Source organism: Podarcis muralis, chromosome 3 (assembly GCF_964188315.1).
Source record: "Podarcis muralis chromosome 3, rPodMur119.hap1.1, whole genome shotgun sequence".
Classification (NCBI taxonomy): Eukaryota; Metazoa; Chordata; class Lepidosauria; order Squamata; family Lacertidae; genus Podarcis; species Podarcis muralis.
Window position 1 is genome coordinate 29,614,334 of NC_135657.1, and position 58,199 is coordinate 29,672,532.

Below are 58,199 nucleotides of genomic sequence, written 5' to 3' on the forward strand. Positions count from 1 at the left end.
CAGCTGGAATGGGGAATCCAACATTGTTGGATTACAACTCCTATCATCCCTGACCACAGGCCATGCTGGCTGGGGCTGAAGGGGAAATGGAGTCTGACAACATTTGGAGGGAACAGGTTCTCCATCTCTGATAATTCAGGAGCAAAAGACACACATTTAACATGAAAGAACTCGGAGCCCCATAATTTGCTTGGAGGATCAGAACTGAACTGAGCGCACAATCTTTCCACATAACTTTTTTTAAATTTCCGCAATGTATTTTTTATGGTGATGGGGGAGTTATTTTGTCATTGCCATTTCTGAACAAGTGGGAGTCAGGAATCTTTGCTGCTCTACTGCAACCCACACCAAAATTCACCAGGAGATCCTGATCTACCATCTTTGCAGGGTAGTACACAATGAAGTGACACCATCCCACATCTTGGGTTAGAACTTGACCCATGGCACAGTCACAAAGAGGTTGATCTTGATGTGAATAGGTTATCCTTCAGTGCAAATGCAGCCAGTAAAAGGTCTCCTGCTGCTTATTGGTCTCTCTGCAATTTTTGCACCACTAATTATGTATTCTTGAAAATAGGTGTACCTGGAAAGCGATTTCTTACTGAGACAACTGCAGATGAGACCCATTATCTTGCTGCTTTGCAAAATAGCTCTTTTCTTTCAGGCATTTATTATGAATGCCTCTATTTTTAAGCCTATCATTGGCTAGTTATTTGCTAGAATAATTCCGTCCTCTCCTTTAGCTACATTGCGATCACTTAAAGTGCATGACTCACCAAGCTTTCCCCCTGGAGAATATAAATGGTAGAGTAGATGTTTTCATCAACCTCCCTTCTGTTTGGGGGGGAAAATATGTTTATGTTCATTGTTATTTTCTTTAATTTCCTGCCACAGGTCCCCAAACAAAACAGAACAAAAACCTTCTAAAAATATAGCTCCCTGTCAAAAGGACGGCTATTATTAACATGGAATTGTCACCAACCCAACCTTATCTTCTGCTGTGTTGACTGTTAAGGTTTTCACCATGAGCATTATTAAGTTGGACTCTTAAGAATTACATTTCTAAATCCGAGATTTAACTAGAGACTCTTTGCTTCAATAGATTTGTATCTCAGGCAAATAAAAGGAATGCACTCTAGCTGTGTACTACTCCTTTTTAAGATTTTATTTTTATTTTTTGAGATTTCATGAGGCACTTAGCCAAGGCAAACTGAAGGTCAACAGCAGATGAACCAAAAGGCTTGTTGTATACTGCAAGCAGAAGGTAGGAATTTGCTATGCCCACACCAATAAATGTGGCAATTAGGAATCTTTCTGTTCTGCTCTCCTGTGGTTTTGAGCTTGGCAGAATCACCTTTATGCTAACTGGACTCTGGCTGAGACCCAGAACCAAATATTCACAGTTGCCAACCAGATGCCCATGAGAAGCCCACAATCAGGACATAAGCACAACAGGACTCACCTGTTTATAATACCCAGCAACTGGTATTCAGAGACACCTACAGCCATCATTGATATAGTAGTCATTGATAGCCTTATCTTCCATGAATCTTAGACAAGACTCCTGAACTAGTTGGGCCTTTGGCCTGGTCCAGGAGGGTTCTTAAATTCTTAGAAACATAAAAGAAATACTGCCCTGCCTTCTCCAGCAGGAGAGATGCTTCAAAAGTGATCAATATCCTGCTGGAGGAAACATCTGAGCAAACGTTAATTACAAAAAGCAAAACTTCCACCTAGAAATGTTTGGTTTGATTTAATTGATGCCCTTAGAGTTAGGGATCTGACTGCATCCACAATTAACACTTGGATATTGCTGTGGTGGAGATTTTTGCATTTCAAAGGAATCCTATAATTGCTTAGGGCTCCACCATGTGCTACAAAATCAGTGGCTACACTGCATGCATCCATAGTGCACTACATGCTAGTCTGTGAGAGCGAAACATCTTCTTTAAAGCACTTGTTGTTATTCTTGTTTTGGTTTATCTCTTCCTGTTGCTGCTCTGTTCATGGTGAATATAGTATTGCAAGTGTCAACAGAGTTAGACCAGAACTTTTGAGGCTCTACAATTCAGTGCTTAGCACCATAGCCAGACACTGGAAAGACTTGTCAGGTGTGAACATGGACCACTGGTACCAAATCATATGGGAAACAACCTTACTGGAAAAGCTAACCAACAGACTGAAACTGACATGGGAACAAATAGAAGAGGACACCTTCACCCCAGTATGACTCCCCTTTATCACATACACAGCTTAACAGTCAACAACAAGAACCCACTGACAGCATATGAATCAATCCATCCACCCCCTCACAAATGCAAACAAACCCCACTGCAACCAACTACAGATAACCAACCACGCCTTGCCCCTCACCAATCCCTCTCACTACCAAGGAAAGGTAATAAGCAAGTAGAAAGAGAACCTACCCAGTTGACACTGACACCCCCCCCCACATGTACACTATATAAAAAGAATATGTTTCCCCATCCCTCCCTCTTCTTCCCTGACCCCATACTGAATACAAAACTAATGTCTCATATCAAATGTAACTGATTTGCAGAAAAGACTCTACAACCTGAAAAGAGAGACAATGCATGTACTTTTGTAAACTAAAAAAATCTTTATTTTATTTTTAAAAAACACCAATTCAGTGCTTGAATTGGTTGGAAAACAGATTCCAGTTTAGCTGAGGTTTTTGTTTTTTTTAATTAATATTTATTTTCTGGGTTTCCATAAATTCAGGGTAGCTAATAAGTATTGAAAGCAGAAGTCTGCATACTCTCCCAGCAGCCACAGCTGAAGCCCCTGGAGATTGTTTGCTGACTGGGGCTTCGATTTGGCATAGGATGGGGAAGAGTTGGCTCGGAAACAAGACAGCACATGTGAAAAGGAGCTCAGGATTGTAGTCAATCGCAATCTGAATGCGAGTCAGTACAGTGATGCAGGTGCGGGGGGAAAGTGAATACAATTTGGGGATGCATTCCTAGCCCAAATCATGAGAAGTTATAGTCCCGCTTTTATTTTGCACTGGTTTGACCTCTTCTGGAATACTTCAAACACTTCAGAGAATTTAGACAATTTTTACATAAAATAGGATACAGCGGTACCTCTGGTTACGAACTTAATTCGTTCCAGAGGTCCATTCTTAACCTGAAACTGTTCTTAACCTGAGGTACTTTAGCTAATGGGGCTTCCCACTGCCGCTGCCACGCGATTTCTGTTCTCATCCTGAGGTAAAGTTCTTAACTCGAGGTACTACTTCTGGGTTAGTGGAGTCTGTAACCCAAAGTGTTTGTAACCCGAGGTACCACTGTATAGACAAATTGGAACAGGGTCAGAGGATGGAGACCAAAATGAGCAGCAGTATGGAAAAGCAGTCCTATGAGGGAAGGGTGAAGGAACAGCAGGGTATAATTAACATGCAGAAAAATACACTGAGGTGCTGGTGACCTTGATGAGAGATGATAGTACTTCACATTTCTGAAGGGCTGTCACACAGAGAGCCAACAACCTTTAGCTGTCAAGTTGTAATGTGATTCAGTATGCTACCTAAAGTTTGGCACCTCCTGTGTTCAGGATCCCCAGCCCACATCCCACCAGGTCCTAGTGAATGCTAGAGCTAAAAATGCCCCCGTACCTTTAGCTACTCCATTAAGTGCTATGTTTTTTTAAAAAAACTACTTGCAGTGATTGGTTGAACAATGGATTTCTGTTTATATGCCTAGCACTTCACATGCATGCTTGCACTGGCATCAATACTGCAAGAAATGTGTGTTACGAGGGGCTGCCTTTTGCTGGATTCATACTTATCTATAGTGCAGAAGCAAGTCACAATTCCAGCAGTCACCATCTCCACAGTGAGAGAAGCAGAGTATACAGGCAGACGCACTGAAGCTGTCTTGCTGAAAGGTAAAGGTACCCCTGCCCGTACGGGCCAGTCTTGACAGACTCTGGGGTTGTGCGCCCATCTCACTCAAGAGGCCAGGGGCCAGCGCTGTCCAGAGACACTTCTGGGTCACGTAGCCAGCGTGACAAAGCTGCATCTGGCGAGCCAGCGCAGCACACGGAAACACCGTTTACCTTCCCACCAGTAAGCAGTCCCTATTTATCTACTTGCACCTGGGGGTGCTTTTGAACTGCTAGGTTGGCAGGCACTGGGACCGAGCAACGGGAGCCCCCCCCCCCGCCGCGGGGATTTGAACCGCCGACCTTTCGATCGGCAAGCCCTAGGCGCTGAGGCTTTTACCCACAGCGCCACCCGCTGAAGGACCCATCAAAACCTGAAGCCAATACTGATCTTTCCCCCCACGAGCACCAGTCAGATAGGTGAGCCAGAGGAAGAGCAGGAGATGCTAGGGATTGAACCCGGAACCTTCTACATGCAAGGCAAAGGCTCTACTACTAAGCTATGGCCCTTCCCATCCTCACAACTCAAGGAAACAGGATGGAGTTTGCTAAATGCCTTTTATTTCAAAGCAGCAATAGTTTCCCCACGTTTCGTCAGTCAGGAGAAAGGTGACCCAGACAAATCCTTGGCTCTAGCTGCCTTTTGCTTTCATGTTCGCTATCAAGTCATGCACCTTCTTATTCAGAGCCCCTCCATGGACTCCCTTTTTGCCCATGAGAAAGATGAGCGCTTTGGCACCCTTCCCAATACAGATGGATCTGCTGTCGCCACCTTTGGTTCTCGTGTCCATCACAGCATCTTTCTCTACTAACAAGTTGTCTCGGATTACGCTGCACTTCTTCCCTGCTATGGTGATCCCAGTCTGCAGGAATGCCTTTCTGTCCTGCCCAATAATGATTCCTACTTCCTGGGGAGAGATGGCGGCCAGCAGGCCTCCTGGCTTTGAAGCCCAGACAGATTTGTTGTCAGAATGTCCCACGATCGCTACATCTTCAATGTTTTTGTCCTTCAGGACTGTATTGATGTAGGCTTTCCAGTCTCCCATCCTGCTTTGGCTCCCACGATTTCTTCTTTGTCAAGTGTTCTGCCTTTTCTTTGTCTCAGGACTGGATGGTTTTCCAGCTAATGTTAAAATATTTTTAAAAGTACATATATAAATATATACATTCATCAATTTTAAAATATGTATACACTACTTTTTTAAAAAAACAACAACCTGACTCTAACATTAGTTTACAGCACAATAAAAGATCAGGCAGAAAGTTAGAATGCATTGCCAGTGTTGAAACAATGATTCTTCAACATCAACTTCGTTGGACTGGTCATGTTGTGCGGATGCCTGATTATCCTCTTCCAAAGCAACTACTCTATTCCAAACTTAAAAATGGAAAGCGTAATGCTGGTGGTCAACAAAAGAGGTTTAAAGACTGCCTCAAGGCAAATCTAAAAAAATGTAGTATAAACATTGACAACTGGGAAACACTGGCCTGTGAGCACTCCAGTTGGAGAACAGCCTTTACCAAAGGTGTCATGGGCTTTGAAGACACTTGAACTCAGAACGCAAGGGAGAAACGTGCTAAGAGGAAGGCATGCTTGGCAAATCCACACCGTGATCAACTCCCGCCTGGGAACCAATGTCCCCATTGTGGAAGGATGTGTGGGTCCAGAATTAGCCTCCACAGTCACTTATAGGCTCATTGTTAAAACCGTGTTTACGGAAGACAATCTTACTCGGCTTTGAGTGATCGCCAAAGAAAGAAGAAGAAGAAGAAAGCAAACCATACTCCTTTGCCACTGGGTATGGTGTTGAATGGGGTGCAGTGTCACTCTATCCAGCTCTGCTAGGCTCCAGGCTAGTGCAGAAATTTGCCTGCTCTCCACCTTCCATGCCCTGGCTGGCATGTGCAGCAGAGCTGCAGACGCACTGCTTCATTAAGTCCTGCTGGGCAGCAGCTGGAGTTAGGGGTTATACTCCTAAACAGCTTTCCACAATGTGGTGTGCTCCAGATGTTGTTGCACTCCAACCGCCATCAGCCCCAGCCAGAGATGGTCAATGGCTAGGAGCAATAGAAGATGTTGTCCAACAAAACATCTGGAGGGCACCGGGTTGGGGGTTACCGCGCTAAAACAAATGAATAATAAAAACAGCATACCAAAAACAATTTTAAAAATCCAAAAGAGTACTTAAAATGCTTAAGTGGTTAAATGGTTTTTGCCTCACACCTAAAAACTGGAACCAGGGAAGCTTCTTTAGAAAGGGCACTTTTATAATGGGATGCACAGCCAAAAAAGTTTGCTCTCTGGTTGAGAACTGCCTCTCTGATGGAGGAGGTTTTAGCTGAACAGCATCAGCACATGACCTTAGAATGAAGGCAGGTTAATATGGGAGTAGGTACACCTTCAAGTATTTGAGTCCCAGGCTATATAAGGCTTAAGGCTTGGGAAAAGGCTAGTGAAGCTTAAAATACATGTTAAAAAATTGAGAAATGGGATCTGGACAAACTGTACCAGTAAAATTATAGCATCTGTATTCTGAACAGAAGCTCTTTTTGAAGGCAGCCCACATATGGCACATTGAAATAATTCACCTGGGAGTTTACTAAAGCATGGGCAACCTTTGCAAAACGCTCCAACAGTGGTTACAGCTGCTGAATCAGTCTTGGCTGGTAAAGCTCACTCCATGCCGCAGAGGGTGACATGGGTCTCTAAAGACAGAGTTTGATCCAGGGAAGACCCCCACCCCCACCCCAAGCTGTGAACTTGCTCTTTCTGAAGCAGAGTGCAAGCCTTTCCAAATCTAGCTGAATACAATATCCCCAAACATGAGAACCATCCACCCTCAGTACCTCTGTAACATCAGCCTGTGGGGTACTGATGAAATGGTGCAAATTGAGATGAAAGCCTGGAAGGAATTGAGGTAAGGACTTGAAACCAAGCCCCTGGAGGTTTTAAGCCTGAGGTTCCAGCTCAAGATCCTGGGCTCGTTGGGAGTTCAGGATCAAGGCTCTGGATACCTCAAAGCTCAGGTGTCAGGAAAGTTAATCAAATACCACCCTTGCTTAGCCAGCCAAAGGCAGTTTGAGCTCACAAACCAATTGTTTATGTGTTTATGCTCCAACCGTTGCTAAGGAATCCACTGTGATGTCAGAAGTATCTGTAACCGCAGCTGGTCACCCATTATGACCTCATACCACTCCTAAAGTAGAATTATCCTCTATCCTCCATTATGGGATTGGAAAGAAATAAAAATATGTTTTCTTTCCGCCCTTAAGTCTCCTTAATGAAGCTGATTTGCTGTAGGTTCGGGACAGAGGAAGGGGAAGGATTTCACACCACATACTTTGTGTGCTTCTGGATGGGGACTTTATATTGCAAATGGATCAGTCAGATCAGATTTTCCTGTGTGTGCATTTGGCACCTTAGAAACTACTCACCCACTAAAAGAAGGCACTAACAAACTTCAGCACCAGCAGTGACTGCAGAGATTTAACAGGCTCTGTTGCCATATTGGTTCATCTGCTGAAGGGGCAAAAGCCAGATAAAAGAAAAAGATAGGGCTGGCATTCTGATGATGGTGACATCCTGTGGATGCTGGAGGTGGGACTTGCAGACATGAGCAGTGCTGATACCACACCTATCTGGAAGGGCCATTCAGAGAATTGGGGTGCCTGCATCAATATTTTGATTGGGAGTTAAGCATTCAGATGCACTGGGGAAGATCTGTTGCTCAGCCAAGCACTTTCTTTGCATGCAGAAGAACACTGGTTCAATCCACAGCAACTGCAAGTAGGATTGGTAAAGACTCCTGCCTGAAATCCTAGAGAGCAACTGCCAGTCAGAGTAGGCGACGCTAAGATGAACCAATTGTATGACTTGATATAAGGCAGTTTCCAATGTTCTTACCCAGCTGGCACAGTCGGAAGGCTACACTTATTGAATCTAGATGGTTCTTGGCCTGACCCACTGAAGCTGTTCTAATATTATTTGAAAAATGAACGAGGAGGTGGCATTTAATATACATGAATTGAACCAAACCTGGCTAAATCTCAGTGCTAAGACAAATTATGTTTTAAGGCCATTTCATCAATGTAAACTTCATTATGCATATTGAAAACTTGGCTAGCTGAGGAAAATAATTCAAATAGTTGATATTTTATTTAAACCTTGCTCCAGTTGCTCAATGCTGCTTGCAGCATTATGAAATCAATTTTCCTGATTTGTAAGTTAGGATCTAATCTAACTTTGTCTTCTAGAGTAGTCCAAATAAAGGCGCTGCCAAGCTGGATTTTCAACATTCTTGAGTGAGGGAGCCAAACTGCCTTTAAGGATTATGCACTATAAGCATAGCTTTCAACATGCTGCTCAAAGTTTGGCAATAGAACTTAGTTTGTGAGTAGACATTATTACACACCAGCAAAATGGTTTGGAAGCTGTCACTGTAATTATTTTCCTTTAACGTAGTTCTGAAATCATACATTCTAATCTTATTGGCCTTATGCATATGTGGGACTCTTTAGGTAGTTATGTGCATACTTTATCCACTTCAAATGCTGAAGTGAATCAGGTGTGGGGAACCTTTGGCCCTCCAGATGTTGCTGGACTACAACTCCTTCTACTCCAGTAAGCATGATCAATGGGTAGAGTGGGAGACCAGGGTTCTTGTTCTGCTTGGCCATGAAGCTCACTGGGTGACCTTGGGCCAATCTCTCTCTCTCAGCCTAACCTACCTCACAGGTAGGATACAATGGTATTATGTACTGAGTTGAATAGGATCCAAAATGCAGCAGTCTGATTGGTCCTAGAACAATGCAGCAATATGATTGGTCTGCAGGAGCCACCCAATCCAGCTCCAGGTGGAAGTGAATCCTCAACCTGATTGGCCTACAGGAGAATCCCAGAATTAGCCAATCACGTGCGGCCCATTGTGTAAATAATGTATGTAAAGCAGATATCTTGGGGGAACTTTCATTCCTCGCTACTATGAGCTGAATAAAGAGCATGAAATCCACCCTCGACTCCGAGTATATTTCAAATGGAGAGGGAGGGGGAAACTAGGTCTGCCACCTTGAGAGCTTTGGAGGAAAGGTGGGTATAAATAAATGAGCAGGCTCAAGTCAAGACCTTTTGGCACCTGAGGTGAACCACAAAATGGTGCTCCCCCTGCCAGGGAAGAAGGGGGAAGTGAAAATCTTCATCAGAAACAGGGAGGGCAATAAAAAGGTGGGATGGGGAAGGGGCCTACTCTGAATCACTCTGGCGGGGAGCAGAACCCAGGAGACCCCAGGCTTCCAGGTGGAAAAATCAAAATGGGAAACAGAACTGTTAGATCCCAAAACTAAGACTTTATCAAAGATGTATAACTTGCTGTTGAAATGGAATACTCAGGATGAAACGGTGAAATCTGCTATGATTAAATGGGCACAAGATGTTGGACATAACATTATGATGGCTGACTGGGAACAGTTTTGGACCACAGGTATGAAGTTCACGGCATGTAATGCCTTAAGAGAGAATATTATGAAAATGATATACAGGTGGTACATGACACCAGTCAAGCTTGCCAAAATCTATCATTTGCCCGATAATAAATGTTGGAAATGTAAAGAAACTGAAGGTACATTCTTTCACCTTTGGTGGACGTGCCCAAGGATTAAGGCTTTCTGGGAGATGATCTATAATGAAATGAAAAAGGTATTTAAATATACCTTCCTGAAGAAACCAGAGGCCTTTCTCCTGGGCATGGTTGGCCAATTGGTGTCAAAGAAGGATAGAATTTTCTTTATGTATGCTACAACAGCAGCAAGAATACTTATTGCAAAGTATTGGAAGACACAAGATCTACCCACTTTGGAAGAATGGCAGATGAAGGTGATGGACTATATGGAACTGGCAGAAAAGACTGGCAGAATCCGAGACCAGGGAGAAGAGTCGGTGGAAGAAGATTGGAAGAAATTTAAAGACTATCTACAGAAATATTGCAAAATTAATGAATGTTAGAATGAAGTTGGAATGAAGTTAAGTGGTTTTAGCAGCAATGTTATAAAGGAGTATGTAAAAATGGATTGTTAACAGGTGAGAATCTAAAGTTATAATATATTAAGATATTGGATTAAGATAAAAACAAAGAGGGTAAGGATTTGCTGAAATAACTAACTGAATTGGAATACAAAAAAGGGAGGTGTGAGGAGGTCAGGGAAACAAGCAAATGAAAGACAAGACATGAAAAGATTGATTTGTTTTTAATTGTTTTTATTTTTTCTGTATTTTGTATTTTATCTTTTCTTTTTTTTCTTTTTCTTATTTTTGTAACCTTTTTTGAAACGTTAATAAATATCATTAAAAAAATATATAATAAACCTCTTAAGAGAAACGTAAAAAAAAGAAAGAAAAAAGAACCCAGGAGACCCCAGAGGAGAGACCCCCCACTTTCTCCCTGGAGTGGAAGGAAGCCAGTAGTGCCTCCCAATTCGCTGAGAGGCTGTTGTGGAGAGGCTTTGAGGGGGTGCCGAGGAGGTGGCAGCTCCAGCCTCCAAGTTGCGCAACGGCAGCAGCGGCTGGGGATACAGTGCTACCTTGGGTTAAGTACTTAATTCGTTCCGGAGGTCCGTTCTTAACCTGAAACTGTTCTCAACCTGAAGCACCACTTTAGCTAATGGGGCCTCCTGCTGCTGCCGCGCCGCTGGAGCACGATTTCTGTTCTCATCCTGAAGCAAAGTTCTTAACCCGAGGTACTATTTCTGGGTTAGCGGAGTCTGTAACCTGAAGTGTATGTAACCTGAAGCGTATGTAATCCGAGGTACCACTGCACCTTATTTAGAGACCAAATATGCCGCCCGTGTGGATCCTGCCGCCTGAGGCAGTTGCCTCACCTTGCTTCATGGGCTCTGGGCTGTTGTTCAGCCATAGCTGGAGGGTCAGAGATTCGCCACACCTGCACGAGACAGGCTTTTCCTTCGCCTCCAGATGTTGGTTGGCCATGGGGGGGGGGGCTCCCTGCTCATTTTATAACAATACTGAAAAGTCACACCACCATCTCCTGCTGGGTCTGCAGCGACAAGTGCCTCAAGAGTCCTAAGACGAACCATTTCCCCTCTGCATGGACAGCCGTGGGATCTCACGGCCCGATTTCTGGCCGAGATTCCCGCCCAAACGCCGCGGCCTCCAGTGGGGCTCGAGGGGCGGCGTCTCCTCTCCCTCCTCAGCAGCAGCGAAAGCGTCGAGGGAGCGGCCTGCTTCTCATATAAACTCGCGCTGCCCCTTCGCGGCGCTGCTTCTCTCTAGCGTTGCTGCTGCAGCCGCCACCGCCATGGCCGGCTCCGCTCTTCAGTCGCTGCCCAAGCCTCGTCCCGGCTGGCTTTTGGCCTCCGCCGGCCTGGCCGTCCTCGTCATGCTGGGGGCTGCTGCAGCCTGGCGCCGGCGGAGGCGCCTCCGTCCAGGGCGGCGGGAGCTGAAGGCGGTGGGAAGGGTCTCGGGCCTTTTCATCTACCCGGTCAAGTCCTGCCGCGGGGTGGCCGTGGAGCGGGCGGAGGTGACCGAGCTGGGCCTCCGCAACGGGGACCTGGGCGACAGGTGGGTGTGCAAGTCGGGAGGCGTCGCTTTTTCTTGCTTCTGTGGGTTCCCCACCCCGCCCCACCTTCCAGCCTCCCTTCTAACTTGCTTTCCTCCCAAACTTTTGGAGAAGCGTGTGGACAGGTGTTTTAAGCGCGCGTCAAATTTTTATTTATCGAATGTAGATACCGCCTTTGATCCCAGGATCGTGCGCATGTTTACTCGGACTAAGTGCATTTTGGGGCTTGCTCCCAGGCAAGTGTGCAAAGGATCGAAGTGTGCATTTCGATGCAGCTTAACCCCCTAGGCGAGCTTGCATAAGATTGTAGCTGTTTGCGCAAAGCCTTTGCACACTTTCATGGGCATAGCCAGGATTTATGTGGGGAGGGCAGATTTCCTGTTAGTGGGGGCTGAACCTCAGTTAAGTACGTATTTTTCTTGATGGGGGGCAGCTGCCCCCACTTGGCTACACCCATGCACACTTCCAGCCCATGCACACTTCCACAAAAATCTTCTAGTACAGCATGCTTGCGGGATCTATTCCATTTATTTACTGGAACCCTGAGTGCCACAGTCGGAGCCATTTGTGAAGAACATACCGTTAACAATTCCTGGATCAGGGATTTGTTTTTGAGTAGTAGAACTGCAATGAGTTCACAGTCCTTCCAACACACAAGTCCAGCCCTATTGTAAAGTTGGAAGGGACCCCGACAGTCATGTAGCCCAATGTAGGAATCTCAACCAAAGCATCCATGACAGATGGCCATCTAACCTCTGCTTTTAAAAACTTCCAAGGAAGGAGAGATCACAATCTCCTGAGGTAGTCCGTTCCACTGTCAAACAGCTCTTACTGTTCAGAAAGTTCTTCCTGATGTTTAGTTGGAGTCTCCTTTCTTGTAACTTAGAAGGCGACGCCGTTGGTTCGAGTCCTGCCCTCCAGAGCAGGAGAAAACAAGCTAGTTCTGTCTTCCACATGACAGCCCTTCATATAAATTGCTTGATTCGCAGTAAAATGAAACTGCTCCAAGTGAGATAAAGGTTACAGCTGCCCGTGCCTGTTCTGGAAATAGGTTCTTTTAAACAGCACTTTGCTGTGAAAAGAGAAGCACATACCATGGTCAAAACACCCTGAAAGTGCCAAGTTAAGCTTAATCTCCTTTCACTCCCCCACCCCCAACACAGACTCCTGCCCCCATGAGCCTTTTGCATGGAAGAAAACAAGGGCAGTGGCAAAAACAAGGTGGAATATAATGGTATTTTTACCTGGCTATGATGTGCAACTCAGACTGTGAGTAGGGACTTAACCCTTTGTTCTTTTCTTCAGAATGTAAGACCTTTTGAATCTTGACACCTTTCACCCTGGCTTTCCTCTTCTCCAGTTGTACAACTAAGTACAGTTCTTGGTGTTGGCATTCCCTGTTGTTAGTGTTTTGCTTTCTGTCAGGCTGTATCCTGTCCCTCCCGAAAGAGAACTCCGGAGATTTCTCCACTGTACTTACCATGCTTCTTTCTCCTTAGGGTTTTTGCTTGGCTTGCTTCTTTCCCTTTTAACAGAGCTTTGGCAAACAGAAAACATCAGAGGAAGCTCTTCAAGACATGGCATTAAACATTATCACCTGCTATTTGCAACAGATGAAAGTGCTGTTGTTAAAGGGGCAGCTACAAGGGCCGTTTCAAAAACTGACAAGCGTATTCTTCCTCTTCTTTCATCTGCTTCACCTTTCAGTAGAGCAAAAAAGTATTGTGGCACCATGAAGACTGAAATGTATGTCTTAAGCTTTTGTGGGCTACTGTCCATTTCCATCAGATGTATAAAGCCTTATCAGCTTTCAATTTTGGTCTGTTTCTAACTCAGGTGTTGGCTTGTAATAAAAGAAGATGGACATACAGTGACCGCTCGGCAGGAGCCTCAGCTAGTATTGATTTCTGTCTCCAGTGAAAATGGCTGTTTAACTCTGAGAGCTCCAGAAATGAAGGATCTTCGTATTCCTGTCCAACTATCAGTCAAAAACCCAGTGCAGAATTGCAGGTACTTTAGACTTCCCTGTATGTCACCTCTTAGTTGTTGTACATAATTCTTAATATTCCCCTCCCCACCAAGCTACAGCAATAGAGTTGGCTTAAAAGGCAATCCTCCATTCTAAAAAATCTTGACAATAACCACAAGGGGACACCAGTGAATGACATTAATTTTTGTGTGTGCGATGCAACTGATTTTCAAGTTTTGAGCCTTATTGTCCATTCTGAAGTGTTACCACAAACTATGCTTTTGTATGTAGAGGTTTTCTATATTTTACCCTAAACTGCTTTAGGAAGAGTAGTTTTTGAACATGTGAAGTCCTTGGCATTGTCTGTTTTCTCTAATAGGGCAAATGACAGGTATGGGTGGGGATTTCCATTTGTGAAAATGATTAGCTTCCCCCCTTCTCCAGCATTGTAGTATTATTTTAATTACAGTTGTTAGGAAAGATCGTACTGATGCCTCCCACAAATCTTGCAGGCTGTTTGGCTTTGATGTCCAAGGCAGAGACTGTGGAGAAGAAGCAGCTCAGTGGATCACAACCTTCCTTAAATCAGAACCATACCGTTTAGTTCACTTTGAGCCGAACATGGTTCCTCGGAATTCAAAAGATCTTATGGAACCTTTCCGACCCACTGATAAGGTTAGGAAACAACTTTGTAGTGATCTTTGGAGTGTGCTACACTCATAGTTTTGTAGTGTGAATTTGCTTTTCAAAGGTTATATTCTTTTGTCTCATGAGTTTAACCAACCAACCTACTGTCGGTTTAAGTTGAGTAGTAATGACCAATATAAATGGATTGCAGGCAAATAAGTTATATGTGCAGGTTGGTGCCTGAAGACCCCTAGTACAAGGTTAAAATAACTGGATTTTGGCTCCAATAGAATATTGTTTGAACAATGGCATTTGCTATAAGATGTTTTTGTTGCTTTAGTTAGATGTTTCCTTTACATTAACAGATCCATTACATCCTTTGCTTATCCTTTCCCACCATTTTATCATGTCTAAACTTGTTTTCCAAAGACCGGCTTGACCAAACTAGTGACCTCTGCCTTTGAAAAGCAAGTGGGAAATTCCTACATATTTGGTGGCTGTTGCGTTGAGGGATACTAAACAGACAGGTGTTGCTAGTTGTCAAGCTTTCATCAGAGATAAGCATAGTGTTGATCACTTACATTAAACTGCAGTCCATGAGCCTGATAATCTCATTAGCTAAATGCTGCTCTCCTAGTTCTCATTCTCATTTCATTTTTAATTTGTATGCTGCCTTTCTACATAAGGCATAGAAATGGGTGGGGGGGAGCATAACAAAGATAATATGTCCTGCAACAATCTGATTCAATACAAATAATTCATAATGAAAAATGTAAATATATAAAAATAAGCAACTAAAGTAGTCCTGTTCCTGGGAAAGTAGTTGTTTATTTATTAAATAAATTTATAGACTGCTTCACAACGTAAAGCTATTGAAGCAGTGTACATGCTAAGAAGAAAATAGAACATGGAAACCTGTTCTGAAAACAATAAAATAAATTCAACTAACTTAAAAACAATAAAACAATTCATACCAGCTCTAGAAGCAGCATGACAATTTCATCAGCGATGAACTTGATTAAATGACGTGAGTTACACCCCAGGGAAAGCCTTCCTAAAGAAAAATGTACGCACCTTAAGTCCCTATTATACCTTTAAGCTGAGAGTCTTCTCAGTGCTGACAGCTGCTTGTGGTGTTTATTCTTCCAAGCTTTTTATGTATTGTAACTTACTGTGTATTTTGTTTCTGTAAATCTCCCTAGAAGCCATGTTAAAGGGTGGCATACGATTTTTAAATAAATAAAATGTTGGTACTTGTATACAGCACTGGGGATTTTCTTGAAAAAAATAGAATTGCAAAATTTTCCTATGCAAATTGGAAAAATTGGCATAAGGTAATTTGCATCAGAAAGTTTCAGTTTCTATTGGGAAATTATCCAGTGCCCTAGAGCAGTGAAGGAGAACCTATCCCATGGGTCTAATGAGGCATGGTAGATCCCTCCCCATTTGGCCTACAGCAGGCATAGGGAAACTCAGCCCTCCAGATGTTTTGGGACTACAATTCTCATCATACCTGACCACTGGTCCTGTTAGCTAGGGATCATGGGAGTTGTAGTCCCAACACATCTGGAGGGCCGAGTTTGCCTAGGCCTGGCCTACAGTATGGTTTGGTCCCAAACCACCCCCCCCCCTGATGTCATGACAGGTAAACCCACAGAGCCAAATTAAAAAGGGGAAATCAGGAGTGCACTTAGAGCCTACTCCTGATTATTTCTTTGAAGCTGAATTACCCAATGGGCAGCTCTGTCAAAAGCTGCCTGTGGTATGTTTGGGAATTCTGGATCCAGCACTTGGCTCCAGTTTCCTACCCTTGCCCTACAGAGTGACCTAGTTTAGCATGTTTGTTTACTGAGCTAAAGACTTTGGAACTGCTGCTGTTGCCTAATACTTCTGTAGTTGCCATCAATTAATTGCTGCTATTTGAACTTCGAGAATGTTCTCTGCCACACCACTACTTGTATAGATATGTCTGCTTTGTGGCAGCCAACTCCAGTATTCTTGAGAGCCATTACATCTACTATCTGCCATAAATAGTCTAAAAAAACCACCATCACACAACATGATTCCTTCACAAGGAGGAAAAGCTTTTTAATCATTTTCCAAGTAGCTACTGGCCCAGGGCATTACATACAAATCCAACAGACCCAATACTAAAAGTGAAAAATCTTTGTGAACCATTTTCCCTATACCTGTGGTCAAATATTTTATCCACACCTTCTGCTGTAAGGGGCCTTTAATGGTCATTACCAATTCAGGCTGGCCTTTTAAGCAAACATTTAAATAATCGTTGAACTTTCTGACCCTTTTGTTTGTTTTCTTTTAAATCTGAGCTGTTAATAGCTTTATTCTTCCTCTGCTAGGAGGAAAGTTGTTGTTTTTTAATCACTGCATATGGGATGTTGTTTTTTCCTTTTTGTTCTGTAAGCAGCCCAGAGAATATCTGTTAATGGACAACCATGTACGTTTTAATCAATAAATAAAATGGCAGTCAGCCACTGCCAGATTAAATGCTGTCTGTCTTACAACCATCTCTCTCTCTCTAGATTGCCTATCCTGACTGTAGCCCGGTTATGGTGCTTTCTGAAGCGTCTTTAGAAGAATTAAATACCCGATTGGATAAGAAAGTTACAATACGCAACTTCAGACCAAACATCCTGGTCACAGGTTGCAGTTCTCACGAGGAGGTAATACATATCCCCCTCACCAAACAATACCTTTCCATTTGTATATGTCAGAGAGATAAAGAATTATATGACCTTCCGTGAACATTTGAAGCCCTGTATTGGGAAGCTTTTATTGTGTGATGTTCTCTTGTGTTTTTGTATATTCTGTTGGAAACCGCCCAGAGAGGCCGGGGCAACCTAGTCAGATTGGGGGTGGGGTGGGGGTGTAACAAAAAAATCAAATTACTGTATTTTTTGCTCTATAAGACGCACCAGACCACAAGACGCACCTAGTTTTTGGAGGAGGAAAACAAGAAAAAAAATATTCTTAATATCAGAAGCCAGAACAGCAAGAGGGATCACTGCACAGTGAAAGCAGCAATCCCTCTTGCTGTTCTGGCTTCTGTTGATAGCTGTGCAGCCTGTATTCGCTCCATAAGACGCACACACATTTCCCCTTACTTTTTAGGAGGGAAAAAGTGAGTCTTATAAAGCAAAAAATATGGTATTATTTTTACACTGTCACTGCAGCAAAGTACTTTTGTATTTATAAGGGTGCAAGTTTCTATATGCAGGTAGAACTATTTAGTGCAGCCTTGGACTCCTTCGGGAGGAAGGGCAAGGTATAAATTTAATAAACAAATAAAAAATACAAAATACATTCTACATGCAAAGCTTACAAATGACCTAATATTGTGAACACTATATTTCTACAGGATACCTGGGATGAGATAACTATTGGTGGTGCAGAAATGAAAGGTGCAATGGGCTGCCCCAGGTAAGCAATTTTGCATTGCATCTGAAGAAGCAAGGAAGTACTTGAGGTTGCTGTTACCTCATTCTGTTTCTTCATTACAGGTGTATACTTACTACTGTTGATCCAGACACTGGCATCATGGACAGAAAAGAGCCTCTTGAAACCTTGAAAAGGTAACAAAAATTTTCTGAGTTCCTCCTCTGTCATCTGAGTAGGTAGACTAATGATTGTGTGCAGCTCTCAAAATGTGATCATGTCTTGAAATCCTGGTTCTGTGGGAATTCTCTCTGCATTTTAGTGAGGCAGTAAATTTGCCCAACTAGACTAAAAATAATACATTATTTGTTGAACTGACCATTCTGAATGCTTACTAATATGAAATCTGTCAACAAAACAACTTTTAAGAGTGCAATGTGCTCTGCTTTTTCTCTTTAATGTTACTAATGATCTAATGGTAATAGCTGAACCAATGAGTATTATTATATAATAGTAAACAACAAATTAATATTTGGAATGACGCATGCCAGCTGCTTTTCTGGTCAACAAAGCATTCAGTAATGACAATAATATGTTGTTATTGTAGGTGAGTATGATGGCATGCTTGTTTAGGATCAAGATGACTAGTACAAGCCTCTACTCAGAAGTAACCCTCATTTAGTCCAGTGGTACCCATTCCCAGATAAATGTGCAAAGAATTGCTATGTGGTGGTGCAGCAATAAAACTACTAGCACATTTGGAAAGCTAAGCAGGGTCTGGCATGGTTTCAAAGGGAACATGGTCTGGGTTTCCTGCCTTGCAAGGGGTTGGACTAGATGACCCTCCTGGTACCTCCCAGTTCTACATTTCTATGATTTGAGCTGAAACACCCTAACACTTTGGCTCCAGCCTTATTTTTCAAAACTAGAAAACGTCTTGTGGCACCTTAAAGACTAACATTTACAGTATTAGGGCACAGGATTTCATGGACTATAGGCTACTTCATCAGATGCAGATTGGACATGGACAGTAAACCTCAAAAATATATCCCATAATAAATGTGTTAGTATTTAACGTGCCACAGGCCTCTTGGGTGTTTTTGCCGCAAAAGACTAACACTGCATAATCCTCTGCAAAAATTTTAAGCAGTAGCTCAGTTGGTTAGAGCATGGTGTTGATAACTCCAAGTTTACAGGTTTGATCCCTGTATGAGACAGCTGCATATACAAGCATTTCAGGGGGTTGGACTAGATGATCCTCAGGGTCCTTTCCACCTCTAGTTCTGCGATTCTAAATATTAAAGAGCCTCTTAATTAAGTGTGCTTCATTTGCTATAATGTTTTTCACAACAGCTCTGATTAATCAACAAATTTGGTCCTCTGATGTGTAAGTAAAACACTCAAAACGAAGTCCTGTTGACCTGAATGCAGCCAGTTTCCGTGCAACTAGCATGCAATGGAATTCTGAGCAGGTTTACTCAAAAGTTAAGACCTATTGATTTCATCAGTGCTTGCTCTCTAGTAAGTACGTTAATTTGGCAGTGGTTTTGTCTCTGTGAGGTGTCCTTTGCATCTATACTCCCAAAAGAAGTTGTTACTAATTTACCAATCATGAAAGTAACAAAGTGAAACTTTTTATATGTTTGGAAATCCTGTATTTCTATCAGCTTCTTAAAAAAAACGTTTTCTTGGTCACTTAACTTGAAAACAAGCATATTTAGCTATTTTGTGGATGGCTTATTGTTCTCTAATCTTCTTTACAGTTACCGCCTGTGTGAAACTTCTGAACGGCATATATACAGAACACACCCTCTCTTTGGATGGTATTTCGGAATTGATAAAACAGGAACAATTCAAGTTGGAGATATTGTGTACAAGGCAATATGATGGTGTAAAATACATCATAAAAGGAACTATTTTGTACATTTTTTATGAAAACTGTGCCAAAAATAATTGTTTGGGGGCCTTTTTAAATTAATCTTTTCTACCTTATATGCAACAATAATAAATGTGGTGTTTTAAGACAAACCATGGGTTTATTTAATTTATTTTTCCAAATTATTAAAAATCATACCAAATTAAATTAACATAATAAAATATCTTAAAATCAGGTTTCCCGCTTTTGTTCTGAACATACGATCATCATCATTTCTTCCCATTGCCGCATCATTTCTTATGTAGAGTCGAGTTGACATCCTTCACTTGCCGTTAAACATTCTTCAGCTACCCTCTTTTTTCACCTTACTAACAGCACCTCCATTACATCTTATAAATAAGTAATCTGTTTCATATATGCAGTCCTTCAGCTGCTCTTCTGGTCGACATAGCATTCAGTAATGATAATAATATGCTATTATTGTAGGTGAGTATGATGGCATGCTTGTTCAGGATCAAGATGACTAGTGCTTGATTTATGAGAGTATCACTTGATGCTCTTGCACTCATTTTGAAAAGATATCTATCTATCCATATTTTGCAAATTAAAGAGATACTATTATAGTATGGTATGTTGTTGTTGTTTAGTCGTTCAGTCGTGTCCAACTCTTTGTGACCCCATGGATCAGAGCACGCCAGGCACTCCTGTCTTCCACTGCCTCCCACAGTTTGGTCAAACTCATGTTGGTAGCTTCGAGAACACTGTCCAACTATTTCGTCCTCTGTCATCCCCTTCTCCTTGTGCCTTCCATCTTTCCCAACATCAGGGTCTTTTCCAGGGAGTCTTCTCTTCTCATGAGGTGGCCAAAGTATTGGAGCCTCAGCTTCAGGATCTGTCCTTCCAGTGAGCACTCAGGGCTGATTTCCTTCAGAATGGAGAGGTCTTCTTGCAGTCCATGGGACTCTCAAGAGTCTCCTCCAGCACCATAATTAAAAAGCATCAATTCTTCGGTGATCAGCCTTCTTTATGGTCCAGCTCTCACTTCCATACATCACTACTGGGAAAACCATAGCTTTAACTATACGGACCTATACTGAAATGTTTAAATGTTTAATTGATTTTCCTTGAATCTTCCTGCCACACTTGCCATCCTTGCCTGCCACACCAATGTGCCATGCCACAGCCTTTGAGAACCACTGTGTTAAGCCAATGGTTTGGCTTCGCGTTACATGCAAACTGACTTCAGGTTTAGAGGATCAAAACTGAGAAAACACAAAAGGACAAGTGTTTGTGTTCAGTATCTTTTTCATTGCAACACAGCTTGCATTATCTTCTGTTGTGCGTAGTAGTGCTAAGCTTGTTTGGAACGATGCTCACTTATTCCAAAGTCCAAAAAAAAATTGGTGGAATTTCAAGTTCTCCAGAACTATTCATTAGGCAAGACCATGCAAAAGTTGAGTTAGAGGGTGACTGGACAAGGAATAATAAACAAAAATTAGGCTGGGTGTTAAAGCCACAAGATCTGTTTACAGTTGGAAGTGGAGATAGCAGGCTCAGTCTTCTTCTGGGTTGAAGAAAGAAAAGATAACTATTGTTCCATTGGTTTAAAAAAAATATTGCTGGACTTTGTTTTGTTTTTCATCTTGTTCAACCACCCCATAACTTGTATAAACCCTGATACAGGGTTGAAAAGTTTGCCACGTTTTGATACTTTTTGGTTCATCCTACCCTGTAAATGTTTCCTAAGCACCACTACTCCCCTTGTTCTTTCATGTGCTTAGAAGAATTGCACCCATTGCAATTGTTGCAAGTGATCTGATATGGGAAACATTATTTGAATGTATAAAAAGTGTCCTCCTTGCATAAAATCATTGGACTGAAGTAGCAGAGATAAATTATTTGAAAACATTGTCCAAAGTTTTTATAGTAGCTAGTAAACTGAACTAAATGTATACATGTGTATCTAATGTGGAGTCTCTATAGCTTTTTCACATGGTAAAAGTATCTATGTGCCTCCTTTTCCAACCTCCCTGCTGCCTCATATCCCGGTGCTATTTTCCAGCAATATGTACAGTGAAGCTTGAAGAAACTGGAATTTAGGTTGCAATCCTATACACTTCTGAGATTAAGCCCCATTGAATTGAATCGCGAACTTATACCTCAGTAGACATGTATAGGATTCCACATCAAGACTGTAGTCTTCAGTATGCTCTCCTGAGAGTAAGCCTCATTGACCTAGTAGGACATACTTCTGAATAAGCATACTGTACAGTAGATAGTGCTATTAACTAGAAACCACCAGTCTCCGTATTCCTTTGTTTGTGAAAATGACAAATTTCTGTCTTGGAGAAGAGTAGCAAAGTTTGATAGCTGTTAGAAGGGCAATAATTATTTCAGTATCTCACCAAAAAATAAAAGGACCAAAATAGTGCAGCTGTATACTTTTCTTTCCTTTTTAAAGACCTTTTATGGTGTGAGAACTTCATTCTACAGCCAGTTTTAGTTCTGTTAATAAATGTCTATGTGTGTTAGGGAGTTTAAAAACAAGAAGAAGCAGTTTCAAATGACCCTCATAGTCCCTTCCAACTCTACAATTCTATGTTGTTGGGAATAATTAACTATAAAACACATTTAAAGGCCTAGGCTATGCCAGTAGGTTCCAAACACACAAGTAATCTTTCTTTTATATTTTACCAGATAAAAGATCTCAATAAGCTTAACTTTTATCTCTGAACTTTGTCACGGTAGTTTTTTCCTACAAAAACAACAGACTCTTAACAGTATAATTCCCAGCAGATTGTCACTGAGAGAGGGAAATATTAAAGGAGTTGAGTTCTTAGTATAAATGGTTACTTTTTCCAAAGCAGAAGTTTAATGTAGAGTGAAACATGACTCAAGCCCAATGTAATTAAAATTTGGTTTTTAAAAAAAATATACTTGTCTTAACTGCAGTTCACAAGGGAATTGTTCTGATCTAGCTGTGCAGTATCCCAATATATGTCATTGGCCAGCTCATAAATAGTTGATTCCTGCTTAAGCTGAATATACTTGTTCTAAAAACAAATCCTGATAGTCTTCTGCGCAATAAGCCCCATATCAGGAAGTTTTTAATGTTTGATGTTTTAGTATGTTCTGATATACGGTATGCAGTGAGCTGCCCAGAATAGCTGGGAAAATCCAGCACCAGATGGGGTATAAATAATAAAATTATTATTATTAAGATTCACCTTACGGTCCCTGGGTGGGTTACAACATTGAAGCACAAGATTAAAAGGGTTAAAATTTATTGCAATCACGAAAATAAGGTGGGTCTGAAAAATAAAACACTTCAAATGTCAAAAGCCAATGCAAAATGGTTCTTGAATTAGCAGTGTAATATTTTGTTCTTTGAAGCACCTTCATGTGTTTTCCAGTCAATAAATTATTCCTCTACCTCAATATCTTGGAGCAAGGGGCTATAATGTATGCATGTATAGAGGTATTGCTCTAAAAAGGACTACTTCAGATGTGATTGTTTCCTTACATGTGAGTGTACATGACTACCTAAATTCTGTAGGCGGCTTTGGAAATTTCAGCTCCCCATAGGACTCTTTCATTTGATGTAAATACACTACTGTATGTTGTTACAAAGTCTGCCAGTATGATTTCCCCCCCAAACCAGGCAACATGCCCAGATTTAACCTGAAGTTAGTTTTGGAAAGGAACAATCAGTTTACTTTTCATATATACACACACAGGAATGATCCCCAAACTGGAAAATATGGCATATTAATCAGTTAATACCCAACTGGAAGAAATGGATCTCTCAAGTGGAAGATGCACTTTTGCACCTATATGGGAGCTGCCTTCAGTGCCTAAGGGGAACTGGGAGAGAGGTGGACTGTCTTTAGTCTCCCTCTGCTGCCATTTATAGTGAAAGGATGTGTGGCTTTGGGAAGGTGACAGAATTAGGGCATCTACAAAGTCCCATCCATCACTCTGGGTACCATGATGTATAATCTGGTATTCTGGCTGACCTGAAAGGAAAGTGGCAAAGTGTTCCAACACAAAGAGTAAAAACTCATTGATTTGTTTTTTTTTAGGTCTCTGGCTAATAACTTTTCCATGTTGAGCCCTGCAAGTGGAGTTTTTCTATTCTTTCAGCTGTTTTCTTGGGGAGGGGTGGGTGGGTGTTTCCTCCCTCCCCAAAATACAGCTCTCTGGGTTGCCAAGAAACCCAACGGTGAGAGTAAGCAGACATGCACACGCTTGGGTTGCAATCCCGTAGGCACTTGCCCAGGAGTAAGTCTCACTGAACTCAATGGGGCTTGCTTTGGAGTAGGTCTGCCCAAGAACGCAATACCAGCTGCCATAGCGTCTGGATAGAGGCGGGGGCGCCTGCCGCGACGGCGCCTGCCAAGCGAGAAGCTGGCAAAGGAACCGGGCCGAGGGAGGCATGGCCCGGCCTAGGCCCGCCTCGGGTTAAAGTTCTCCCGCCTGCGACACGGTTCCCCCCTCGGCAACCATGGCCGCGTCGCTAGGCCGGCTCTCGATGCCTGCGCTGCCGTCCTCCCGCCTGGCCTTGTTCTGCGCCTCGGTCGCCGTGGTGGGCCTGGGAGCCGCCGCGGCCTGGCGCTGGGGCCGGCGCCGCGCACGCCGAGAGCTGGTGCGGGTGGGCGCCGTGTCCAGCCTCGCCATCTACCCGGTCAAGTCCTGCCAGGGGCTGCCCCTCGAGAGCGCCGAGCTGACCAAGCTGGGCGTCCGCAGCGGAGACCTGCGCGACAGGCAAGGAGAGCGGGAGGGAGGGAGGGAGGCGAGGAGGCTCCGCTTCCTTTCGAGAGTTGAGGGGAAGGAATGGGGGGCCGGGGGCGGAGGAAGGGCCGCGTGTGTGGTTAGTCCGTCCTGTGGCGACTTGAAGACTAACGGGCTTCTAATGGCACCATAAAGCTCTCGCGGACCGCTGCGTCCGCTTCCTTCTCCCGCGCGCCTGTGCAGGCCGCTGCAATTCTTCACGCGTGGGACAAACTTGGCGCGCAGACAAATGAGGCCAGTTTAGCGCCTCCCTCCCTTCTTGGTGTGAGAACCGTGTTGGTTTCGGGGTGTCTGCGCGTCCTTTTTCTGGGAAGGGGGCGGCCCTATGGCAGCTGCTACCCGCGCGCAACGAAGCTTCTTAGGACCCTTGCGCCTGCAGGCGAAGCCCGTTCTGCCCTGAGTGCTGCTGCTGTTGCTACACGTGTCCCAGAGCTTCAGTCAGGCGGTGTCCGTGGGGAATTACAATCTGGAATTCTATGACGTTTGTAGCCTTATTTATTAAATTTCTATACCGCCCTTCATCCGAGGATCACCAGCTGTTTGCAATATAAAAACACAAAAATGCATAACATATTAAGGTAAGGTAAAGGACCCCTGGACAGCTGAGTCCAGTCAAAGGTGACTATGGGGTGCAGCGCTCATCTCACTTGAGGCCAAGGGGGCTGCCATTTGTCCACAGACAGCTTTCCGGGTCATGTGGCCAGCATGACTAAACTTCTACTGGTGCACGGAGGACCATGAGGAGTTCCAGAGTGCATGGAAACACCATTTGCCTTCTTACCACATCGGTACCTATTTATCTACTTGCCCTGGTATGCTTTCAAACTGCTAGGTTGGCAGAAACTGGGACAGCAACGAGAGCTCACCAATCGGCAAGCCCAAGAGGCTCAGTGGTTTAGATCACAGCGCCACCCGCATCCCTTGCATAACATAGTAACAGCGACAGGAGCACCACCCCCAGTTTAAAAGGCCTTGTTGTTGTTGTTGGCATCCATCTGCCAATGGAGTGTGCCTTTGGGGTTGAAGGAGAATTACACCGCCAGTGGGTGTAGAGACCGATAGGGGAGAGACATGTTTTGTTGCAGCTGGGTCAGATGAAGGCATCCAGTTGCGTTCTGCAACAAACCACTTCATTTATCAACAAGGATGCTTGCTTTGATAGTGTGTTAAAATATTGCTATAGGTTTATAGGTGCAAGCATATGGGGCATCAAAGCTAGACACATGTGCATTTAAGCCAGACCCAGTGTGTAATTAAACTGTGTGCTAGACTTAGCTAATCCCTCAATTAAGCTAAGTTTCAAAAGCCAATTAAGCCAGGACATGCCTCCTGTGTGAGGTATTACTCTGGAGTAATGAATCATTAGCATTTCAAAGGGTGAAAAGGTTTGCAAATGGGTGGGTTTCCTCCCTCCCTCAGCTGAGAGTTTAGTTCATAAATACAAGGCCAGTGTTTTAGGTAGGTGGCGGTTTAGAATGGCAGTAAGGAGCTAAGCAATGAGTGGCAATGGGCTGGAGAGAGAGTCAAAAAGCAGGATGCTGATGTCTGTTTTGGATCCAGTGCTGTGGCTATGGGGGAAGCCAGAACCTCTTGAAATGTAATGCTGGAGATCCCTCCATGGTAAACTCCGCCTGTATAATTAAACCATATATCATAAAGACACCACAGTCTCTGCTGTGCCTCATGATCTAAAAAGAATCAAAGAATACAGGTAAGCACTCCTTGTAGTCCTGGAATCTTAGGCAGCTTGGAGATTGGGATGGCAGGTAACAATATTTTTCTCAATCCTTGTCATCAATATAGGTATAACATTTAAAGAATTAACAATAATCTCTCTGTTTAATCACAGATTTTGGCTGGTGATTAAGGAAGATGGTCATATGGTCACAGCTCGGCAGGAGCCTCGCCTGGTTTTGATCTCTGTAAATTGTGAAAATGGTCTCTTAATCCTGAATGCTCCAGAAATGAAGGAACTGACCATCCCTATCACTGCTCCTAAGACAAATCCAGTGAAGACTTGCAGGTGCTGAATGAATAGGTTTTAATCTCTCTCTTTTTTAATTCTGCTGAAAATGTTAGTTCCCTGTATTGTTTTCTCTTTGCCTTCTTGGCCTTTGTTGTTAGCTGTCAAATGTCCCTAACTCTTCATGATGGTACTACACAAGAGTCCAGTATCAAAGACAAAATAATCTGTGCTAGGACCTTTCTTTTAAAACCTGATTCATGATACTCAGATGGTTATATCAAACATATTGTTTTAATTATGCAGACCTGATCACCCTGAGTTCCACTGTTTTGAGATTTTTCTAGAGAATGGCTTATCAGTACTCCAGTTTGCAGGAAGTTGGAATAGATTACCCTTGGGGGGTCCCTTCTAAGACTGAGTCTATGATTCAAATAAATAAACAAGTAATAAGGCCCACAGACTAATGTGCCCCTTCTTGATCCATTTTTGTTCCCTACCTGAATTCCATTTCCCCCTTCTGTGCTTTCCCACTTCAAGGTGGGAATACAGTGGTACCTCGGATTACAGACGCTTCAGGTTACATATGCTTCAGGTTACAGACTCCGCTAACCCAGAAATAGTACCTCTGGTTAAGAACTTTGCTTCAGGATGGGAACAAAAATCGTGCGGCAGCAGTGGGAAGCCCCATTAGCTAAAGTGGTACCTCAGGTTAAGAACAGTTTCAGGTTAAGAACAGACCTCCAGAACGAATTAAGTTCTTAACCTGAGGTATACCACTGTATCTTAAGGCTCACCCAAGTTCATCAAAAGTAGAAGTTGGAATAGAACAATTCATGTTTACTAGTTCTGCATTGCTTTTCCTCTTTGAAAGCACATGATGCAGCTGCCACCAACTTTCCCATTCAGCTAGCTAGTAATGTGTGCTTCATCCTGGAGAATAAAAGTCTTTAGTGCTACTACCACTCATCTCAGCAGGAAAGAGTAGAGATGGAGGTGCAGATAGAAAGAGGGAGCTAATAGTGATGAGGCCTTGTGATGTTGAGAGAAAAGAAGTGTATGTTAAAAGAGTAGAGCACAGGAGGGAGGGCCAATAGAGAGAGGGATTTGTTTTTCTGTAACAAATTTAAATATTCAGACACACCCGAAGTGGTGTGAAGAGAAAATGCACAAAGGTGTGCAACGAGAAAAATAAAGTGAACAGCCAAGGGGTTAAAAATAAAACTGGAATAAAAACACAACAATATGGTTCTCTTAAATTAGTAAAGTGGACCTGAGGAAGATTTGAGTTGTACTCCCTTACAAGAATGTCTTCTTTTCAACTGAGGATAAAACCAACGTCCTTACAATGGTATTACCTTGTGTAGCACCTGTCTCCATTTTGTAATTTCCAACAGGGTGTTTGGGCTTGATATTCAAGGACGGGACTGTGGTGATGAAGTGGCTCATTGGTTCACCACTTTCTTGAAGTCAGAACCATATCGGCTGGTACATTATGAGACCGACATGGCGCCAAGAAAATGTGAAAAGATTCACAAACCTTTTCAACCTAATGATGAGGTTAGATAAATAAATATTGTTTTATTGTGAGCATTAATCATTTGCCATCCTGCTTAAAAAAAATAAATCCTTGCCATATTTTTACATCTGAATTGATAGCTGATTTTAAAAATGTAAGTCAGGACTAGCCTGGGACTAGTCATCATTCAGCCCGGACACTGAGGTCCAGCTCTGAGTGCCTTCTGGTGGTTCCCTTCCAGCGAGAAGTGAAATTACAGGGAACCAGGCAGAGGGCCTTTTCAGCAGTGGCACCCGGCCTGTGGAACGCCCTCCCGTCAGATGTCAAGGAAATAAACAACTACCTGACTCTTAGAAGACATCTGTTTGATTTATTGTACTTTTAATATTCTGTTGGGAGCTGCCCAGAGTGACTGGGAAAACCCAGCCAGATGGGCAGTGTATAAAATAATAATAATAATAGTAATAATAATAATAATAATAATAATACATAAATAATAATTTACTTGGAGCCCTTGGCCTTTCTGAAAGAGGATGAGCCAGTGTGGTGTAATGGCTAGACTAGGACCTAGGTTTAAATATCTGCTCCGTCATGGACAGTGCTATTTTTGTAGGGGGGAGGGGAGGTGCCTAAACTCACCATGAACACCTCCCTTGTTCTCTTATAATGGCCCATATCTTGTTTAATTGCCCCTTATACATTGTTCCCCGATCAAGGATACTGAGTTCAATCATTCTGGAAATTGCTGCTAAACCACCTGAATTACATCTAGCTTATCTACTCCAGGACATTGACTCTTATAGAACATTACAGGTTGCTAGATTCCTGATTTCAGTTCTTTCATATAAAAGACTTCATGGAATGCTGCATGATTATTAAAAATCCAGTAAACCCTATGCACCATCTTTATCTTCAAGGCCATAACTCGGTACATCTAGAGATTGTAAGTAATGTGAAGGAGATTATGCGTCGAAATATTTTAGTTGATATTTTAGATTGTAAAATCCTATTTTATCTATTGATTTGTTTTACCTTGTGGGCTTATAGCCGAATAAAGTATTATCTATCTATCTATCTATCTTATAATGGCAATGGCACCCATCTGAGAACTGCTTCAACTGAGTTCAGGCTGGGGGAAAAGCCCTAGTCATGGAGTCATTCACTCTCAGCCAAACCTCACAGGGCTGTTGTGAGGATAAAATGGAGGATGAGGGGAACTGTGTATTCCACCTTGAGCTCCTTGGAGGAAAGGTGGGATGTAAATGCAATAAATAAGCAAGTTAAAGTCTGAGAGACTGTTTTATCGATAGATAAGACTTCATGGGCTATTCATTGCATGGGATGTCACAAATTTTGTAACGTCTTCCTTGCATTCTAAGTACCGAAAGAGGGAAGAGATTAAGAGGTGTAAACTGGTGGGATTTTCCAGAGCTAATAATAAATGGGAAGGCAGCTTTTTGCTATTGCTGCTGAGGAATCTGTGGAATGTGCTCATGATGAATGCTTGAGAGGGATGCCAGCAAGATGTTTATTAACCTGCTATTGTAGTGACATTGGTAATATTTATGTATCTTTGCAACACAGGTTCCCTATAGTGACTGTGCCCCCCTCTTAATCATCTCAGACGCTTCAATGGAAGATTTAAATTCCAGAATGGAGAAGAAAATCAACATGCGACATTTTAGACCAAACATTACTGTTTCAGGCTGTGGAGCTTATGAGGAGGTAGAGAAAATGTTGTTTGTCTCCCTTTGGTTTCTAAAACAATTCATCCAAAATGTGTGCATGTTTAAAAAGAAACATTTTATGCGAGCATTTGGAAAAGCACCTCAGCTATAGTGTAGCAACTGCAGTATACAGTATGTATCTTAGAATATAGACAGTTACAAGGATTTTATGTTGGCAGCATTTACAACATGTGTAACTGAGGAGAAAGCAATCATTTCCATTTCCAGACTAAGATAGGCTTTTCATTGAACCAATTTGTATTAATGAGCACCTAACCTAAATGTTTCACTTGGAGTGACATTATCTCTGGTTTCATTTTCATTTAAAAATAAGCAATCCAGATAGAGGACACCGGGCACAGGGATAGAATTTTAACCCATTCCTTCCTTACCATGATCCTGAAAAAATATATATACAGCAGTAGAACTGGTGTCATTTTTTTAAATTTAAAGTAATAGGCATTGTGCAGGTATATTTCCAAGCCCTAAAAGTGATGAGCTTCAATGTTTCTTCTGCGTGACATTTCCTTTTGGAAAAGGATCTCCTTCTTAGGGGCTTGCATGCACATTCCACTTTATTCACTGGTTACTGTACTGGTTAATCTTTGCATAGCTAGCAGAAATATTAGCAGACAATTCAGCAGTCAGTACCCTACCCAGATGCACTTCTAGTGCTGTGTGGTGGTGCAAGGGAAAACTAGTATTCCCTCCATATAAACTTTCTAAGCATTCCTAGCAGAGCTAAGAGCTGGAATGCATATCGGTTTGTTATGGGTTTGCCTCTAAAAATAACACCTCCCATTTCCGTACACACACAACCTGCTGTTGAGATATTTTATGTTCTCATTTTCTTTATGAGAAAATGCTTTGCAATTGTTTCCATATTGCAACCTTCTCAGCCTAAGGTTATCTCACTTGGCCTTGAAATTTCCAAAAGTGTTTTTCCTCTCTGCTGCCGCCGCCTTATTTCTGAAATGTTGCAGGTCAGGATGAATCAGGATTTTCCAGTGTAATATGGTAGAACATGCCAAATCTAGGCAAAAGGCACAGTGTCAAATCTCCCCCGCATTGTGAATGTTTGCACAATACTGCTATTATAATAATGATGATAGTCTCTGGAAGGCATTGTAACAATGAGGGTGCGTGTACAAAACAGAAACCTTGCTTATTTGATCACTAACCTGGTTGATTGGTTGGTCTGAAAGACAATGGCTTTGTCTAGGGACAGATTAATATCCCTTCGGCATTTTGGGGCACCAGCAGCTGAGCACACGGAAGGTAGAAATGCAAATCCTGGGAAGTTTGGGCTAGAGTCACAATGAGCCCAAAGCGGAAGCTAATAAGCAGTTTCACATTAAGGCAGTATAAGAGATCAACAGGGGTGCAAAGGTGAGATGGAAGCAAGGGTTTAAAATGAGGAACCCACTTAAATGAGGACAGCAAGAAAAAAGTGTTGGGAAGCGCCAGATAGGAGGGCAGGGGTGTGGATTCTTCACCCTCAGGTGTCTCACCACAAAGGTGAACCAGTGCAGAGATAAGGAGGCTCCTGCTTTGAGGCTGATCCTGTAAGAGGGGCCTAGATGACCCTCGGGTTTCCTTCTATGATTCTACTGAATTATGATACAGCTCTTTTGGAGGCTGCAGCATGGTTAGTTAGTTTATAGTGGTAATATTGCCATCTTGTGGTGAAGTGTGGGAGAAGCAGCTTTGGCAGCATGCCTGAATTTGGTCTCATGCCTGACCTAAATTTCGAGCTCTTAACTGGGAGTAAAAGAATGGTGCCTCTCTCCTTCAGATCCTTAAACAGCTCATTCTAACCAATGTGAACTCCTACTCCTTTACCTCACTTCTTCAGATCCTCCTCCTCCTAGTCCCTCTTCCTAGTCAATCCACACCAACTCTGCAACTGGCAGAGTGTCCACCCTGTGCCTAAACATTCAGTGAAGCCCTCATTCAACCCAAAATGACATTCAGCCTTCCCTCAGAAGCAGCTGCACTGATTGTCAAATTCCCACGACTGGCTTTCCTCCCACAAGAATGGGAACTTTTACGTCACTAGGCCATAGTGAGGATGAGATTGTGCATGTGCGCACACATTTGTGAAGGTGACTAGCTATTTGGGGAGCCATTAGACACTGAGGGGAAGAATGGCTCCAGCTTCCCCTTCATTCTTTCCCCTCCCCACAATTCAGTTCTTCTCTTTCATCTGTCCTCCATAACCCTTTTCTTTCTTTCTTGTGTGTTCCAGAGTCTTCTCTCATGCTCTCTGCATCTACATGCCTGCTCCCTCCCCTCATTTTCCCTCCTGAAGCATCTACCCAGCTGCTCACATGTACACCATGTGTCCCTCTTTCTTTCCCTCTTTATTTACTTGATATAATGTAGGGACAATGAAGAAGTGATGATGCAGGGTAGTAGTCAACTAAGATATAGGTAAAGGTAAAGGGACCCCTGACCATTCGGTCCAGTCGTGACCGACTCTGGGGTTGCGGTGCTCATCTCGCTTTACTGGTCGAGGGAGCCAGCGTACAGCTTCCGGTTCATGTGGCCAGCATGACTAAGCCGCTTCTGGCAAACCAGAGCAGTGCACGGAAACACTGTTTACCTTCCCGCTGGAGTGGTACCTATTTATCTACTTGCACTTTGACGTGCTTTTGAACTGCTGGTTGGCAGGAGCAGGGACCGAGCAACAGGAGCTCACCCCGTCGCGGGGATTCGAACCGCCGACCTTCTGATCGGCAAGCCCTAGGCTCTGTGGTTTAGACCACATAGTTGGGATTAAAATCCATTGTTATTAATGGACCTCACATGGCCATATTCGGCAATATCAGCAGGTCTACTTTGATTTAAACTTAGCTGAATACTACCCACGATTGTCTTCACATAGGGGTCATGTAAAAAGCATGCAAGTCTCCAGATGTTGCTGAACTACACCACCCATCATCCCTGACCATTGGCCATGCTGGCTGGAACTGATGGGAGTTGGAGCCCAACCCACCTGGAGAGCCACAGGTTCCCTGTCCCTGTGCTATTGCAAGTTTTTGTCAGCATGTGGTGACTTTCAAGTTTTTTCATATCAGGTTGCTTCCACAAAACCACTTTATCGCATGAAAACTGGGTTGGAAAGGCCCCTTTTGATGCCTCTTCCACTTAAAAACCAGTCATGGGAATTTGGTTTTGAAGAATGTAATAACTAGCCTTTCTGGCTCAGAAGAACAGTCCATGTAAGTAACTAGCCCATCTGCTAGGCTAAATAATTCCAGATGAGGCAAAAGAAAAGTACTAATATAATCCTTCTTTCAGTCTTGTGGTTTAGCAACATCTGACCCTTTCATTAGAAAAAAAAAATCATTTCCATTTTAGTTTTAAGCAGCTGCACATCAGCAAATAGGGGGTGAAATCTGTTGAACTTATAAGAAGTTTAGTATGAAAGTAAACACAAATTGTTGCTTGATTTTCCCTTAGGATACCTGGGGCAAAGTTATAATTGGTGATGTGGAACTGAGAGAGGTGATGGCGTGTGGCAGGTAAGCTTGGGGCTGGCAAAGGGAATAATCAGCTGTTTGATCCTGTTTCCTACAAAATGTCGTTTGCCATTGCAGGTGTCTTCTTACAACTGTTGACCCAGAAAACGGCATCATAGACAGAAAGGAGCCACTGGAAACACTAAAAAGGTAAAGTATGACAGCAATCACGAACAGTTACAAGTCTGGCATAGTGTTGGGGTGCTTCTCATTTATTGCTGGCAGCAAAATGCTGGTCTGTATCTTTGCCAATTTAACCCAGGTTTACCTTTATGGTGGGGTGGGTGGGATTGATTTGGGAAGGGAAAACACTGTTGCCAATGACCTGCTTGTGATATCTCAATAACCCATTTGGAAGTTAGGCCCCTATCTGGAAACACCCTTGCCCAGTAGATGAGTGGCACTGCTTCTGAAGCTAATCCTACGTACTGTGTTCCTTGAGACTTACACCCTAGTACCTTGTGTAGGACTGATGTGTATGCCACTTTTTAAAATTTAAAAATATGGGTAGTATATGCATTTATGCCCATCGAGTTTACCTTCCTGCATTACTGCATATATTTCTAGGCTTTCATACATGATGTTCAGCACTGAAGGTAAACGAGTTCACTTGACTAGAGAGAACTCAGAGTAACTTCTAAGTTAAACATACAAAGGATTGCTCCCTGAGTCAAATATCTTTTTTAACTTTTTGGTTTTGGATCAGGGTATTAAGAGGCAGCCAGTGATCTAGACTACCATTTGAAAGTCATTTCATGACTGAACCTCCTTCACCTTCAAACTGATGCTCAGAAAACAGGTATAGCTGCATCTAATGCAAGCAATTTGCGTACAACTCCCCTTTTGCATGATATGCTGAAGATCCCATTTGGGGGATAAAAAGCAATGCAACAACCCTTGCCTATTGAGATCAATAAGATGCCTTCACTGTACTCTTTTCAGCACCAGCTAAAAGCATTCCTCTTTAGACAAGCCTACACAGAAGCTTAGAAAGTTGAGGCAACTTTAATCTATTTTAGTATTTTAACTTTTGCTTAATTTAAAGTAGGGTAGTAATTTTTCTTGATTTTACTGTTTTATCTTTTGCAAACTGTTTTGGGTCCCTCCCCCCCCCCATTGAACAGTGTATAATTTTTATGAAATATGCAAACAAACAGGGTTCAAATTTGGATCTGCTATGGGTCAGGGCTAAGCCATGTGGAGACTGTTTTTGCTTGAAACCTCTCCATGCTTATCTCAAATGTCTAGTAGTTTAATTTGCACGGAACAGGGGTGGTAAACCTGTGGCCCTCCAGATGTTACTGGACTCCCAACTCCCCTCATCCCTGACCATAGGCCATGTGTGCTGGTGCTGATGGGAGTTGGGCTCCAACAGCATCTGGAAAGGTTCTCCACCCCTGATACAGAATGTCTAAGACAGCACTGGTAAACTCTACATTCAGTTGAAGCTGATGGGAAAATTGATGCAAACCTGAGGCTCCATGTGGCAAGCCATGCTAGATGCAACAAACAGGGAGAGGTAGCCTTTCACTTACATAACCTAACATGTAAACCAGCCTGAGTGTTGCCCACTGAAACACCACGGAGTACTGTTGCTATTACTTCTCCTAATATTGTTGTAAACATTTATTTAGCATCAGTAATGCTGCTTAGTTCTGTGACTGCCTCTCCTGGTATGTCCCACGGAGGACCTTACGGTCTTCAAACAAAAACATCTTGGAGGTCGCGGGCCACAGAGAGGTTAGGCTGGCCTCAACCAGAGCCAGAGCTTTTTCGGCTGTGGCTCCAATCTGGTGGAACGCTCTGTCACAAGAGACTAGGGCCCTGTAGGACTTGACATCTTTCCGTAGGGCCTTCAAGACAGAGCTGTTCCACCAGGCCTTTGGCCAAGGCACAGCCTTTGGTAATTCTTCCCAGAACTCTAGCCCAATGGTTGCCATCAATTTGATTTGAACTGATTTTATAATGAATTGATTTTAGAATGCTGTATTATTTTACTGTTGTTAGCTGCTCTGAGCCCAGCTTCGGTTGGGGAGGGTGGGATATAAATAAAAATTTATTATTATTATTATTATTATTATTATTAAGTATAGTGCCCTTAGAAGAGCAGGATATGAAGGGCATTTTCTTAGTTAATTGTAGTACAGTTGTGCAACACTAATTAAATTATGCTGCAACAATTATTAATTCATTCACTCATTGCATTACATTTCTATACTGCTCCCCAGTAATTTCGTGTGAGCTTGTTGATTAATTAATTAACAGTGCAACTCAAACAAGAAGTAAGTTTTAATTGAATTCAGCAAGACTTACTCCCACATAAGTGGAGTTAGGATTGCAGTCCTAAGCATTATTTGATTAACCATTTCAGGCCAGGTCTGAAAATTAAGGGGAAACTTGGATTTTTTAAAAGTCAGTTTTGGTTCCGGCAGATTACCATAATAGGAAATGTAAAAGAGTACATTAAAAACAACAGTTACCTTCTTGCAATGAACGTTAATTGAAAGTTATCTCATGCTTCCCTCAATATCTCAAAAAAGGCACCACTATTGATATTTTGGTAATATACAAATGTATTTAATTGTATTGTTTAATTAATCATCTTCCTCTAAAACTATTAATCAGCCAATAAGTCTTGCTTGGCTGACTGCTCTAATGATAACACAGAGGATCTCACAGGTTTCTGTCCCATAATCTGGTCTATCATATAACATTATCCGTCTAAATTTGCTGTAATAAAGCTTGAAGGTCTTATGCAGCACAGTCAGCGTCCAGGATTTTGCTAAGCCTTTAAGCCATTATAAATACAACTAAGTGTAAACTTTCAAGGGGGGCACCATAAATTTGGGCGAGAGAAGGTCTTCCGCAATCATCCCAAGAGCTCATCTGGCAAATGCAAAGTGCCTTCCTTGTCTGCGTGGGGAGAGTTTAGCATGACAGGACACTAAATCTCAGCCAAGTAAATGGTGAAAAGAAAATAATTCTCCTACCACTCTATCTCCACAATGTCCAAACAGCAAAAGTGATTCCTACCCCTCCATGCCCCCCATCAGTTACTTGACAAGCCCACAGCAGCCAGGGAAATAAATTTCAAAGTACCCAAGAGGTTTTAAAAGCCATTTTAACTCTTTCAGCTCCCTTCACAATTCACTTTTGTAAGACACCTTAGGAAAGCGAATGAGACACTATTCTCAAAAGATGGAAGACTCTGCACGTCATTTAAAGTACCACTGTTACAGCTACAGACTTGGAACGTCGCCATGCGAAATACTTTTTCTTGAGTCTTGTTGCCAGGATTAAAGCTGCTGTGTAAAAAGCAGGTGCCCTGACAACTGAGCTATGGTCCCTCCTTAGAAGAAGTGCAGGATAAAAATAAATAAATGTAAAACTGGACCCTATGAGCCCCCTCGAAAGTTTTAAAATGTGGGGCAGCTGTGTGAAGAAACAGTCACATTGTGTGGGTAAATTTAAAGGTAACAGTGTTTTTCTCACAATGTTCCCTCACAATGTAACCCGTTTCTTCACATGCTAACAGTCCTTTGCCATAATTTCACTAATAAAGGTCCTATTTATTTCTTTGCAGCTACCGCATGTGTGACCCCGCGGACAAGCATCTCTACAAATCTGCCCCCTTGTTTGGGAGCTTTTTCACAGTGTCTAAACTTGGAACCATTAAAGTTGGAGACCCTGTCTATAAGATAATCGAATGTTAGGAAGGGGTCAGAGGACTCTTTGCCTTAAAGTGCTTGTCTGTTCAGCAGTTGCAATGTTGTTATCATAGGGCACAAACCAGCCAAATCTCAGCATTTAAAAATTCCCGCTGATATCAGTGAAAGAAATTTAAGCACCTATGTGTCTTGTTCATTCATGTGCCATGTGTTTAGTTTTGGCTAATTTGTGCCCATACTTCCTGCCGGTTATAATTTTACTTGGCTTCTTAGAGAAAAAGACCTGCATTGTAATTTGTAACTCAGATTCGTATAATGTTACCAGATAATTGTTTATTACCAACATTTTGAACTGAACTCTCGAAAGATGCTGAAACTTTATGGGGGTGGAAACAGGAGTCCTGTGGTATACTGTGAAGACTAACAGATATTTCTTTGTAGGCAAGATCACTTTGTTATACCCATGGTGTTATCCTTAGTGTCTCTCTCTTGTTTTTTGGTAACTGTTTTGGAAAGGCAGCATTTAAAATAGATAAATAAATACATATCTGTTAATTGATTATATCTGCACATGGCATCATAATGAACTACGTTAAATGTGTCCAGGCCTAATGTTTTAGACATGCCACAGCTCATAATTCTTACTGCAGGGAAGGCCATGGTCTTTGGAGGGCAATCTGTGATAAATGGTAGACTGATGGATCAATGATGTGCTTGATAAGACTGTGTTTGTTCATGGGAACAGATGGCACCCACCTGCAAGTTCATTTGATTTGAATGAATAGCCACAATTAGAGAGACTGCAGTTAAAAAACATGTGATCCTTGTGTTGTATGTACATTTGAAGACACTTTGTAAAAGGCATTCTTGCAGTGCAATCCTAAACATGTTTATTCAGAAGTTGAATTCATTGGGGCTTGCTCCCTAGTAAGTGTGCTTGTGATTGCATTTACTCGGGAGTAAGTTTTGTTGAACTGGGAGGTACTTCTGGGCAGACATGTGTAGGATTACACTGTTAGTGTCGCCTGTGAAAAGACCTAACTTTGAGAGTCCTTCCTGAAAACCTGAACAGTAGATTCAGCTGATACTTAAAAAGATGTACTGCTAACTTTATCAGCAGCCCAGTGCTGCTCCTCCCAGCACAGAGAGACATTTTTAAAAATTAAGGCCAGATCTAAATAAAATGTCACACAGTGCTTAAACTATTAGATGGACACTCAGATCAATCTGTAAGGAGTTTGGGGGTGGGGAAGGTGTGAATAGAAATGGCAAAATGCTCGTGTGCCAATTCCAATATTAATTTTAGTGATCTAAGTTAAAGTGGAAGGCAAGTGTAGTGAAATACCAGATAGAGTGAACCCCTAGAGTCCATTTTGGGGGCCTAATCTGGCCCCAAAAGCCCAACAAGTTCAGTCCTAAAAAACAACTTTGTTCGGCCCTCACGCATGTTCACTTCATCAAATCTGGCCCTCTTTGAAAAAAGTTTGGGCACCCCTGCCCTAGAACAAAAAAAGAATGAAGTAAATATGCTCATTCTTACTTCCACCCTGGGGTTTGGACTTTGCAGGTGGGACGTCTATGCATGGCATTGCATTAGCCTCAGTTGTTAGTCCTTGCATAAGTAGACTGAGGCGACAATTCCAATTCACTTTAACCTGTGAGCAAACCCCATCAAATCCAATGCAAGTTTCTTATGAGCATATACAGTTAGGGTTACACTGTGAGGCTGCAATCCTACACACTTAACTTGGGAGTAAGTCCCTTGAAGGTCAAATGGTGCTTACTTCTGAGTAGATATACATAGGACTGCACTGTTTGGCTGCAATTCCAAAGCACTTATTTAGGTATAAGTCCCACTGAATGCAGTGGTTAAGAAGGAATCACTGCAACACAGTGATGGTAGCATTCCTCCAAGTTTTGTATGGACACCATATATTAATTTATATGCCCAAGGTATTTAGATCAGGCATAGGCAAACTCTGCCCTCCAGATGTTTTGGGACTGCAACTCCCATCATCCCTGACCACTGGTCCTGTTAGCTAGGGATGATGGGAGTTGTAGCCCCAAAACATCTGGAGGGCCAAGTTTGCCCATGCCTGATTTAGATCTTTGTAAGACAAAAATGCTCCATATTCTGAAGTGCCCCCATTGCAAAATGGAAACCCTGTTAAGTCTCATCGGTTGTATTTCTACCTGGTGGCCCCCTCCTTTTGTTCCTTAACTATAGATGTGACACCCAAGAAATGATGGCACATGAGGCAAGAGAAACAGATCAAAAAGGGGCCACCATTTTAGCTTCTTGCTTGTTGGTTCAGAAGAGTGGGCTGGCTATAGCAGCCTCGCTAGCCTTTGAGCGCATGCTCTGTGGGCTCCCTGTGACAGCTGCCGAGATCTTCTTTCTTTCCTGGAGCTCTGGTTAGCGTCAGTTAGGAAAGCTTTTGGTAAACAACTGACTAATTGATCGCTCAGCTTTCACATAGCTACCGCCGTGCTGCGCCCACATCTGTGTACCGTTCCTGTCACCCTCATGCCATAACATTGGAGAAATGATGGCTGTTTCTTGGAGATTCTTCTGTAGGCCTCGTTGCCAAGACCAAAGCTGTAATGGTTTGTTATTATGACCTTTTGTTATTCCATTAGGGCTCAATTGCTCGGAGAAGAAGGGAAAAAAGACATGTGCATACTTTAGGAAAGTTTTCACCCTTTCCATTGACCTGACATCACAGTTTATACTAGAAAATGTATTAATGACAAAGTAGTGTTTTCATGTCAGGAGGACCAACTTTAACAGCTATAATCTGCCCTTAGTCATCATAAATATAAATGTATTGGTAAAACAGATCTTGTTAATGCAGCCAAGATAAATGCTAGGCTATATTTCAAACCAATTGAAGTGCACAGAAAGAGAGGCTGTGTGTGTGTGTGTGTGTGTGTGTGTGTGTGTGTGAGAGAGAGAGAGAGAGAGAGAGAGAGAGAATGTGTGAGTCAGCTGAAAAACACACTATTGTCAAATGGCTGTTAACATGATTCTGCCTTTGCTTGTTTTTCTTTTTGTAGAGCAGTAATTATCTACTTGAGGCCTTTGGATTTCTGGAAGGAGAACACAAATCTTTAAGCTAAGGAAAAGACCACTTATAGGCAGTGATGTGGTGCTAGATTTAGAAGTGTAGCTCCCATAGCCATGTCCCTGCTAAAGTTATACCTCAGACAATATCTGACCAAAGCTTCAGACCTGATGGAATAGTGGCTGTTGATACTCCTGCAAGATGCTTCCATGGGGGGTGAAATATTATTAAGTCCTTCAGCAAAAACTCCACATTAGACTGTTTCCCCTCAGTTAAGGGTGGGGAACCTTTTTCAGTTTGGTGGCCACATTCTAGCTCAGTTGGTTAAGGTGTGGTGCTGATAACAGCAAGGTTGCAGGTTTGATCCCCATATGGGACAGCTGGAATATTCCTGCCTTGCAGGGGGTTGCACTAGGGCCCCTTCAAGCTCTTCAAGTCTATGATAATTTCCCATGGACAAACTTCCAGGGGTCACATAGCCCTGGTTGGTGTTGCAAAAGTGGGTGTGGCTAGACACAAGCCACTCTCCTTCATGGCAAGCAAGAGGTATTAGCATAGCTCAAGGGCGCATTCCATCCAGGTAGAGGCAGGTGCAAGTGCAGAGCCAATGAGGGTGCGTCATCTGAGGTGGATGGTCTGGGCAGAGTCCTCTGGGTCAGATAGGACTGGTGCGCCACATTTGGACCCTGTGCCTGATGTTCTCCACATGGCTCCTAAGCAGTGTCTCTTTCTTCCTCTGCTCAGTTTAGAGGGTCTCTACCTGTAGTGTTGCCTCAATTTGCCTGCTGAAAGTGAGTAGAGTGATTCCATCCCTGTCTAGAACATGAGGTCATTCAATGTCGCTGAATGGTATACAATTCAGGGCAGACAAGATAAAAGTATTTCAGAGAGTGCATAGTTAAGCAGTAGAATTCATTTCTCCAAACTGTGGTCAGGGCCGTCAATTTAGATGGCTTTAAAAGGAGATTAGGCAAATTCATTGAGAATAAAGCTATCACTGGCTATTAGACATGATTGGTATATATTGCTTTTAGGGCCAGAGGCAGTCTGCATCTGCTGGGAATCACAGGTGGAGAGAGGGCTGTTGTAGTCATGTCCGACTTGTGGTCTTCCTATAAACACCTGGTTGGCCACTATGGTGGAAAAGGATGCTAGATTAGATATACCTTTGGTCTCATTCAGCTGGACTCTTCTTATTTTTTTAAGTAGGTGCAGTGGCGTAGCATGGGTTGTCAGCACCCGGGGCAAGGCAAGTAATTTGCGCCCCCTAACCCGTGGATTTGCGCCCCCTAACCTGTGGATTTGCCCTAACCCCAGATGTTGCGCCCGGTGCGGCCGGCCCCCCCTGCACCCCCCACGCTACGCCACTGAGTAGGTGCAACTTGAGTGTATATGTCTGATGTCTGGAACACAATTTTTCTTCCTGAAGCTAAATAGTCCTTAATATATATTTACAACCCTACAACAAAAAGCAAGTTGAAAGCCTAAAGAGTTACCTCTCCACTTCGCATAACAGAAAATCAACTACTTTTTTAAAAATGTAAATACATAAAAACACTTACAAAAAAGTATACTTCAGATGCATAAAATTAAGTGCTCCTATGTACTGAATACAAATTTTTGTGAGCTCTTATGGCATTCAGTTTTGACTTAGCCCTCATACTGAATATTTCTAGGCAGTGTCTACGAGGGCTGGGCAATAACTGATTTTTCAATACCATGATATATCACCAGCTAAACATCGTGATATATCGCGATAGCTGGAATATTGAAGGAACTACAGAGAGGCGAACAGGACAATGTCCTGGCAACTGCTACTACTTAAGGGTCTAAAACTGATAAATGATACTATCAATCACTTCATGGTCACTTTCAGCAGCAGGTAAGCCAAAATGCATCCCAAACCAAAAGTCCTGTTGGGATGCATTTCAGTTTGCCTGCTGATGAAACTGTGTGTGTGATGATTGATAATATTGTCATTTATCTGTTTTAGACCTCTAAGTAGTAGCAGTTGCCAGGACATTGTCCTGTTCACCTCTGTATAGTTCCATCCTTATTTCAGACTTTGGCTAGATTGCAATGTTAAGCTGGTGATATTGTGAGGTTTAGCTGGTGAGTTATTGCAATATTGAAAACCAGATATCGCCTAGCTTTTACACACATTGTGATTCGCAGTATATTGCCAGCTCAAATATTATGAAACAATTATCATGATGCAAATTTCAAACCAGTGTTGGACGATACATTGATATATCGCCCAGCCCTAGTGTCCACTTCCCAGAAAGGTGAATGATTTCAGGGGTGACGGTAGGTGAAGCTTCTCTGATTTTGGCTTCCTTTGGGAGGAAAGGTCGTTGAGAACTTACAACAATTTCCCAGTATTTGCTTTATTTACAAATACACAAGCTGAGCATAGGAGGAGACAGCTAGCATAGCACTCCTAAAACCATCAAATTCATTGCCACACCTCAGATCTTCAAAGAGGGACATCTGCAGCCCCAGATGCCATTTCTTTAGCAGTTCCCAGATCTGCTCGCACTCTGTGTCTTTCGGTCATTTCTCTGTTGCAAAGCATCCCATTTTTCTTATGTTCCTTTTCAACACACATACCATACTTGAACAATGAGTTTCCATAGACAGATATTCCTTGAACATCCTGGGTCATTACCATGCATTTTGCCCGTCAAAAGTTATGGCCAACATGGCTGGCAATGCTTATTCCTGGTCAACATTATTAGCACTTTGTTATACAGCAGACCTGCAGTTTCAGTGGACCTCCCATTGTGGGAGATAGATGGGAAAGTGTGGGTGGCATTCAATGCTAGAACTATTCTGGGCAGACCCATGGGAGTTAAGAGATGTGGCTAACTTATGCCCATTAATTTTAGTAGGGTTACTCTGAGCAGGGCAGGGTTGAATGCTATACTACATCTTTTATGCACTGATGCTTCATCACATAGCAGGAGAGCAAAGACCATGGCCCTGTTCAGCCCTCTCAAATGCTTTATCAATATGAGGAGTACACATGTGGTTTTTGTAGGGCAATTCTTCGTCATTACCCTCCCATATCAAATGTAGCCTATCCAGGCCAGCACCAGCAGCTACCAGGAATGCGCAGTTCTGGTTCAAATACCCCCCTCTGTGCATAGTAAAATATAAAGTGGGTGACTGGCTCAAGGTTATTGTATAATTGCCAAAGCCACCCTTCATATGGTGTCAGTTTCAAGCAGTCTTCATATGGTCAAAGAAAGTGTGTAGATGAGCCCTAAGCAAGCTTTCAGATCTCTCTGAGATCAGCTCCTTTCTGTTTCTGGGGATGGGGGAAGCACAGTGTAATGTGATGGAGCACATAAGGGAAAAAATTACACATGTGCCCTTTGTTCAATGGGAATGACAAAGGACATATTTAGAGGCTCAGCTTTTAGACCTTAATCCCTTTGGAAAACAATATGCCTCTCAGGAATCCTGGAAGTAGAATAATGGTACTCTGTGTTGTTTAACTGCTCAATTATTTAACTACAGTTACTTAAGTCTCTGGAGGGAAGGATGTAATAAATCTTTAAGTATTTGTTCTGGTTTATGGCTGAAGGGAAACTGTATAGCTCTAAATCAGACGGTGTAAACATTTACAATGGCATATTTTTCCTACATGGGGGCATCTTGGCATAACATTTGGGAAGACGGGCTTCCAGGTTCTTAAACTTTGCATCCATTTCTCACATGACACTTGGAAGGTAATAGGTGTGCATGGATGTCATCTTCAGATTCCTGAACTTTTCGTGGAGCCAGGATAATAGCTACGTCTGCTTCCAAGAGAAGATGCATAGAGTCAGCCAAAACTCTGGGGCTGCATCTGGAAGCCTGAATTCAGAAGACACATGCAAGCTGAAATCCATGAAAAATTAAGGCATTGGACAGAGAACCTTACATCCAAGGGCCATACATGATCCTCCAAGTCTCTCTATCTGGTATTTGGAGCTCTGGCCAGACCAGGCCCCCCCAGCCACACCCCACCCTCCTCTAGTGATTTTACCTGGCCATAATGTGTCTTTAGTTTTGCCCCCATTATCACCTCACTTGAGTTCTACAAGGACAACACTGAGACTGAGCAGGAGGAAGCCGACAGGCAGCAGTGCTATCTCTGAATGGGAGGTAAGTAAGAGGACAGGGGTGTTGGGGGCTGATCGTTGAGGTCAGATGGAAATTGGGCAGACGGTGTCCCATTTGCTTTAATGGACCTGCCTCCACCGGCTGCAGGCAACCTTAGGGGTACAGGTTGCCCACCTGTGCATTAAGGTATCGCTGTGTCTTCTGGCTCTTCTCACACCACACCACTTGTCATGACAAGCATATTATTTGCAAATAATAATAATAATAATAATAATAATAATAATAATAATAATAATAAAAAATTATTTATACCCCACCCATCTGGCTGAGTCTACCCAGCCACTCTGGGCGGCTTCCAATCAAGTGTTAAAAACAATACAGCATCAAATATTAAAAACTTCCCTAAGCAGGGCTACCTTCAGATGTCTTTTAAAGAGAAGATAGCTGCTTATTTCCATCACATCTGAAGGGAGGGTGTTCCACAGGGCAGGTGCCACTACCGAGAAGGCCCTCTGTCTGGTTCCCTGTAACCTCACTTCTCGCAATGAGGGAACCGCCAGAAGGCCCTCAGCGCTGAATCTCAGTGTCTGGTCTGAATGATGGGGGTAGAGATGCTCCTTCAGGTATACAGGACCGAGGCCGTTTAGGGCTTTAAAGATCAGCACCAACACTTTGAATTGTGCTCGGAAATGTACTGGGAGCCAATGCAGATCTCTCTTTATGATTTCAACAGAATTGTCACAGGCTCTCCTTTTCACTGAGCTCCAAGAAAGTTAGCAGGGACAAAGAGAGGAGAGTTTAGGGTTGCCTTTTGCGGAAAGGTGACAGTCTGTAAAAGTCAACAAGCTGGAGAGAGGTTCAGAGCTATGTTTTGGAGCTTGTTTGATTTCTGTTTGAATCCTAGGCTGCGGCTATGGGAGAAACAATACCCCCTTGGAGTTTTGATGCTGTCAGCCCCCTCCATTGTAGGCTCAGTTTGTATGTATGTGTAAATAAACCACATATCATAAAGGCACCACGACCTTCATTGTGCCTCGTTTCCTGGGCTTCTGGAATCTCGCACCACTCAAACCTGGGGTTGTTTGTAACAGTATATTACAGATGTGGATGAAATACAATCCATGTTCTCATCTATCTTGAATAATGCCTGAGCATTAAACTGATGCAACAAACAAGGAATAGATTTATATTAGAGAGCAAACGTGTTTTGACCCCTGAGGGTTCTTCCTCAGAAGTCAAGGAATCTGTTAACACTGTGGTCTCTGTAGTTGATAAAGTGAGCTGACCATATACATATACATAAGGTTCCTGTGCATACCTGGTGTTGTGGTGAATGCGAAGATATATGAGCTGCTATGAAAAGGTGGCACATTTCTCCTGGTGCCCAATCCTATGTGCTTTAAGGCATCCTCCAGATCTCTGATTATGAATGTCAACTGCACACATAGATATCACAGGATGTGTGTTTGTGTGTCCCTAATTCAAGTTACAGTGTTTTCCTCTTATTGAAATGTAGAGGGCAGTCAAGCGCAGCAGAACTGCTCAAAGTAAAGCAAAGAAATGTCATCGGAGGTTTTGCAAAAAAATAAATACAACTGCACATTTCAAACAAAGCTTTCTTGGGAGACAAGTTTATAGCAGGTCCGGCCCATTTTCTCACACTAGAGGCTGTTGAAGGGGTTCACCAGGCATGTAAAGATTTCCCCCCTCTTGCTCACAAATTCACAGCCCTGGGGTGCTGCTGCATCACCTAGGCTGGTGCCTGGACCTCCAGGTATCAAGGGTTGCTAGGATCCCTTTTCACAAACTCCATTTGGGGAAAGACTTCAGCCCATCTGCTGAATATTGTCCTGTTTCGCACCTCTTAATACGAAATTATTCTCTTCGGGAATACAGCTCTTTCCCTGCAGTCCACTGCATAGATATGGACTTGATGAAGAACAATTGCAATCTGCCACGGGAATGAAGGAGACAGCATGATTCTATACCTATTACTCGATTATGCCCCATTGGGTTGCATCCAAGGAAGACATTATGCAAATGAAATGAGTTCTACCCATGGACAGTAGTGTAGTGATTACTTCAGAAGGTAAGTGGCTTTTCTGTGCACTCTGGCACTCGTCACGGTGTCCCTTTGTGCCAGAAGTGGTTTAGTCATGCTGGATACATGACTCGGAAAGCTGTCTGCAGACCAACGCTGGCTCCCTCAGCCTGAAGTGAGATGAGCACTGCACCCCATAGTCAAGTTTGACTGGACTTAACCGTCCAGGGGCCCTTTACCTTTACCTTTTTACCGATGAATTCAGTAGTGCAGGGTGCCCTCACAATAGCCACAGCCACATTCTTTCCCAACCACAGCACCTCATAGCCATGTCCCTTCTAAGATTATACAACCTCCTAAAGTTATGCAATAACCATCTAATTATACAATAATCATAATTAAATATGCTGTTTAATGATAAATGAAGATCAGCTAGATCTTCTATTTTCTGTGCACGTATATGGCTATATGATTTGGAGTGCTCCAATATCTTCTTAAGTTGCGTGACTTAAGTTGTGCTTTCCTTGAAGTTCCATTGCATGTAACAGAACTTGCACACCTTTCTCTTGAAACAGAAGCACCTTGTGGTTTCAGTATTCCTAAATGCTTAGCTTTAAAGCAAGCCGAACAACAACTCCTCGTGGTTTTTCCTGCATGCCTTCTTCTCCAGAGTGACCCTAGGAGCCAATCCTCAGTGGCTGACAAGCCTCCTTTCACTCTGATTGGCTCCAGTCAGCACAAAAGGTAAGGAGATTTGTTCTCAGTGGCTCAAAAAAACCTCCCCTTTCATGCTGATTGGGCAGCTTTAGGACACTAGGGGTAGCAAGACCTGCTGCAGAAAGAGCAACAGGTCTTTAACATATATACACACATCCCAGTGACTCCAGATAAATACACCTCTGCTCATGCAATGGAACTTTCCCTCCTTCTCCCTGGGCCTGCACCCCAGATTCTGCTATGGAGATTCAGGGGACCCCTCAGAACAGATTTGGGGAGGAGGTGCACAGGAGGATGGGGGGGAGTTCCTTCACAGGAGCCAAATCCGCCGAGTTCCATGACCCTTACTCCCAGCTCCATGTGTAAAGGGGATTCACTGCAGCTCAGAGAGCCAGCGTGGTGTTGTTGTTAAGAGCGGTGGACTCGTAATCTGGTGAACCGGGTTCGCTTCCCCGCTCCTCCACATGCAGCTGCTGGGTGACCTTGGGCTAGTCACACTTCTTTGAAGTTTTTCAGCCCCACTCACCTCACAGAGTGTTTGTTGGGGGGGAGGAAGGGAAAGGAGATTGATAGCCACTTTGAGACTCCTTAAGGGGAGTGATAAAGCGGGATATCAAATCCAAACTCCTCCTCCTCCTCCTCCTCCTTCTTCTCAGTGGTAGAGGATGGACTCTGCCTGTAAAGGGTCCTAGTTCAATCCCTGGTATCTCTAGGCAGGGCTGGGGAAGATGGGTGCTCAGTCCAGCCTTACCACTAGGTAGAGAGAAGCAGCTGCCTGAGGCCAGCGCATTTAATTTGGCAGGTCTGGCCTGAGAGAGCCAGAGATGACAAAATGGCGTAGGGACTTCTTGCTTCAGGATTCCGAAGGCCTGAACCCTTTATTCAGATAGAATGTTCTGCAGGGAACTTTCCTTACAGGGATGCAGCTTATAAAACTGGATGTTGCGAAAGCTTTTGACAGCTTGGACAGCTATAACTGTTCCCCAGGCGGTTTTATAATCTGATTTAGAAATTGCTCCCAGCTGTTGCAAATGTATTAATCGGTGTGATAATTTTGTTTTGTTGCCTGTTCTAATCGTGGGAGATCCCAGTTTGTGAACATCTGGACTGAAGAAATAACAAGGGCAACAAAATTAAAAGGTGGCGGGGGGGGGGGAGGAGGAGAATGCATTATGGCTGACACGTCAGGGGCACAGCTCTCTGCAAGCCAACAGGCACTGAGCTAAAAGGCATGCAACAGCCTCTTCCTTTCCAGTCGGGCTGCAGGAGGCCTGCAGTGTGCAGGGTGTAACCCATTTCTATTGGAACCCATTTGGCATTATGATCAGATATTAACATTCTACACCTGCGATCCCTGCTGGCCCTGATTCTTGCCTGGCAGGAGGTAAGGGATCCTTAATCCTGCCTGTGGTATCAGATGACACAGTGATGCAATTCTTAATAAAAGACACACGAGAACTGCAACAAAATGTTGCAGAATGTGGATTGCTCCTGTTCTGTGATCCAGCCAGCCAGCCATGACTTATTTAATGATACTCCATTTTCCCTCCCTATCTGGTTTTCTGTTTCCCTCTCTACATCAGCATTCTATGGCCACTGATCATTCAGTTGTTTTTGAGGTCCCCACCCGCCAGTTTCTATCAGAGCAACAAATTCTAGCTCCCATGCATTGGCCTTGTACTAAATTTGCTTTTTCAGCTTTTTTAAGGGTATCATCAAGGCTATGAGTCTTTTGAAATCCTATGCAATGCAGAAAACCCCCCACAGAATTTTGACATGGGCTGCAGATGTCAACCTTCTGTGAATTTCAGCTTACACTAAAAAGTTGGTGCTGTTGTTGTTCTTAGACTTACGGCTCCAAAAATATAGTCAGGTTTGCATAACAAAGGTTGAGGATTACATGAAAAATTGTAGGTACCGCCAGCCTAGTTTAGTGATTAATGAGCTAGCTATACATTATGTGCTAATGCATGTTAACAGTGCCTTTTAAAAAAGGCAAAGAAAAGCCAAGCCACTTTGAGAGGGGGATTTTAGACCAGGGAAGTAGAAGGAGCAAGTGGAAGATGGTATATAATCTGCTGTTTGTGCCAAATTCACCCCCTTGATTTCACCATGGAATTCAAAACATGTGTTTGCAATTATGCAGACAGAACATATTGGACTCTTCAAATCTTTTCTCCTGGGGCTGTCCTGAGCAAATTCACATTTTTAAAAGTTATAAATATGCCTGTAAACATTCTTAAAAGAAATTGCCACAAATGCCACCTGAGACACATTCACAAAGAGACTGAAGGTCCATATATCTGGGGGAATCCACCAATACAACCTATATGCCAGTGCTCAAGATGATCAGCTGCAGATGCCCATTTACTTTGAAGTAAGGCCCATTTTATTCAGTGCACCTTAATCCCAAGTATATAGGAAGACCCTTGAGATGTTGCTTTACATCAAGTCAAGCTATTTGTCTATCCCAATATTACCTATTCCAGCAGGCTTTTAACTTTTTCAGACTCTCCTTTTTGCCCAACATGAATTTGGGGATCCTTTTTTTTTTTTGGCCACATATTTGCATGGTGGTCATGCTGCTCTTGCAACCCACCTTGGATCAAGCTGCCACATGGTGTTGAATCCTGACCCACCAGCTGAAGGGTCCACTTGCGGTGGCAGCAGCTCTCCAGGGAGTCAGATAAATGTTCTTCCTATAACCTGCTGCACAATCCTTTTAACCAAAGATGTCAGGGATTGAATGGTGGGGTGGCAACTTCTGCAGGCATCGCATGTGCCTTACTAGTAAGGGCATTGTGCATTAGCAGTTTAAAACACAGCCAGATTGGTTCCCTTCCGCTGCGTTTCAAGCCATGTTTTACATTGTTCTGTGACCATTACCTGGGTTATGGGGAGTGGGGGGGGGGGCGCTGTGGTCTAAACCACTGAGCCTCTTGGGTTTGCTGATCAGAAGGTCGGTGGTTTGAATCCCCGCGACGGGGTGAGCTCCCATTGCTTTGTCCCTGCCTCTGCCAAGCTAGCAGTTCGAAAGTACGCCAGTGCAAGTAGATAAACAGGTACCACTGCGGCAGGAAGGTAAACGGCGTTTCCGTGTGCTCTGGTTTCCATCACGGTGTCCTGTTGTGCCAGAAGCGGTTTAGTCATGCTGGCCACATGACCCGGAAAGTATGTCTGTGGACAAACACCAGCTCCCTCGGCCTGAAAAGTGAGAGGAGTGCCGCAACCCTATAGTCGCCTTTGACTAGACTTAACTATCCAGGGGTCCTTTACCTTTTTTTTTTTACCTTACCTGGGTTGTTTCCCTGCATCTGCAATTTCCCCAAACTCCTAGTCAACGAAGGCACCATCTGTGCATGTTCAATGGATGGCTTCCATTTTCAAAGGGGATGGAAGCTGACTTGAGGGAAAACATATCAAATGTGAGTATTTATCAGGAAATGAAAAAGTACATATGAATTGTGGCTAAAGGTCACATCCGCCCCTTAGATATGTAGCACATGATTTCTCCCAAAGAATCCTGGGAACTGTAGTTTGTTAAGGGTGCTGGGAATCATGGCTCTGAGAGGGGTAAACAACAGTCCCCAGAATTCTTTGTGAGGGTAATGTGGTGTGGATGTGACGGTCATGTGAACTTGGTTTCTGACACCGATGGTGGGAGAGCACTGGGCCTGGAGCAAATGGTCATGTGCACACAGTCTAAGCGATTCCCTTCACCAAGTATGCACAGGATCACAGCCCCAGTCCCATCTGAAGGTTCAAAAAGTTATAGCTAGGGGATACATACATGAACACAAATACTTGTGGTAACACAAAAAATGGGCCTTTTCTGTGGTGGCTCCCCATTTGTAGAATGCTCTCCCCAGGGATGCTTGCCTGGTGCCTTCATTATATATCTTTAGGTGCCAGGTGAAAATGTTCCTCTTCAACCAGGTCTTTGGTTGATTAACATTCTATGGTGGTTTTTTTTCTTCCAAAAAATGTGTTTGTGGAAGGGGAGCTATTGGTTTGTTTTTATTCTTGTTTTTCTTTCATTATGTATTCTTGTGTTTTGATTTTGTATTTTTGTGTTGTGCATTGCCCTCTGATCTTCTGATGAAGGGCAGTATACAAATTTAATAAATTATAAAAATATAAAAATATACCACTATCCTTCATGGGTGGTTTGAATAGCACTATTTACATGAAGGTAGGTGAGCAAAGCTATGGCCTTCGAATGCACTGACTTTTTCAACCGATGATGTTGCCACCATCAGCATTAAAAACAACCACCAACTTTGGTTTTACCGTACGGCTTTGAAGTCATTACAAAAATATAAATCTCTTTGGATATATTCATGAAAGTTCATGGGACCCTCAAATACCAGCTCTATAAAACATATTGCTTTTTTCCTCCTCCTTCAAACTGGTATTTTTATATTAGCTCCCTCTAAGAAGAGACCAGCTCTTGTACCATAAAATGACTCCAGATGGAGACCTTAGTGTAGTCCATTGACTCCACGCGCAATGTAAACACAAAAGGGAGGCTTATGTTTCTAGTTCTCATCTTTGCGCAGGAAATAAGACGCATGCCGCTGGCTTAAGGAACTGTAGATTTATTCCACTAGAAATGTCTGTTTTACTATGTGCTTTTCCATCGGCTTCCAGAAGGGCCTCAGAAACGAGTTTGGTGAATGGACCTTGTATACTGGTAGATACAAGTTGATAGACAGTCTGTGGAAAGTAGCCCCAAAGGACTCTGGGCTACAGTGAGATTCCATGGCCTACCACATCTGGCGGGTCAATGTTTCACTGGCTTTGAAAATCTCTGCTGTTCTCTTCCAGCTGCCTGCACCACATCCCTGCCAGAAAGGGAAGTTATTCCCCCATCCCACTTAGCAGATGGGGAACATTTGAAGAGCAAAGAGGGGCTAAGTGACTTGGCCAGTGCTGGGGTGAAATATTCTGAACACATCCATGATAATAATGATCATCTGCAGAAAAATCTTGCACATAGTTGCGTACCCTCCAACATTTCTCTGTTGAAAGTAGGGACGTCCTGTTCCATAATAATAATAATAATAATCTTATTGTTTATGCCTCATCCATCTGACTGCGTAGCTCCAGCTATTCTGGGCAGCTTCCAACATATATAAAACATAGTAACACATTAAACATTTTTTAAAAATCTTCCCTATGCAGGACTGCCTTCAGATGGCTCGGGGGTTGGATAACTGCATACTTCCCAACATTTCTCCGATGAAAATAAAGGACATTCTGGGATCAAATCAGAAACTGGGATGGCTTCTGTAAATCTGGAAAATAGGGTCTGCTGCTGCACGCCACCCCCATCTCCGAGTAGTGAGAGATTCCAGGGCTCCCAGCGCTTATGCAGGGTTCAGTTTCCTTGGAATGAAGGTCAGCAGACACCTGAGCCTGAGATGGAGAGGCTCACAGCATTAACACTCCAAAATATCTTGCTCCTCCATTCATCACAAGTTTGGATCTGGCCCAGGCTGTTGTTCTTCTACCTACTAGCCAGGTGGGATGCGGGTGGTGCTGTGGTCTAAACCACAGAGCCTAGGACTTGCCGATCAGAAGGTCGGCGGTTCAAATCCCCGCGACGGGGTGAGCTCCCATTGCTCGGTCCCTGCTCCTGCCAACCTAGCAGTTTGAAAGCACAAAGTGCAAGTAGATAAATAGGTACCTCTCCGGCGGGAAGGTAAACGGCATTTCCGTGCGCTGCTCTGGTTTGGCAGAAGCGGCTTAGTCATGCTGGCCTCATGACCTGGAAGCTGTATGCTGCCTCCCTCGGCCAATAAAGCGAGATGAGCGCTGCAACCCCAGAGTCGGCCATGACTGGACCTAATGGTCAGGGGTCCCTTTACCTTTACCTTTACTAGCCAGGTGGAGGGAGAGCCCTATGGCACAGAGCAACTTATTTGCTTGTGCTAACCATGGTGCTTGACTTGTCTGCCCCAGCCACTGCCTAAACAAGGGACCTGCTTTCATACCTTCCACCTACCCCCACAGATACAGGAACCCAATAACTGGAAGGGGCTCAGGACAACAGACAGACTGCGCCCCCCTCCAAAACTCACAACAATATGTTTTCCTAGGATTCACACCTTGTGGGTGGAGATGGATTTCTTTCTTTCTTTCTTTCTTTCTTTCTTTCTTTCTTTCTTTCTTTCTTTCTTTCTTTCTGTGGGAGTGGAAGGTGATGTCCCCTGGCCCCAGAAGATCTTGGGGATTGAGGCAGAGCATAAGGAATCAGACGGCCATTAAGCTATTATGTTGCTCTCTTTCCTCACCAGGACAATTATTTTTAAAGCCCCAATAACTGCACGTTCTCTGGATTTATTGCTGTGTTTTCCTCAGTTATTTCCCCCTCAAACACTAACATCCCATAAGAGGTTTTTCTGACTCAATACCTTTGAGAATTGGAGGACATTTGCTCCCATCAACCTTAAAAATTGGATGATTTATGACAGTCAATCTCCTCCCTGCCCCCAATTTCTAATTTTATCCTCATCATCCTTATTATTTAAGCAGCACAGCATATTGAGACACCAGAGGATGGAGGGGGGGGGGCATGTTTTGGCTGGCTGACCATTCCTAACCAGTTATGGTGATTGTTGATATGGGAAAAAGTCTTTATTCCAATTCCTCATCCTGTGTATCTCTTCTATTTTTACTTCCACCTTTTGCCTCAAACATCGATATGATATTAATGCCAATGGGAATGGAGGAGGCTGCTGTAAAATGAAATGTAGTCCACTTCTCAAACCTATCCCTGTTGGTTGTTGTTTTTAAAGAAAGCTTGTTTGGTCACTGATACAGGGCCGTTCCAGAGTGGCCTTTGGGGGGGGTGTATTTTGCAACATGTCATTGATCATAGAATCAGAAGGGACCCTGAGGATCATCTAATGCAACCCCCTTGCAATGTAGGAATATGCAGCTGCCCCTTATGGGGATCGAACCTGCAACCTTGGTGTTATCAGCACCGTGCTCTTAACCAACTGAGCTATTACACTTTAAGCAACAAGAATGCATTAATGGTGGATTTATCATGATCCATCCACACATCATTCTGTTTCACTAGTTGTTCCGTGATGCTTCCCCAAGGTCCCTGAATCACTGCGATCTGGAGGAGCATCTTGTCCTGTGGTGCTATTGAAGGGGCACAACAACAACAAAAAGAGTTTCGGCATTTCAGAAGAATGTTTGGGTACGTGCACTGATTGGAAATGAAGCAGCGTGACCACCCTGAAACTTCTGCAGGTGTAAACAGTATTGACAGCCTGATATCTGCTGCAGCTCCAGTTCTGTGGAACAGCTTCCTGCTGAGATACAACAGGCTCTTGCTATCTCTACTTTCCAGGAGCATTTTGAAGACATTTTTGCTCCAGCAAGTTTTCCCAGCTGGGCAAATGGTGACCAGTTCTTAGGGTTTCAGTCTTTAAAAAAAAGTATTTGTAGTGTTTTTCTTTTTAGTTATCTTATAAATTGCCTTGAGAGGGCGGGTTGGAAGGCAATTAATAAATCAGTGATGAAAATAAATAAATAAATAAATAAATAATAGCATCATGAGCACAAATCATCATGACAGCACAATAAATAGGGCCTCTGGAGGGGCCTACAATGTCTCCTTCAGCCAAACTCTCCAAAATGCATAGCATGGAGAGGAAAAGAGTGGTTCTCGTTCTCTCTCTCCCCTCCCAATCACCGCACTGGCATATCTTTAGATACCTTAAACGTTGGAAAAGCCACAAGATCAGGAACTTTCTCTTCCAAAGTCAATCCCGCTTTCATTAAGAATTGTTATAAGATGACATTTACAGAACAGAACCAGGCTATATCGAACAAAGATAGATCTTTGGGGAGTTGTCAAGGCTGAGAACGAGCTCAATCCCACCATCTCTGCGCTCCAAATAATTTTCAGAAACTAGCGTCTAGGGAGCCCACCGAGGTACATGCTGAGAGTAGGCTGGGTGGAGGGAAGAGAGAGAAGGGAAATGAAATGGGGTTAATGGGGAATGTTTAGAGGGCTGATACTGAACCCACTGCATTCCTTCCATGGATGTTAATAACCCCGGCAGCAGACCAAGAGCAAGATCTGAATATGCACTTGCATTATAGACCCTTATTTGTATCCAGTGATCCCTACTCTCTAACTTGACTATTTGGATCTGTCCTCCCAAGGGACTGGCGCATCCTCACTACAGTGGTTGGGTTCGCAACAGGAACCAAGACATGGCAAGTTTCTCCTGTCCCATGGCATTCCCTGACCTTGGGAAGTCTTGGGAAAGGGCAACAGAGCTGGCGTCCACATGAGTTGGGGCCAAGCAGTGGCCTCAGGCGGCAAAAACAGAAGAGGCGGCACCCCTGCAGACTCCTTGCCCACCCCACCACCGCTGCAGAAGCAACCCAGGTAAGGGAGGCTTTGACAGCGGCAGAGAAGCAGAGTGTTTTGCTGACTAGCATTGCTGCTGGTCTCACCCCCTCCTAGGGCTGGCAAAGCTTCCCCCTTACTGAGTCAGCGGGAGCCAGAGGTGTTCCATTGCCCAGCTTTGCTGCTGGGCGGAAAGGGAGCTTTGGGAAATGGCAATGGCAATGGGTGTTTCGCCTCAGGAGCTGCAACATCTTGGTCCACCCCGGAAGTGCAACCCCATTCAGATTCTGCGATTCCACCCTGCCATTTTGAAATCATGTCTTTGCAACCACCTGGCTCTGGCCAAAGAAACCACATAACACCGGTCCTGAGAGATCTGCATTGGCTCCCAGTACGTTTCCGAGCACAATTCAAAGTGTTGGTGCTGACCTTTAAAGTCCTAAACGGCCTCGGCCCAGTATACCTGAAGGAGCGTCTCCACCCCCATCGTTCAGCTCGGACACTGAGATTCAGCACCGAGGGCCTTCTGGCGGTTCCCTCATTGCGAGAAGTGAGGTTACAGTGAACCAGACAGAGGGCCTTCTCTGTAGTGGCACCCACCCTGGGGAACACCCTCCCTTCAGATGTGAAGGAAATAAGCAGCTATCCTACCTTTAAAAGACATCTGAAGGCAGCCCTGTTTAGGGGAGTTTTTAATATTTAATGCTGTATTGTTTTTAACATTCGATTGGGAGCTGCCCAGAGTGGCTGGGGAAACTCAGCCAGATGGGCTGGGTATAAATAATAAATTATTATTATTATTATTATTATTATTATTATTATTATTATTATTATTATTATTATTAAAAGGAGGCCAACCAAGGAAATCCCTGTGCACCAAAAGGGTGGAGCAGGTCAGATCATAGATAAACCTCCAGAGAAGGCTGCTCTGTTAGGGCTACTGGGGCACTGTCCCACTAACCGCAGTATGCCCTCAGCCATTCTTCCTTCCCACCATCTTACCTGCCTTATTTACAACCAGATTAAGGGATGGCCCTGGCTGTCAGCCTCCTCCTCCTCCTCCTTAGTCTCCGTGTTGCCCTTGTAGAACCTGGCAGGGACGAGGATGGGGACAAAGCTAGACTGAACAGACACTGCCTGTCATTGGCTCTGGCTCCCCCTGCTGTTGGTCTCCTTGCCTTTCACCCTACCAGCCACAAGGGGCATCAGCCACAGCTGCAAGGCTCCATTGAGTCCAGTGTCCTCTTTCCAACAGTGGCCAGGCAAATGTCTTGGAAAGCCTACAGCTCATCCCTTAGGGCCTGCAATCCAATGCCCACTTTCCTGGGATTTACTCCTGGGGCTTACTTCTGGGAAGAAGCATCTAGGGTTGCACTGTTCTCATCTTACCTTGACCCAGACTTACCAAGTGGCCATGAAAGGGGATTAGGAGACCAATTAATTAATTAATTCTGTTATTTGTTTTCCCTTCAAACTCATGATTCTATGATTCCGTGTGGCAAGCTGCATCATTGCAGCCTCTCAGTAGAAGGCTAGATACCGTATCTATCGTACAGCACAGTACTCCTGAGTGCTGCCCCCATGTGGCGAGTCATATCACTTCAGCATCTCAGTGCGGAACCTTCCGGACTGGTTTTCTCCAAGCTGGCTGCTGGCTCTTTCTGGTCAGGCTTCCTGTCTCACTGAATGTTGCTTGAGAAGCAAGGTCTTCCTGAGCTCTAGTGTGTCTTGCATTTTTGGTCTTGCGCTTTGTTCCAGAGTCCTTTTGGTTCTGACTCCCAGTTCAGTCACCGTTCTGACTCCACATCATTCATTGGCCTGAGTCCCTGACACACTATTGTTTAATTCCTGATAAGGAAGACACCTGGAGGAAAAACCCATCTTCTGTGGTCAGGAGCACCTTTTAGCAGTTTTGGCTGGTATGACAGCTGTGGCCATTCCTGCACCAGGAAAGCTTTACCACAGTAGTCCATGTACTGGTAATGGCAAGACAGTGATTCACACTGTGTAGTTGTGATGTATTCAGTGGTCTGTGTTTGCCTGAGCTTGAGTCTGGACTAAGGATTCTGAGCACCTGTGTTTTGATTCAATACATGATATCCAATCACAGAACATTTAAGTATTTGGGCCTCTGCCATTGGCCCTTAAACGCTGAGTCATGATTCGTAGCTTGGAAGTTTAGACAGCCAATCACGTTGGGAGTGGGAGTGGCCCAGGACTTCAAAAATGTATATAAGCAGTTGTTTTGCTGATGTTGTCCAGTAAAGGTTCTTGCTGTTATCACTGTGTCTTGCCCTGTGGGAACCCACCTACACTTCAGTGGTGCTTTCCCTTGGGCTTGGTCCAGAAATTGCAGAATTCTGCACTAATAGGAGTGAGACCCTGTCAGTGTATTACAGCCCTGCTTGGAGATCTTCTCTGGCTGCCGATGTGTCATCCAGGCCAAATTCAAGATGCCACTATGAGTATGTAAATCCCCTTTATCTTAGCCCATTTGTGCCCACCCAGCCACTCGGTGTGTGGAAACTGGCACTTCAACCAGTGTCACATAAGTTTCATTTTGCACTTGCAAGGAATCAGTCCTTCAGGATGGAAGCACCTGCTCTTTGGAACTCCCTGCCTGTTGATATTAGGCAGATACTTTCATTGTATTGTTTTTTCATCTCTGCTAAGAAGTTTTGGTTTGTTTAGGCAAGCCTACCCAGAATCTGCACTACAGGTTGAACTCTTGTTGCTCTTTCTCAGCTTCTGCCAACCTAGCAGTTCAACAGCATACCAGTGCAAGTAGATAAATAGGTACCGTTGAGGTGGGAAGGTAAACGGCATTTCCCTGCGCTCTGGTTTCCATCACAGTGTCCCATTGCGCCAGAAGTGGTTTAGTCATGCTGACCACATGACCCGGAAAGCTGTCTGTGGACAAACGCCGGCTCCCTCTGCCTGAAAAGCGAGATGAGCGCCGCACCCCATAGTCACCTTTGATTGGACTTAATCGTTCAGGGGTCCTTTACCTTTATCTTTTACCCAGATACATAATTATATCGGGTATGTTTGTTTCTATAACTGCTGGTTTAAATTGATATTCCAATAAATTTTATGTCTACTTATTTTTCAAGTTTGGGTTTGTATGTAAACAGCTTAGAAAGGTTCATCAATTCAGCAGTATATAATTAATTAATTAATTAATTAATTAATTAATTAGGACATTGAAGCTTATATGAGTGGAGGTACTCTGTGAGTAACCTCGGCCCACCTCAGTAGACATCTCTGCTCCATGACATCTGCAAAGCACTTTTGAGGAAAACAGCAACGAGAAGCTTATGTTCTTGAGTCTGTGTTATGAAGGAGAGGTTTTTTT

The 58,199-nt window shown here is 43.4% G+C and overlaps 3 protein-coding genes across 4 annotated transcripts; 2 read left to right on the forward strand and 1 right to left on the reverse strand.

Annotated features, from left to right (window-relative positions):
- Window positions 1-4,450: 4,450 nt before the first annotated feature.
- Window positions 4,451-23,726, reverse strand: PFN3 (profilin 3). Of its 2 annotated transcripts, none has more exons than XM_028724597.2 (2): window positions 23,618-23,726; window positions 4,451-5,029 (listed from the first exon to the last, which is right to left on the reverse strand). In XM_028724597.2, exon 2 carries the CDS (start codon window positions 4,950-4,952, stop codon window positions 4,539-4,541), a length of 414 nt encoding a protein of 137 aa, XP_028580430.1. In that variant the 5' UTR covers window positions 4,953-5,029; window positions 23,618-23,726; the 3' UTR covers window positions 4,451-4,538. The 2 variants fall into 2 exon arrangements, with proteins under 2 accessions (XP_028580430.1, XP_028580432.1); XM_028724599.2 differs by lacking the exon at window positions 23,618-23,726 and adding an exon at window positions 6,754-9,185.
- LOC114594646 (mitochondrial amidoxime reducing component 2-like) lies at window positions 10,989-19,494 on the forward strand. Its single transcript, XM_028724594.2, has 7 exons — window positions 10,989-11,476; window positions 13,311-13,484; window positions 13,956-14,118; window positions 16,614-16,754; window positions 17,450-17,511; window positions 17,592-17,663; window positions 19,230-19,494. Exons 1-7 carry the CDS (start codon window positions 11,004-11,006, stop codon window positions 19,351-19,353), a joined length of 1,209 nt encoding a protein of 402 aa, XP_028580427.2. The 5' UTR covers window positions 10,989-11,003; the 3' UTR covers window positions 19,354-19,494.
- Window positions 23,727-23,846: 120 nt separating the features above from the next.
- Window positions 23,847-37,094, forward strand: LOC114594645 (mitochondrial amidoxime reducing component 2-like). Its single transcript, XM_028724593.2, has 7 exons — window positions 23,847-24,106; window positions 25,983-26,156; window positions 27,494-27,656; window positions 29,200-29,340; window positions 32,808-32,869; window positions 32,945-33,016; window positions 36,450-37,094. The coding sequence occupies exons 1-7, from the start codon at window positions 23,847-23,849 to the stop codon at window positions 36,577-36,579; spliced, it is 1,002 nt and encodes a 333-aa protein (XP_028580426.2). The 3' UTR covers window positions 36,580-37,094.
- The last annotated feature ends 21,105 nt before the right edge of the window (window positions 37,095-58,199 follow it).

Coding starts and splice junctions, on each gene's coding strand:
- LOC114594645 (XM_028724593.2), top strand. CDS start 23,847: ATGGCCGCGTCGCTAGGCCGGCTCTCGATGCCTGCGCTGCCGTCCTCC. Junction 32,870..32,944: donor GAGGTGATGGCGTGTGGCAG/GTAAGCTTGGGG, acceptor TTGCCATTGCAG/GTGTCTTCTTACAACTGTTG. Junction 33,017..36,449: donor CCACTGGAAACACTAAAAAG/GTAAAGTATGAC, acceptor ATTTCTTTGCAG/CTACCGCATGTGTGACCCCG.
- LOC114594646 (XM_028724594.2), top strand. CDS start 11,004: ATGGACAGCCGTGGGATCTCACGGCCCGATTTCTGGCCGAGATTCCCG. Junction 11,477..13,310: donor AACGGGGACCTGGGCGACAG/GTGGGTGTGCAA, acceptor TTTCTAACTCAG/GTGTTGGCTTGTAATAAAAG. Junction 14,119..16,613: donor CTTTCCGACCCACTGATAAG/GTTAGGAAACAA, acceptor CTCTCTCTCTAG/ATTGCCTATCCTGACTGTAG.
- PFN3 (XM_028724597.2), bottom strand. CDS start 4,952: ATGGGAGACTGGAAAGCCTACATCAATACAGTCCTGAAGGACAAAAAC.